Consider the following 72089-nt stretch of genomic DNA (forward strand, 5'->3'; position numbering starts at 1 on the left):
CTAAAGGGAGGGAAGGAAGGGTGGCTGCCGTCAACGACGGCACTGTGCTACACCCCCCCTCCCCAACCCACCTATATTGGAGGCGGCTCAGGTTCTGGGCAGTCTGGCAGTTCGGGGCAGTCTGTCGGCTCGGGGCGGTCTGGGCAGTCTGTCGGCTCGGGGCGGTCTGGGCAGTCTGTCGGCTCGGGGCGGTCTGGGCAGTCTGTCGGCTCGGGGCGGTCTGGGCAGTCTGTCGGCTCGGGGCGGTCAGGGCAGTCTGGCCACTCCGGCAGGTCAGGGCAGTCTGGCCACTCCGGCAGGTCAGGGCAGTCTGGCCACTCCGGCAGGTCAGGGCAGTCTGGCCACTCCGGCAGGTCAGGGCAGTCTGGCCACTCCGGCAGGTCAGGGCAGTCTGGCCACTCCGGCAGGTCAGCGCAGTCTGGCCACTCCGGCAGGTCAGCGCAGTCTGGCCACTCCGGCAGGTCAGCGCAGTCTGGCCACTCCGGCAGTTCAGCGCAGTCTGGCCACTCCGGCAGTTCAGCGCAGTCTGGCCACTCCGGCAGTTCAGCGCAGTCTGGCCACTCCGGCAGTTCAGCGCAGTCTGGCAGTTCAGCGCAGTCTGGCCACTCCGGCAGTTCAGCGCAGTCTGGCCACTCCGGCAGTTCAGCGCAGTCTGGCCACTCCGGCGACTGTTGACTGACGGGCAGCTCCGACGACTGTTGACTGGCGGGCAGCTCCGACGACTGTTGACTGGCGGGCAGCTCCGACGACTGTTGACTGGCGGGCAGCTCCGACGACTGTTGACTGGCGGGCAGCTCCGACGACTGTTGACTGGCGGGCAGCTCCGACGACTGTTGACTGGCGGGCAGCTCCGACGACTGTTGACTGGCGGGAAGCTCCGGCGACTGTTGACTGGCGAGGCTGGGTTTACGCACTTGCCGTTTAGTGCGGGGAGCGGGAACAGGACGAGTCGGACTGGGTGGCCGCACTTCCGGGTCCGCACGAGAGACAGGAGCTGGAAACCCAGGGCTATGGAGGTGCACAGCCGGTCTAGATCTTACCTCCTGCACAACCCGCCTTGGCTCGATGGAACTAGTAGCCCTGCACGAGCGGAGTGCTCGTACAGGGCAGACTGGGCTGTGCAGGGGCTTGATGGTAGCCGTGCGTAGAGCGGGAGTTGGGTAGCCTGGTCCTCGGAGGCGTACCGGCGACCAGATGCGCTGCGCAGGCATCCTCCTACCAGGCTGGATGCCCGCTCTAGCACGGCACCTGCGAGGGGCTGGAATAACTCGCACCGGACTGTGCGTGCGTATGGGTGAGATATTGCGCTTCTCAGCGAAACATGGCGCTCCCCACCTCATACGCTCCTCCATATAACCACGGGTAGCTGGCTTCCGGCTCTTCCTTCGCCTAGCCAAACTACCCGTGTGCCCCCCCCCAAAATTTTCTTGGGGGTGCCTCTCGTGCATCTCCTTCAGCGCGTCCACTCTGGCCTCGTACCAACGCCTCTCTGCCTTGGCTGCTTCTATTTCCCACTGCGGGCGGCGATACTCCCCAGCCTGATGCCAAGGTCCGGCCCCGTCCAGAACTTCTTCCCAAGTCCACTTCTCCCGCCAGTCCAACTCGAACGCCTTCTGCTCCTTCCTCTGCTGCTTGGTCCTTGAGTGGTGGGTGATTCTGTCACGGTTGTCTTCGTCCTCTGACGATATAACGAAATCGTCATCGGAAAATGTGGACCAATACGCAGCAGGTTCGTGAATGCTCATCTTGATTTTTATTCACTACAAAAATGAACATACAAAAATAACAAAATACGAACAACTAACAGTCTGTCAAAGCATAGTGCTTACACAGAACAATCACCCACAAAACACAAACACACCCTCATTTATGAGACTCTCAATCAAAGGCAGATAGAAAACACCTGCCTTCAACTGAGAGTCCCAACACCAATTCACCAGACATAGAAACAGACATACTAGACTCCACATAGAAATACCTAAACAAACCAACACCCGGAATTACTAAAACAAACACCCTTAAACCAAACACACCACCCTGAACCACATAAAACAAATACCCTCTGTCACGCCCTGACCAAACTACAAACAATTAACCTTATATACTGGCCAGGACGTGACAACAGCTTTGCATACTCACACCCATGTGTGTTAGTTCGTAGTTTTGATGTCTTCACTATTATTCTACAATGTAAAAAATATTAAAAATAAATAAGAACCCTTGAATGAGTAGGTGTGTCCAAACGTTTGACTGGTACTGTTCATTATTCATACACTTTACATACAGTTGAAGTCAGAAGTTTACATACACCTTAGCCAAATACATTTAAACTCAGTTTTTCACAATTCCTGACATTTAATCCTAGTAAAAATTCCCTGTCTTAGGTCAGTTAGGATCACAACTTTATTTTAAGAATGTGAAATGTCAGAATAATAGTAGAGAGAATGATTTATTTCAGCTTTTATTTCTTTCATCACATTCCCAGTGGGTCAGAAGTTTACATACACTCAATTAGTATTTGGTAGCATTGCCTTTAAATTGTTTAACTTGGGTCAAACATTTCGGGTAGCCTTCCACAACCTCCCCACAATATGTTGGGTGAATTTTGGCCCATTCCTCCTGACAGAGCTGGTGTAACTGAGTCAGGTTTGTAGACCTCCTTGCTCGCACACACTTTTTCAGTTCTGCCCACAAATGTTCTATAGGATTGAGGTCAGGTCTTTGTGATGGCCACTCCAATACCTTGACATTATGGCCAAACAGTTATGTTTTTGTTTCATCAGACCAGAGGACATTTCTCCAAAAAGTACGATCTTTGTCCCCATGTGCAGTTGCAAACCGTAGTCTGGCTTTTTTATGGCGGTTTTGGAGCAGTGGCTTCTTCCTTGCTGAGCGGCCTTTCAGGTTATGTCGATATAGGACTCGTTTTACTGTGGATATAGATACTTTTGTACCTGTTTCCTCCAGTATCTTCACAAGGTTCTTTGCTGTTGTTCTGGGATTGATTTGCACTTTTGCACCAAAGTACATTCATAAATACAGTTTGATTTACACATTACACAGTATTACTGTCACCACTGATAAATCCACAAAAATTGAGAATTTCAATAAGCATTTTTCTACGGCTGGCCATGCTTTCCACCGGGCTACCCTGGTCAACAGCCCTGCACACCCCACAGCAACTTGCCCAAGCCTCCCCCATTTCTCCTTCACCCAAATCCAGATAGCAGATGTTCTGAAAGAGCTGCAAAATCTGGATCCCTACAAATCAGAAGGACTAGACAATCTGGACCCTTTCTTTCTAAAATTATCCGCCAAAATTGTTGCAACCCCTATTACTAGTCTGTTCAACCTCTCTTTCGTATCGTCTGAGATTCCCAAAGATAGGAAAGCTGCCGCGGTCATCCCCCTATTCAAAGGGGGTGACACTCTAGACCCAAACTGTTATAGACCTATATCCATCCTGCCCTGCCTTTCTAAAGTCTTTAAAAGCCAAGTTAACAAACAGATCACCGACCATTTCGAATCCCACCGTACCTTCTCCGCTATGCAATCCGGTTTCGGAGCTGGTCACAGGTGCACCTCAGCCACGCTCAAGGTCCTAAATGATATCATAACCTCCATCGATAAGAGACATTACTGTGCAGCCGTATTCATCGACCTGGCCAAGGCTTTCGACTCTGTTAATCACCACATTCTTATTGGCAGACTCAACAGCCTTGGTTTCTCAAATGACAACAAAGCATCCTTCACTCATGCTGCCAAACATACCCTCGTAAAACTGACCATCCTACCGATCCTCGACATCAGCGATGTCATTTACAAAATAGCCTTCAACACTCTACGCAACAAATTGGATGCAGTCTATCACAGTACCATCCGTTTTGTCACCAAAGCCCCATATACCACCCACCACTGCGACCTGTACGCTCTCGTCGGTTGGCCCTCGCTTCATGCTCATCGCCAAACACATTGGCTACAGGTTATCTACAAGTCTTTGCTAGGTAAAGCCCCGCCTTATCTCAGCTCACTGGTCACCATAGCAGCACCCACCTGTAACACGCGCTCCTGCAGGTATATCTCACTGGTCACCCCAAAGCCAATTGCTCCTTCGGCCGCCTTTCCTTCCAGTTCTCTGATGCCAATGACTGGAACGAACTGCAAAAATCACTGAAGCTGGAGAGTCATATCTCCCTCACTAGCTTTAAGCACCAGCTGTCAGAGCAGCTCACAGATCATTGCACCTGTACATAGCCCATCTGTAAATAGCCCATCCAACTACCTCATCCCCATACTGTATTTATTTATTTATCTTGCTCCTTTGCACCACAGTATCTCTCCTTGCACATTAATCTTCTGCACATCCTGCCATTCCAGTGTTTAATTGCTATATTGTAATTACTTCGCCACTTACTTCATTTGCACACATTGTATATAGACTTTTTTTTCTGTTGTATTATTGACTGTATGTTTGTTTATTCCATGTGTAACTCTGTGTTGTTGTATGTGTCGAACTGCTTTGTTTTATCTTGGCCAGGTCGCAGTTGTAAATGAGAACTTGTTCTCAACTGGCCTACCTGGTTAAATAAAGGACTTGTTCTCAACGCATCAGGAATGTGGATGCTCATCTTGTATTTTATTTTTAAACCAAGAAAACACCAAAATAACAAAAGAAGAACGAACGATCGATCAACAAAACAGTCTTGTCAGGCTCACACGCAAAACAAAAAACAATCTCCCACAAACACTACACCAAACAATTACCCATATATAGGACTCTCAATCAGAGGCAACGAGAAACACCTGCCTCCAATTGAGAGTCCAGCACCCAAACCTAAACATAGAAAACCTAAACTAGACAGAATGCAGAAATACAACCTAGAACATACACCCAAAACCCAGGAACACAAACATCCCTCTGCCACGTCCTGACCAAAATACTAAACAACTACTCCCTCTGCTGGTCAGGACGTGACAGAGGGATGTTTGTTTTGTATGGTGGGGGTTTTGTGTGTGTTGTAGAGGGGTGTTTGATTTATGTATAAGTGTTCGGTTTCCCATTAAAATACACTACGCTGCGCCTTGGTCTCCTCTATACGACAGCCGTTACATCTCCTCTATATGACAGCCGTTACATCTCCTCTACACGACAGCCGTTACATCTCCTCTATACGACTGCCATTACATCTCCTCTATACGACAGCCGTTACATCTCCTCTATACGACAGCCGTTACATCTCCTCTACACGACAGCCGTTACATCTCCTCTATACGACAGCCGTTACATCTCCTCTATACGACAGCCGTTACATCTCCTCTACACGACAGCCGTTACATCTCCTCTACACGACAGCCGTTACATCTCCTCTATACGACAGCCGTTACATCTCCTCTATACGACAGCTGTTACATCTCCTCTACACGACAGCCGTTACATCTCCTTTACACGACAGCTGTTACATCTCCTCTATATGACAGCCGTTACATCTCCTCTACACGACAGCCGTTACATCTCCTCTACACGACAGCCGTTACATCTCCTCTACACGACAGCCATTACATCTCCTCTACACGACAGCCGTTACATCTCCTCTATACGGCAGCCGTTACATCTCCTCTATACGACAGCCGTTACATCTCCTCTATACGGCAGCCGTTACATCTCCTCTATACGACAGCCGTTACATCTCCTCTACACGACAGCCGTTACATCTCCTCTATACGACAGCCGTTACATCTCCTCTATACGACAGCCGTTACATCTCCTCTATACGACAGCCGTTACATCTCCTCTATACGACAGCCGTTACATCTCCTCTACACGACAGCCGTTACATCTCCTCTATACGACAGCCGTTACATCTCCTCTACACGACAGCCGTTACATCTCCTCTACACGACAGCCGTTACATCTCCTCTACACGACAGCCGTTACATCTCCTCTATACGACAGCCGTTACATCTCCTCTATACGACAGCCGTTACATCTCCTCTACACGACAGCCGTTACATTTCCTCTACACGACAGCCGCTACATCTCCTCTATACGACAGCCGTTACATCTCCTCTATACGACAGCCGTTACATCTCCTCTATACGACAGCCGTTACATCTCCTCTACACGACAGCCGTTACATCTCCTCTACACGACAGCCGTTACATCTCCTCTATACGGCAGCCGTTACATCTCCTCTATACGACAGCCGTTACATCTCCTCTATACGGCAGCCGTTACATCTCCTCTATACGACAGCCGTTACATCTCCTCTACACGACAGCCGTTACATCTCCTCTATACGACAGCCGTTACATCTCCTCTATACGACAGCCGTTACATCTCCTCTATACGACAGCCGTTACATCTCCTCTATACGACAGCCGTTACATCTCCTCTACACGACAGCCGTTACATCTCCTCTATACGACAGCCGTTACATCTCCTCTACACGACAGCCGTTACATCTCCTCTACACGACAGCCGTTACATCTCCTCTACACGACAGCCGTTACATCTCCTCTATACGACAGCCGTTACATCTCCTCTATACGACAGCCGTTACATCTCCTCTACACGACAGCCGTTACATTTCCTCTACACGACAGCCGCTACATCTCCTCTATACGACAGCCGTTACATCTCCTCTATACGACAGCCGTTACATCTCCTCTATACGACAGCCGTTACATCTCCTCTACACGACAGCCGTTACATCTCCTCTACACGACAGCCGTTACATCTCCTCTATACGACAGCCGTTACATCTCCTCTACACGACAGCCATTACATCTCCTCTACACGACAGCCGTTACATCTCCGCTACACGACAGCCATTACATCTCCTCTATACGACAGCCGTTACATCTCCTCTACACGACAGCCGTTACATCTCCTCTACACGACAGCCGTTATATCTCCTCTACACGACAGCCGTTACATCTCCTCTATACGACAGCCGTTACATTTGGGCTTGAGGCAGACACCCAGTAGTAATGATGGTGACGTTTGAAGAGATGCTGCCTTCATATTTATACCTGCACACAATTCATGAAAATAAAGCACACAAAAACAAAAATGTACTTTTGTGGGATTCCAGTCAATAAGTTGTAAAAGGTGTAGTGTGATCAGAGTCGACTGTGTGTCATGACTGCTGTTGTCACGTTCATCGTCAAGATGGGACCAAGGCGCAGCGGGAATGTGTATGCTCATCTTCTTTTATTTAATGAGAAGAAAATGAAACAAAAACACTTAATCAAAACAACAACGACAAAAAAACAGTCCTGTGAGACACACAGCTACACACGGAACAACTACCCACCAAAAACCCATGAAAAAACACCCCTACTAAATAGGACCTTCAATTAGAGGCAACGAGAAACAGCTTCCTCCAATTGAAGGTCAACCCAATAAACTAAACATAGAAATAGAAAAACTAGAACGAACATAGAAATATACTAACATAGAACATTAACCAAAAACCCCGAAACACATAAAACAAACACCCCCCTGCCACGTCCTGACCAAACTACAATGACAAATAAACCCTTATTACTGGTCAGGACGTGACAGCTGTCTTCAAATTCCCTGTCATAAATCAGCCAAGGCGCAGCGTGCCGGTAGTTCCACATATTTTATTAGTGAACTCCGAACAAAACAAGAAAACAGGTGAAACAGAAACAAACGTGACGTTCTGGGGCTGCTCACACACAGCTGCACAAAAACAAGATCCCACAAAAACACAGGGAAAAACAGGCTGCCTAAGTATGGCTTCCAATCAGAGACAACGATAGACAGCTGCCTCTGATTGGAAACCATACCCGGGCCAAAACATAGAAAACAAAAACATAGAATGCCCACTGACCTATCACACCCTGACCTAACTAAACAGAGGAAATACAGCTCTCCTAGGTCAGAGCGTGACAGTGTGTCACGGTGAATGTGTGAGAATTGGCAGCTCTGCAAGCTGTTTACTTCCTTAGATACGGATAGCACCACCTCTAGGGCCTCATTTATAAACGTTGGCACAAAATAAGCAGTATGCCACTTTCTAAGCAAACTTTGGGATTTATTAAAAAAAATACAAAAACTTGATGGGAGAATGTGCAGTCCTCCACTGGCACTTTGACCCATGCCTACGTACGCACATAAACTGGAGAAATGACAAACTGAGACTCGTATGGCAGAAGGATGCACACAAAAAACACACACACAAAAAACACACAAAAAAACATGATTTAGGATAATACATACAAACGGAGATATCTGTTTTTGTAAAAGAACCCTTCAAATATGTTGTACAGTTTAAATCAGGAATCAATATTTAATTGGATCTGTAATTATTAATAAACAATACTTGCATGTTATGAAATGTATTCTCATTGGGCGGCAGGGTAGCCTAGTGGTTAGAACTTTGGACTAGTTAACCGTAAGGTTGCAAGATCGAATCCCTGAGCTGACAAGGTAAAAAATCTGTCCTTCTACCCCTGAACAAGGTAGGCCGTCATTGAAAATAAGAATTTGTTCTTTAACTGACTTGTCCAGTTAAATAAAGGTTAAAAAGAATAAAGGTGAACAGTAGGACAAGTTACGTTTAAACTGATGTCTCAGTTATCTAGTTTATCACATGTTTGTTGCTCAGAACCGTCAATGTGATAATTTTATTTATTTATTTTTATTTCACCTTTATTTAACCAGGTAGGCAAGTTGAGAACAAGTTCTCATTTACAATTGCGACCTGGCCAAGATAAAGCAAAGCAGTTCGACAACATACAAAAACACAGAGTTACACATGGAGTAAAACAACATACAATCAATGATGCAGTAGAAAAAAATAAGACTATATACAATGTGAGCAAATGATGTGAGATAAGGGAGGTAAAGGCAAAAAAAATGCCATGGTGGCAAAGTAAATAAAGTATGGCAAGAAAAACACTGGAATGGTAGATTTGTAGTTTGAAGAAAGTTAAAAGTTAAAATATAAATAATATGGTGCAAAGGAGCAAAATAAATAAAATAAATAAATACAGTAGGGGAAGAGGTAGTAGTTTGGGCTAAATTATAGATGGGCTATGTACAGGTGCAGTGATCTGTGAGCTGCTCTGACAGCTGGTGCTTGAAGCTAGTGAGGGAGATAAGTGTTTCCAGTTTTAGTTCATGTTATTGTCAGGTTACAATCACAGTAATTTTCCACACCTGAAGGTGTTACGCAATTGTTCAGTGTTCATTACACCTGTTCAGTGTTCATTACACCTGTTCATTACACCTGTTCAGTGTTCATTACATCTACACCAATGTTAAAAAACTCTGAAAACCAAATAATATAAAAATAATATAAAAGGGTACAAAACCTGCCGCACACCAGAACATAACTTGCACAAAACATACAAACAAACAATCACCGACAAGGACATGAGGGGAAACAGAGGGTTAAATACACAACATGTAATTGATGGGATTGGAACCAGGTGTGATGGAAGACAAGACAAAACCAATGGAAAATGAAAAATGGCAGTCAGGCAGTCAGTCAGTCAGTCAGTTTGACCCTTATCTGATATCAATGACAACATTATTTGGTTTTATTGCTCACAGTAAAAATAATAATAATACATTCTGAATAAAAAATAATAAAAATAGCATAAAAAAACCACAATAAGAGCCAAATATGGATTACACAATGATTGAAGACACAGTATGCATCCCAAATGAGTCCATGGCCCAGAGGGACAAATTTCACACATTTTCCCACTTTAGTGTGGCAAAGTCTAATTTTTCATGAAGGTCCATGTCTGTGGGTTATGTTTTGGTATGATAATCACCCATAGGAGGGAGATAAATGTGGTTATCACTGGCATAACCACTTATAGGAGGGAGATAAATGTGGTTATCACCGGCATAACCACCTATAGGAGGGAGATACATGTGGTTATCACTGGCATAACCACCTATAGGAGGGAGATAAATGTGGTTATCACTGACACAACCACCTATAGGAGGGAGATAAATGTGGTTATCACTGGCATAACCACCTATAGGAGGGAGATAAATGTGGTTATCACTGGCATAACCACCTATAGGAGGGAGATAAATGTGGTTATCACTGGCATAACCACCTATAGGAGGGAGATAAATGTGGTTATCACTGGCATAACCACCTATAGGAGGGAGATAAATGTGGTTATCACTGGCATAACCACCTATAGGAGGGAGATAAATGTGGTTATCAAATCAAATCAAATTTATTTATATAGCCCTTCGTACATCAGCTGAAATCTCAAAGTGCTGTACAGAAACCCAGCCTAAAACCCCAAACAGCAAGCAATGCATGTGAAAGAAGCACGGTGGCTGGGAAAAACTCCCTAGGAAAAACTCCTGAGAAAGGCCAAAAACCTAGGAAGAAACCTAGAGAGGAACCAGGCTATGAGGGGTGGCCAGTCCTCTTCTGGCTGTGCCGGGTGGATATTATAACAGAACATGGTCAAGATGTTAAAATGTTCGTAAATGACCAGCATGGTCAAATAATAATCATCATAGTAATTGTCGAGGGTGCAACAAGCACGTCCGGTGAACAGGTCAGGGTTCCGTAGCCGCAGGCAGAACAGTTGAAACTGGAGCAGCAGCATGGCCAGGTGGACTGGGGACAGCAAGGAGTCATCATGCCAGGTAGTCCTGAGGCATGGTCCTAGGGCTCAGGTCCTCCGAGAGAAAGAAAGAAAGAGAGAAAGAAAGAAAGAGAGAAAGAGAGAATTAGAGAGAGCATATTTACATTCACACAGGACACCGGATAAGACAAGAGAATACTCCAGATGTAACAGACTGACCCTAGCCCCCCGACACATAAACTACTGCAGCATAAATACTGGAGGCTGAGACAGGAGGGATCAGAAGACACTGTGGCCCCATCCGATGATACCCCCGGACAGGGCCAAACAGGCAGGATATAACCCCACCCACTATGCCAAAGCACAGCCCCCACACCACTAGAGGGATATCTACAACCACCAACTTACCGTCCGAAGACAAGGCCGAGTATAGCCCACAAAGAACTCCGCCACGGCACAACCCAAGGGGGGGCGCCAACCCAGACAGGAAGACCACGTCAGTGGCTCAACCTACTCAAGTGACGCACCCCTCCCATGGACGGCATGGAAGAACACCAGTAAGTCAGTGACTCAGCCCCTGTAAAAGGGTTACAGGCAGAGAATCCCAGTGGGAAGAGGGGAACCGACAAGGCAGAGACAGCAAGGGTGGTTCGTTGCTCCAGCCTTTCCGTTCACCTTCACACTCCTGGGCCAGACTATACTTAATCATAGGACCTACTGAAGAGATAAGTCTTCAGTAAAGACTTAAAGGTTGAGACTGAGTCTGCGTCTCTCACATGGGTAGGCAGACCATTCCATAAAAATGGAGCTCTATAGGAGAAAGCCCTACCTCCAGCCGTTTGCTTAGAAATTCTAGGGACAATTAGGAGGCCTGCGTCTTGTGACCGTAGCGTACGTGTAGGTATGTACGGCAGGACCAAATCGGAAAGATAGGTAGGAGCAAGCCCATGTAATGCTTTGTAGGTTAGCAGTAAAACCTTGAAATCAGCCCTTGCCTTAACAGGAAGCCAGTGTAGGGAGGCTAGCACTGGAGTAATATGATCAAACTTTTTGGTTCTAGTCAGGATTCTAGCAGCCGTATTTAGCACTAACTGAAGTTTGTTTAGTGCTTTATCCGGGTAGCCGGAAAGTAGAGCATTGCAGTAGTCGAGTCTAGAAGTAACAAAAGCATGGATTAATTTTTCTGCGTCATTTTTGGACAGAAAGTTTCTGATTTTTGCAATGTTACGTAGATGGAAAAAAGCTGTCCTTGAAGCAGTCTTGATATGTTCTTCAAAAGAGAGATCAGGGTCCAGAGTAACGCCGAGGTCCTTCACAGTTTTATTTGAGACGACTGTACAACCATCCAGATTAATTGTCAGATTCAACAGAAGATCTCTTTGTTTCTTGGGACCTAGGACAAGCATCTCTGTTTTGTCCGAGTTTAAAAGTAGAAAATTTGCAGCCATCCACTTCCTTATGTCTGAAACACAGGCTTCTAGCGAGGGCAATTTTGGGGCTTCACCATGTTTCATTGAAATGTACAGCTGTGTGTTGTCCGCATAGCAGTGAAATTTAACATTATGTTTTCGAATGACATCCCCAAGAGGTAAAATATATAGTGAAAACAATAGTGGTCCTAGAACGGAACCTTGAGGAACACCGAAATTTACAATTGATTTGTCAGAGGATGAACCATTCACAGAGACAAACTGATATCTTTCCGACAGATAAGATCTAAACCAGGCCAGAACTTGTCCATGTAGACCAATTTGGGTTTCCAATCTCTCCAAAAGAATGTGGTGATCGATGGTATCAAAAGCGGCACTAAGATCTAGGAGCATGAGGACAGATGCAGAGCCTCGGTCTGACGTCATTAAAAGGTCATTTACCACCTTCACAAGTGCAGTCTCAGTGCTATGATGGGGTCTAAAACCAGACTGAAGCGTTTCGTATACATTGTTTGTCTTCAGGAAGGCAGTGAGTTGCTGCGCAACAACTTTTTCTAAAATTTTTGAGAGGAATGGAAGATTCGATATAGGCCGATAGTTTTTTATAATTTCTGGGTCAAGATTCGGCTTTTTCAAGAGAGGCTTTATTACTGCCACTTTTAGTGAGCTTGGTACACATCCGGTGGATAGAGAGCCGTTTATTATGTTCAACATAGGAGGGCCAAGCACAGGAAGCAGCTCTTTCAGTAGTTTAGTTGGAATAGGGTCCAGTATGCAGCTTGAGGGTTTGGAGGCCATGATTATTTTCATCATTATGTCAAGAGATATAGTACTAAAACACTTTAGTATCTCCCTTGATCCTAGGTCCTGGCAGAGTTGTGCAGACTCAGGACAATGGAGCCCTGGAGGAATACCCAGATTTAAAGAGGAGTCCGTAATTTGCTTTCTAATGATCATGATCTTTTCCTCAAAGAAGTTCATAAATTTATTACTGCTGAAGTGAAAGCCATCCTCCATTTGCGAATGCTGCTTTTTAGTTAGCTTTGCGACAGTGTCAAAAAGAAATTTCGGATTGTTCTTATTTTCCTCAATTAAGTTGGAAAAATAGGATGATCGTGCAGCAGTGAGGGCTCTTCGATACTGCACGGTACTGTCTTTCCAAGCTAGTCGGAAGACTTCCAGTTTAGTGTGGCGCCATATCCGTTCCAATTTTCTGGAAGCTTGCTTCAGAGCTCGTGTATTTTCTGTATACCAGGGAGCTAGTTTCTTATGACAGATGTTTTTAATTTTTAGGGGTGCAACTGCATCTAGGGTATTGCGCAAGGTTAAATTGAGTTCCTCGGTTAGGTGGTTAACTGATTCTTGTCCTCTGACGTCCTTGGGTAGGCAGAGGGAGTCTGGAAGGGCATCAAGGAATCTTTGGGTTGTCTGAGAATTTATAGCACGACTTTTAATCTTCCTTGGTTGGGGTCTGAGCAGATTATTTGTTGCAATTGTAAACACAATCACTCACATAACCACATATAGGAGGGAGATAAATGTGGTTATCACTGGCATAACCACCTATAGGAGGGAGATAAATGTGGTTATCACTGGCATTGGTTGTTTGTACCAACAGGATTGAGGATATGTAATGTAATTTTGTATTATCAGGAACAATCTTTGCAAAATAAGGTACTTGATATGTTATTAACTTGAGGTATGAAATAATGTATTAAATAATTGGAATGTTAATGACATCTTCATGGGTCCACCTAGGGGGGTCAAAGGTCATACCTGCATGCATTTAGGGGCATATTGATGAGACAGAATGGGCAGCTCTGGGATGTGCTTTATTATCACATGGTACCCTAGATAATAACTACAACAAACATCCCACAGAACAAGGAGACCCATTGGAAAAGTTTCATAGAGTCATCATAGATTTAATGTAAAATCAGTCACAACAGCCTATTTTCATGTTGGCCGCCATTCATTTCAATGTGGAGGGACTGAATAGATTTTTCAGGGCAGAAATGAATTAATAATTTGTGTAACAAGACCAATAAAGACTGAACATGTGTGTTACTGTGAGGAAAATACTAAAAGATGCCCCAGTATATGTATTTTGCTAAATATTACCAGAGCGTCTGCTAACTTACTAAAATGTAAATGTAATAATGGTGGAAACATGACAAAACGTTGAAAATAAGCTCAGGTTTAGATGGGTTCAGGAGATCTTATACGTTTCCATCTATGAGATAATATCAGTCATTTAACATGACCGTAATCAGTTATGAAGCCTGTATGAGCTTTTTTCAATACATAAATGCATTAAAAACAAAATCACAAAATGTCACGTTTGCTACCAAAAAAAGTTGTTTTTTCGGAAATTATCCAAAAACAACTACAAAACGCCATTCCTTCCCCAACAGGCTGGACAGGTGTAATGAACGTGTGTTAAAATGTGCCCTTATTAACAAGCGTTACAATCACATGTAAACAGGCTGGACAGGTTGAATAAAGGGCCTTAGGACTTTGTGACTGTGGTAAGTAGTGACGAGCCCCAAAACGACCACAGCACTGATTTGATTGGCTGCTATTGACAACGCCTTCCTCGTTAGGTTACGCCCCCTGCAAACCTTTTTCTGTTCTGTGATTCGCTGTTACTAAGTAACGGATTGCAAAGTATCGATTGGCTGTTGCCTGGGTAAGGAAACAGGAAGCTGAAATGCAGGTTTAGTGCGTGATAAGCCCGAAACTGAGGTGTCTAGAGGACAGAAATACACCGATATATCTTACAAAATAAGCAAGATAACTTCCGGGGACAGACTCTAGTCATATATTACTATTCAACCTTTTGGTGGTTTATCGTTAATAGGACAAAATGGGTTGTTGGTTTTCCAAAAAATCTAAAAGAAAATCACCCGATAAAGAAGCTACGACGACGGTCGAAGAAAACACGACCACCGGCAACAACATTTCCCTCAGCAGCAATGCAACGGAGGAGCCACCGAAACAATACAGCTGGGACAAACGTGAAAAGGTATGGAGGAGATGCATGCATGGCCAGGGACACTAAAACTAGCTACATGGTTGTCATTGTAGCTAACAGGTCAAAAGACTTTTCATGTCAGGGATTTTCTCAAGTGCTTGTGAAGTAATTATGTGGGTTTATATACATTATTGTTGCTAACTGGTTACCTTGAAAACAGAATGTGACGGAACAAGGTTATGGTGTCTACCTAGGTAGCTCCATAGATAGAGCTGATTATCGGCTTAAAGTCAGTCCACGACACGTAACAATTTGGTTTTGGCAGCTAGTTGGTCATGTACCTGAAACCACCGGATATGCATATAAACACTTACAACAGATATTCGCTCTTTCAAACCTCAAAAACTTTAAAACCACTTGAGCCACAGACTCCAAATAAGTGTCATGATGTTGGGAAAAATTGCGCACAACAATGAATGCACAGGTCTTATTTTCAAGATGTGGACATGAATTCGCTTTCCAAAGCTAATAAACATGTGGAAATGTGAGCAGCATTTTGTATTCCTAGTTGAATTTATTTAGGGAGCGTAAACAAAGTACAAACTTTTTTTTTACATTCTAATTGCAATAGCTCCTTGGTCATGTGACGTACTGACCTCCAATTACTCCACGGACTGGCGGAGACGGGCGCCGCGAGGCGTCCAGTGCGATAACGCGACCGATCCTGGAGAAGCTGGCAGGAGCCCCGGGGAGAGTTCTCTTTTCTTTGTGAAGGGCAGGGCGCCCTGGAATGGGTTCGCCCCGAGAGAGGGGCCCAAGCCCTGGAAAGTGTTGTGTTTCTGGCGGGGTCCGGTGACCTCTCGCTGGCTCTTGAAAATCCGGCGGAGAGGGTGTAAATCTCAAGCTGGGCCGTACCCATATCCGCAGCAGGTCTCCAAGGTGAACAGCCTCTGGCATGTTAGAACAATGTAGATAAGGGAAGTTGGCAAGTCAAATCCTGTAACTTCGGGATAAGGATTGGCACTAAGGGCTGGTTTGGTCGGGCTGGTGTGCGAAGCAGGGCTCGAGCCTCGGCTGGGGGAGCAGTCGCTCCGTCGCCCACCTCTGGCCACCGTTGGAAGTTCATAACCTCTACTTTAACAGGAGAGGATGAGGACGACTCAGAACCTCTACTTTAACAGGAGAGGATGATGAGGACGACTCAGAACCTCTACTTTAACAGGAGAGGATGATGAGGACGACTCAGAACCTCTACTTTAACAGGAGAGGATGATTAGGACTCAGAACCTCTACTTTAACAGGAGAGGATGAGGACGACTCAGAACCTCTACTTTAACAGGAGAGGATGAGGACGACTCAGAACCTCTACTTTAACAGGAGAGGATGACGAGGACTCAGAACCTCTACTTTAACAGGAGAGGATGATGTTGTTATGATGAGGACTCAGAACCTCTACTTTAACAGGAGAGGATGAGGACGACTCAGAACCTCTACTTTAACAGGAGAGGATGACGAGGACTCAGAACCTCTACTTTAACAGGAGAGGATGAGGACGACTCAGAATCTCTACTTTAACAGGAGAGGATGATGTTGTTATGATGAGGACTCAGAACCTCTACTTTTTGTCTGTATACTACGATATATAAAAATAAGAGTGTCTGCTAAATGATGAAAATGTAAATGTAATAAACAGCTATTTATTACTGGAAATGTTTAAGTGAAAAATCTGAGTCTCAGCACAATTCCGTCACCATGGAGTTTCCCCTCATAAACAATGGCTGCTGGCTATGTATTTAGCCAGTCTAGATTAGTTTTGACCCAGTCTAGATTAGTTTTGACCCAGTCTAGATTAGATTTGACCCAGTCTAGATTAGTTTTGACCCAGTCTAGATTAGTTTTGACCCAGTCTAGATTAGATTTGACCCAGTCTAGATTAGATTTGACCCAGTGTAGATTAGATTTGACCTAGATTAGATTTGACCCAGTCTAGAATAGATTTGACCCAGTCTAGATTAGATTTGACCCAGTCTAGATTAGATTTGACCCAGGCTAGAATAGATTTGACCCAGTCTAGATTTGATTTGACCCAGTCTAGATTAGATTTGACCCAGTCTAGATTAGATTTGACCCAGTCTAGATTATAGATTAGATTTGACCCAGTCTAGATTAGATTTGACCCAGTCTAGATTAGTTTTGACCCAGTCTAGATTAGATTTGACCCGGTCTAGATTGGATTTGACCCAGTCTAGATTAGATTTGACCTAGATTAGATTTTACCCAGTCTAGAATAGATTTGACCCAGTCTAGATTAGATTTGACCCAGTCTAGAATAGATTTGACCCAGTCTAGAATAGTTTTGACCCAGTCTAGATTAGTTTTGACCCAGTCTAGAATAGATTTGACCCAGTCTAGATTAGATTTGACCCAGTCTAGATTAGATTTGACCCAGTCTAGATTAGATTTGACCCAGTCTAGAATAGATTTGACCCAGTCTAGAATAGATTTGACCCAGTCTAGAATAGTTTTGACCCAGTCTAGATTAGATTTGACCCAGTCTAGAATAGATTTGACCCAGTCTAGAATAGATTTGACCCAGTCTAGAATAGTTTTGACCCAGTCTAGATTAGTTTTGACCCAGTCTAGAATAGATTTGACCCAGTCTAGAATAGATTTGACCCAGTCTAGATTAGATTTGACCCAGTCTAGATTAGATTTGACCCAGTCTAGAATAGATTTGACCCAGTCTAGATTAGATTTGACCCAGTCTAGATTAGATTTGACCCAGTCTAGAATAGATTTGACCCAGTCTAGATTAGATTTGACCCAGTCTAGAATAGATTTGACCCAGTCTAGATTAGATTTGACCCAGTCTAGATTAGATTTGACCCAGTCTAGAATAGATTTGACCCAGTCTAGAATAGATTTGACCCAGTCTAGAATAGATTTGACCCAGTCTAGAATAGATTTGACCCAGTCTAGATTAGTTTTGACCCAGTCTAGATTAGATTTGACCCAGTCTAGATTTGATTTGACCCATTCTAGATTAGATTTGACCCAGTCTAGATTAGTTTTGACCCAGTCTAGATTAGATTTGACCTAGATTAGATTTGACCCAGTCTAGAATAGATTTGACCCAGTCTAGACTAGATCAGTAATAGCAGCAGAAATAACTATAGTACATACATCACAGGGATACATTTTTATATTTCAATACCACAATGAATAATATGTAATTGCCATGTTTATGAACTAGTCTAGAACCAAGTTTCTCAACCTTTTGGTACCTAAAGTGTTCCACCCCCCCCTTTGACTTGTGATCTTGTCCTGTCCCCTTTACAGGTTGACCCTAAGGATCTAATATCTGTCTCTATGTGATCTTGTCCTGTCCCCTTTACAGGTTGACCCTAAGGACTTCATGCTAACGGGGCTGAAGGACGCCACAGTGGGCCGTCTGCCAGGCAAGCTGAACGGACAGCAGTTTGTCATCCAGGACTGTGACAACTGTAAGATCTTCGTGTTGGATCACTCCGCCACCATCACCATCGACGACTGCACTAACTGCTGCATCGTTATGGGGCCAGTGAAGGGCAGTGTGTTCTTCAGGGACTGTAGGGATATCAAGTGTGTGGTGGCCTGCCAGCAGTTCAGGACCAGGGACTGTCAGAAGATGGAGGTGTTCCTGTGTTGTGCCACTCAGCCCATCATCGAGGCGTCCACGGGGATGAAGTTCGGATGCTTCCAGTACTACTACCCCGAGCTGGCCTTCCACTTCAAGGACGCGGGCCTCAGCATCTTCAACAACAACTGGAGCAACGTCCATGACTTCACGCCCGTCTCAGGGGAGACCAACTGGAGCCTGCTGCCTGAGGACACTGTGGTGTTGGACCATGTCCCAGCCCCTGACCCGGAGTCAGAGTTTAAATCAGTCCGGGTCTCAGCTGAGGCTTCCCGCAGTATCGTGCCCATGACCAAAGGAGGCAGACGCAAAGAGAGTGACGAGTCCTGTCTGTTTGTGTTCTTCGCTGGGGAGTACACCACTGCTAACGCCCGGAAACTCATTGACGAGGTGAGGAGGAGGTAGAGGGGAGGAAGTTAGTACAGAGTCGTTCCACCTCAAAAAGCATAAGAAAGAGCGTTGAATCCCACCGTTCCTGCAACATTATTTTGTTGAAATATAATTTAATCTCTTGAGAAATTAATCTAATTGATTGCACCCAAATTAGCCATTTTTATTATTGATAAGATTCATATAATATTCAATAACTATAGTACCTAACATCTGATTTGGACCAACCTGTTTTCCAACAATGGGGTCAGACATGGGGTTAGCCATGGGGTCAGCCATGAGGTTAGCCATGGGGTTAGCCATGGGGTTAGCCACGGGGTTAGCCACGGGGTTAGCCACGGGGTCAGCCACGGGGTCAGCCACGGGGTCAGCCACGGGGTCAGCCACGGGGTCAGCCACGAGGTTAGCCATGAGGTTAGCCATGGGGTCAGCCATGGGGTCAGCCATGGTGTTAGCCATGAGGTCAGACATGGGGTTAAAAGTAGTTTGAAAATTCTTTAGTGAATCAGAGTTAGAAAATGGACATCCAAACATACAGGGATACAGCACATACATTACAGGATACAACACATACATTACAGGATACAGCACATACATTACAGGATACAGCACATACATTACAGGATACAGCACATACATTACAGGATACAGCACATACATTACAGGATACAGCACATACATTACAGGATACAGCACATACATTACAGGATACAGCACATACATATATTACAGGATACAGTACCTACATTCCATTCAACATTGAGGCACCCTGAGCATTACTGGTACTGTTAAAATATTAGAAATAAATGTACACACTTTAGAGAGACCTTGTTGGAAGCCCCCTAACAGGTTAAAGAGGATTAGAGTTCATTCACTGTCAGTCTTTTTCAGTCTTCAGCTCAATGGCAAAGCCGACTGCAGCATCGAGTTCACGACGTCCACTCAGAGAGTCCAGCAGCAACGCTAGCAGCACTAAGGGAAGCTTTTGAAGCACAGTGAAGTCCGATAAGCAAGGAGCAAGGATGTGACTCTGTCTCAGCAGCCCTGCTTTACATAGCCTAAGACCTAGGTGCACATCTATCAGAGGTCAGAGAGGGGGTGGAAGGATACAGACTGTACCACGCCCCAACACATGGACCCCCCCACACCCCAACACATGGACCCCCCCACACCCCAACACATGGACCCCCCCCCACCCCAACACATGGACCCCCCCACGCCCCAACACATGGACCCCCCACGCCCCAACACATGGACCCCCCCACGCCCCAACACATGGACCCCCCCACACGCCCCAACACATGGACCCCCCCCACCCCCCAACACATGGACCCCCCCACGCCCAAACACATGGACCCCCCCCCCACGCCCCAACACATGGACCCCCCCACGCCCCAACACATGGACCCCCCCACGCCCCAACACATGGACCCCCCCACGCCCCAACACATGGACCCCCCCACGCCCCAACACATGGACCCCCCATGCCCCAACACATGGACCCACCCCCACGCCCCAACACATGGACCCCCCCAACACATGGACCCCCCCACGCCCCAACACATGGACCCCCCCCACGCCCCAACACATGGACCCCCCCACACCCCAACACATGGACCCCCCCACGCCCCAACACATGGACCCCCCCACGCCCCAACACATGGACCCCCCCACGCCCCAACACATGGAACCCCCCACGCCCCAACACATGGACCCCCCCACGCCCCAACACATGGACCCCCCATGCCCCAACACATGGACCCACCCCCACGCCCCAACACATGGACCCCCCCAACACATGGACCCCCCCACGCCCCAACACATGGACCCCCCCCACGCCCCAACACATGGACCCCCCACACCCCAACACATGGACCCCCCCACGCCCCAACACATGGACCCCCCCCACGCCCCAACACATGGACCCCCCCACGCCCCAACACATGGACCCCCCCATGCCCCAACACATGGACCCACCCCCACGCCCCAACACATGGACCCCCCCAACACATGGACCCCCCCACGCCCAACACATGGACCCCCCCCCACGCCCCAACACATGGACCCCCCCCACGCCCCAACACATGGACCCCCCCACACCCCAACACATGGACCCCCCCACGCCCCAACACATGGACCCCCCCACACCCCAACACATGGACCCCCCCAACACATGGACCCCCCAATGCCCCCAACACATGGACCCACCCCCACGCCCCAACACATGGACCCCCCCAACACATGGACCCCCCCACGCCCCAACACATGGACCCCCCCACACCCCAACACATGGACCCCCCCCCCCACCCCAACACATGGACCCCCCCACGCCCCAATGACATGTTAAATAGTCCTACCTACACCTGGTAAACAAGTGTCTCCATAATGACATGTTAAATAGCCCTACCTACACCTGGTAAACAGGTAACTCCATAATGACATGTTAAATAGTCCTACCTACACCTGGTAAACAGGTGTCATAATGACATGTTAAATAGTCTTACCTACACCTGGTAAACAGGTGTCATAATGACATGTTAAATAGCCCTACCTACACCTGGTGTCTCCATAATGACATGTTAAATTGCCCTACCTACACCTGGTAAACAGGAGTCATAATGAAATGTTAAATAGTCCTACCTACACCTGGTAAACAGGTGACTCCATAAGGACATGTTAAATAGCCCTACCTACACCTGTGTCTCCATAATGACATGTTAAATAGTCCTACCTACATGACTCCATAATGACAAGTTAAATAGCCCTACCTACACCTGGTAAACAGGTGACTCCATAATGACATGTTAAATAGCCCTACCTACACCTGGTAAACAGGTGTCTCCATAATGACATGTTAAATAGCCCTACCTACACCTGGTAAACAGGTAACTCCATAATGACATGTTAAATAGTCCTACCTACACCTGGTAAACAGGTGTCATAATGACATGTTAAATAGCCCTACCTACACCTGGTGTCTCCATAATGACATGTTAAATTGCCCTACCTACACCTGGTAAACAGGAGTCATAATGAAATGTTAAATAGTCCTACCTACACCTGGTAAACAGGTGACTCCATAAGGACATGTTAAATAGCCCTACCTACACCTGTGTCTCCATAATGACATGTTAAATAGTCCTACCTACACCTGGTAAACAGGTGACTCCATAATGACATGTTAAATAGTTCTACCTACACCTGGTAAACAGGTGTCATAATGACATGTTAAATAGTCCTACCTACGACTCCATAATGACATGTTAAATAGTCCTACCTACACCTGTGTCTCCATAATGACATGTTAAATAGTCCTACCTACACCTGGTAAACAGGTGACTCCATAATGACATGTTAAATAGCCCTACCTACACCTGGTAAACAGGTAACTCCATAATGACATGTTAAATAGTCCTACCTACACCTGGTAAACAGGTGTCATAATGACATGTTAAATAGTCCTACCTACACAGGTGTCATAATGACATGTTAAATAACCCTACCAACATGTCATAATGACATGTTAAATAGTCCTACCTACACCTGGTAAACAGGTGACTCCATAATGACATGTTAAATAGTCCTACCTACACCTGGTAAACAGGTGACTCCATAATGACATGTTAAATAGCTCTACCTACACCTGGTAAACAGGTGACTCCATAATGACATGTTAAATAGCCCTACCTACACCTGGTAAACAGGTAACTCCATAATGACATGTTAAATAGTCCTACCTACACCTGGTAAACAGGTGTCATAATGACATGTTAAATAGTCCTACCTACTGTCATAATGACATGTTAAATAGCCCTACCTACATGTCATAATGACATGTTAAATAGTCCTACCTACACCTGGTAAACAGGTGACTCCATAATGACATGTTAAATAGTCCTACCTACACCTGGTAAACAGGTATCTCCATAATGACATGTTAAATAGCCCTACCTACAGGTGTCTCCATAATGACATGTTAAATTGTCTTACCTACACCTGGTAAACAGGTCTCATAATGACATGTTAAATAGCCCTACCTACACCTGGTGTCTCCATAATGACATGTTAAATTGCCCTACCTACACCTGGTAAACAGGAGTCATAATGACATGTTAAATAGTCCTACCTAAACCTGGTAAACAGGTGACTCCATAATGACATGTTAAATAGCCCTACCTACACCTGGTAAACAGGTAACTCCATAATGACATGTTAAATAGTCCTACCTACACCTGGTAAACAGGTATCTCCATAATGACATGTTAAATAGCCCTACCTACAACAGGTGTCTCCATAATGACATGTTAAATAGTCTTACCTACACCTGGTAAACAGGTCTCATAATGACATGTTAAATAGCCCTACCTACACCTGGTGTCTCCATAATGACATGTTAAATTGCCCTACCTACACCTGGTAAACAGGAGTCATAATGACATGTTAAATAGTCCTACCTACACCTGGTAAACAGGTGACTCCATAATGACATGTTAAATAGCCCTACCTACACCTGGTAAACAGGTAACTCCATAATGACATGTTAAATAGTCCTACCTACACCTGGTAAACAGGTGTCATAATGACATGTTAAATAGTCCTACCTACACCTGGTAAACAGGTGTCATAATGACATGTTAAATAGCCCTACCTACATGTCATAATGACATGTTAAATAGTCCTACCTACACCTGGTAAACAGGTGACTCCATAATGACATGTTAAATAGTCCTACCTACACCTGGTAAACAGGTATCTCCATAATGACATGTTAAATAGTCCTACCTACACCTGGTAAACAGGTGACTCCATAATGACATGTTAAATAGTCCTACCTACACCTGGTAAACAGGTATCTCCATAATGACATGTTAAATAGCCCTACCTACAACAGGTGTCTCCATAATGACATGTTAAATAGTCTTACCTACACCTGGTAAACAGGTCTCATAATGACATGTTAAATAGCCCTACCTACACCTGGTGTCTCCATAATGACATGTTAAATTGCCCTACCTACACCTGGTAAACAGGAGTCATAATGACATGTTAAATAGTCCTACCTACACCTGGTAAACAGGTGACTCCATAATGACATGTTAAATAGCTCTACCTACACCTGGTAAACAGGTAACTCCATAATGACATGTTAAATAGTCCTACCTACACCTGGTAAACAGGTGTCATAATGACATGTTAAATAGTCCTACCTACACCTGGTAAACAGGTGTCATAATGACATGTTAAATAGCCCTACCTACATGTCATAATGACATGTTAAATAGTCCTACCTACACCTGGTAAACAGGTGACTCCATAATGACATGTTAAATAGTCCTACCTACACCTGGTAAACAGGTATCTCCATAATGACATGTTAAATAGCCCTACCTGTCTCCATAATGACATGTTAAATAGTCTTACCTACACCTGGTAAACAGGTCTCATAATGACATGTTAAATAGCCTACCTACACCTGGTGTCTCCATAATGACATGTTAAATTGCCCTACCTACACCTGGTAAACAGGAGTCATAATGACATGTTAAATAGTCCTACCTACACCTGATAAACAGGTGACTCCATAATAACATGTTAAATAGCCCTACCTACACCTGGTAAACAGGTGACTCCATAATGACATGTTAAATAGCCCTACCTACACCTGTGTCTCCATAATGACATGTTAAATAGTTCTACCTACACCAGGTGTCATAATGACATGTTAAATAGTCCTACCTACGACTCCATAATGACATGTTAAATAGTCCTACCTACACCTGGTAAACAGGTGACTCCATAATGACATGTTAAATAGCCCTACCTACACCTGTGTCTCCATAATGACATGTTAAATAGCCCTACCTACACCTGGTAAACAGGTAACTCCATAATGACATGTTAAATAGTCCTACCTACACCAGGTGTCATAATGACATGTTAAATAACCCTACCAACATGTCATAATGACATGTTAAATAGTCCTACCTACCAGGTGACTCCATAATGACATGTTAAATAGTCCTACCTACACCTGGTAAACAGGTGACTCCATAATGACATGTTAAATAGCTCTACCTACACCTGGTAAACAGGTGACTCCATAATGACATGTTAAATAGCCCTACCTAGACTCCATAATGACATGTTAAATAGTCCTACCTACACCTGGTAAACAGGTGACTCCATAATGACGTTAAATAGTCCTACCTACACCTGGTAAACAGGTGACTCCATAATGACATGTTAAATAGTCCTACCGACTCCATAATGACATGTTAAATAGTCCTACCTACACCAGGTGTCATAATGACATGTTAAATAGTCCTACCTACACCTGGTAAACAGGTGACTCCATAATGACATGTTAAATAGCCCTACCTACACCTGGTAAACAGGTGACTCCATAATGACATGTTAAATAGTCCTACCTACACCTGTTTACCAGGTGTAGGTAGGACTATTTAACATGTCATTATGGAGACACCTGTTTAAATAGTTGGAGACACCTGTTAAATAGTCCTACCTACACCTGGTAAACAGGTGACTCCATAATGACATGTTAAATAGCCCTACCTACACCTGGTAAACAGGTGTCATAATGACATGTTAAATAGTCCTACCTACACCTGTGTCTCCATAATGACATGTTAAATAGTCCTACCTACACCTGGTAAACAGGTGACTCCATAATGACATGTTAAATAGCCCTACCTACACCTGGTAAACAGGTGTCATAATGACATGTTAAATAGCCCTACCTACATGTCTCCATAATGACATGTTAAATAGTCCTACCTATACCTGGTAAACAGGTGACTCCATAATGACATGTTAAATAGCCCTATGTCTCCATAATGACATGTTAAATAGTCCTACCTGCACCTGGTAAACAGGTGACTCCATAATGACATGTTAAATAGTCCTACCTACACCTGGTAAACAGGTGTCATAATGACATGTTAAATAGTCCTACCTACACCTGGTAAACAGGTGACTCCATAATGACATGTTAAATAGCCCTACCTACACCTGGTAAACAGGTGCCATAATGACATGTTAAATAGCTCTACCGACTCCATAATGACATGTTAAATAGTCCTACCTACACCAGGTGTCATAATGACATGTTAAATAGTCCTACCTACACCTGGTAAACAGGTGACTCCATAATGACATGTTAAATAGCCCTACCTACACCTGGTAAACAGGTGACTCCATAATGACATGTTAAATAGCCCTACCTACATGTCATAATGACATGTTAAATAGTCCTACCTACACCTGGTAAACAGGTGACTCCATAATGACATGTTAAATAGCGCTACCTACACCTGGTAAACAGGTGACTCCATAATGACATGTTAAATAGTCCTACCTACACCAGGTGTCATAATGACATGTTAAATAGTCCTACCTACACCTGGTAAACAGGTGTCTCCATAATGACATGTTAAATTGTCCTACCTACACCTGGTAAACAGGTGACTCCATAATGACACGTTAAATAGCCCTACCTACACCTGGTAAACAGGTGACTCCATAATGACATGTTAAATAGCCCTACCTACTGTCATAATGGCATGTTAAATAGTCCTACCTGTCTCCATAATGACATGTTAAATAGTCCTACCTACACCTGGTAAACAGGTGACTCCATAATGACACGTTAAATAGCTCTACCTACACCTGGTAAACAGGTGTCTCCATAATGACATGTTAAATAGTCCTACCTACACCTGGTAAACAGGTGTCATAATGACATGTTAAATAGTCCTACCTACTGTCATAATGACATGTTAAATAGTCCTACCTACACCAGGTAAACAGGTGACTCCATAATGACATGTTAAATAGTCCTACCTACACCTGTGTCTCCATAATGACATTATAAATAGCCCTACCTACAGTCATAATGGCATGTTAAATAGCCCTACCTACATGTCATAATGACATGTTAAATAGTCCTACCTGCACCTGGTAAACAGGTGACTCCATAATGACGTTAAATAGTCCTACCTACACCTGGTAAACAGGTGACTCCATAATGACATGTTAAATAGCCCAACTACATGTCATAATGACATGTTAAATAGTCCTACCTACACCTGGTAAACAGGTGACTCCATAATGACATGTTAAATAGCGCTACCTACACCTGGTAAACAGGTGACTCCATAATGACATGTTAAATAGTCCTACCTACACCAGGTGTCATAATGACATGTTAAATAGTCCTACCTACACCTGGTAAACACGTGACTCCATAATGACACGTTAAATAGCCCTACCTACACCTGGTAAACAGGTGTCTCCATAATGACATGTTAAATAGTCCTACCTACACCTGGTAAACAGGTGTCTCCATAATGACATGTTAAATAGTCCTACCTACACCTGGTAAACAGGTGACTCCATAATGACATGTTAAATAGCCCTACCTACACCTGGTAAACAGGTGTCATAATGACATGTTAAATAGCCCTACCTACATGTCTCCATAATGACATGTTAAATAGTCCTACCTACACCTGGTAAACAGGTGACTCCATAATGACAAGTTAAATAGCCCTACCTACACCTGGTAAACAGGTGTCTCCATAATGACATGTTAAATAGCCCTACCTACACCTGGTAAACAGGTAACTCCATAATGACATGTTAAATAGTCCTACCTACACCTGGTAAACAGGTGTCATAATGACATGTTAAATAGTCTTACCTACACCTGGTAAACAGGTGTCATAATGACATGTTAAATAGCCCTACCTACACCTGGTGTCTCCATAATGACATGTTAAATTGCCCTACCTACACCTGGTAAACAGGAGTCATAATGAAATGTTAAATAGTCCTACCTACACCTGGTAAACAGGTGACTCCATAAGGACATGTTAAATAGCCCTACCTACACCTGTGTCTCCATAATGACATGTTAAATAGTCCTACCTACATGACTCCATAATGACAAGTTAAATAGCCCTACCTACACCTGGTAAACAGGTGACTCCATAATGACATGTTAAATAGCCCTACCTACACCTGGTAAACAGGTGTCTCCATAATGACATGTTAAATAGCCCTACCTACACCTGGTAAACAGGTAACTCCATAATGACATGTTAAATAGTCCTACCTACACCTGGTAAACAGGTGTCATAATGACATGTTAAATAGCCCTACCTACACCTGGTGTCTCCATAATGACATGTTAAATTGCCCTACCTACACCTGGTAAACAGGAGTCATAATGAAATGTTAAATAGTCCTACCTACACCTGGTAAACAGGTGACTCCATAAGGACATGTTAAATAGCCCTACCTACACCTGTGTCTCCATAATGACATGTTAAATAGTCCTACCTACACCTGGTAAACAGGTGACTCCATAATGACATGTTAAATAGTTCTACCTACACCTGGTAAACAGGTGTCATAATGACATGTTAAATAGTCCTACCTACGACTCCATAATGACATGTTAAATAGTCCTACCTACACCTGTGTCTCCATAATGACATGTTAAATAGTCCTACCTACACCTGGTAAACAGGTGACTCCATAATGACATGTTAAATAGCCCTACCTACACCTGGTAAACAGGTAACTCCATAATGACATGTTAAATAGTCCTACCTACACCTGGTAAACAGGTGTCATAATGACATGTTAAATAGTCCTACCTACACAGGTGTCATAATGACATGTTAAATAACCCTACCAACATGTCATAATGACATGTTAAATAGTCCTACCTACACCTGGTAAACAGGTGACTCCATAATGACATGTTAAATAGTCCTACCTACACCTGGTAAACAGGTGACTCCATAATGACATGTTAAATAGCTCTACCTACACCTGGTAAACAGGTGACTCCATAATGACATGTTAAATAGCCCTACCTACACCTGGTAAACAGGTAACTCCATAATGACATGTTAAATAGTCCTACCTACACCTGGTAAACAGGTGTCATAATGACATGTTAAATAGTCCTACCTACTGTCATAATGACATGTTAAATAGCCCTACCTACATGTCATAATGACATGTTAAATAGTCCTACCTACACCTGGTAAACAGGTGACTCCATAATGACATGTTAAATAGTCCTACCTACACCTGGTAAACAGGTATCTCCATAATGACATGTTAAATAGCCCTACCTACAGGTGTCTCCATAATGACATGTTAAATTGTCTTACCTACACCTGGTAAACAGGTCTCATAATGACATGTTAAATAGCCCTACCTACACCTGGTGTCTCCATAATGACATGTTAAATTGCCCTACCTACACCTGGTAAACAGGAGTCATAATGACATGTTAAATAGTCCTACCTAAACCTGGTAAACAGGTGACTCCATAATGACATGTTAAATAGCCCTACCTACACCTGGTAAACAGGTAACTCCATAATGACATGTTAAATAGTCCTACCTACACCTGGTAAACAGGTATCTCCATAATGACATGTTAAATAGCCCTACCTACAACAGGTGTCTCCATAATGACATGTTAAATAGTCTTACCTACACCTGGTAAACAGGTCTCATAATGACATGTTAAATAGCCCTACCTACACCTGGTGTCTCCATAATGACATGTTAAATTGCCCTACCTACACCTGGTAAACAGGAGTCATAATGACATGTTAAATAGTCCTACCTACACCTGGTAAACAGGTGACTCCATAATGACATGTTAAATAGCCCTACCTACACCTGGTAAACAGGTAACTCCATAATGACATGTTAAATAGTCCTACCTACACCTGGTAAACAGGTGTCATAATGACATGTTAAATAGTCCTACCTACACCTGGTAAACAGGTGTCATAATGACATGTTAAATAGCCCTACCTACATGTCATAATGACATGTTAAATAGTCCTACCTACACCTGGTAAACAGGTGACTCCATAATGACATGTTAAATAGTCCTACCTACACCTGGTAAACAGGTATCTCCATAATGACATGTTAAATAGTCCTACCTACACCTGGTAAACAGGTGACTCCATAATGACATGTTAAATAGTCCTACCTACACCTGGTAAACAGGTATCTCCATAATGACATGTTAAATAGCCCTACCTACAACAGGTGTCTCCATAATGACATGTTAAATAGTCTTACCTACACCTGGTAAACAGGTCTCATAATGACATGTTAAATAGCCCTACCTACACCTGGTGTCTCCATAATGACATGTTAAATTGCCCTACCTACACCTGGTAAACAGGAGTCATAATGACATGTTAAATAGTCCTACCTACACCTGGTAAACAGGTGACTCCATAATGACATGTTAAATAGCTCTACCTACACCTGGTAAACAGGTAACTCCATAATGACATGTTAAATAGTCCTACCTACACCTGGTAAACAGGTGTCATAATGACATGTTAAATAGTCCTACCTACACCTGGTAAACAGGTGTCATAATGACATGTTAAATAGCCCTACCTACATGTCATAATGACATGTTAAATAGTCCTACCTACACCTGGTAAACAGGTGACTCCATAATGACATGTTAAATAGTCCTACCTACACCTGGTAAACAGGTATCTCCATAATGACATGTTAAATAGCCCTACCTGTCTCCATAATGACATGTTAAATAGTCTTACCTACACCTGGTAAACAGGTCTCATAATGACATGTTAAATAGCCTACCTACACCTGGTGTCTCCATAATGACATGTTAAATTGCCCTACCTACACCTGGTAAACAGGAGTCATAATGACATGTTAAATAGTCCTACCTACACCTGATAAACAGGTGACTCCATAATAACATGTTAAATAGCCCTACCTACACCTGGTAAACAGGTGACTCCATAATGACATGTTAAATAGCCCTACCTACACCTGTGTCTCCATAATGACATGTTAAATAGTTCTACCTACACCAGGTGTCATAATGACATGTTAAATAGTCCTACCTACGACTCCATAATGACATGTTAAATAGTCCTACCTACACCTGGTAAACAGGTGACTCCATAATGACATGTTAAATAGCCCTACCTACACCTGTGTCTCCATAATGACATGTTAAATAGCCCTACCTACACCTGGTAAACAGGTAACTCCATAATGACATGTTAAATAGTCCTACCTACACCAGGTGTCATAATGACATGTTAAATAACCCTACCAACATGTCATAATGACATGTTAAATAGTCCTACCTACCAGGTGACTCCATAATGACATGTTAAATAGTCCTACCTACACCTGGTAAACAGGTGACTCCATAATGACATGTTAAATAGCTCTACCTACACCTGGTAAACAGGTGACTCCATAATGACATGTTAAATAGCCCTACCTAGACTCCATAATGACATGTTAAATAGTCCTACCTACACCTGGTAAACAGGTGACTCCATAATGACGTTAAATAGTCCTACCTACACCTGGTAAACAGGTGACTCCATAATGACATGTTAAATAGTCCTACCGACTCCATAATGACATGTTAAATAGTCCTACCTACACCAGGTGTCATAATGACATGTTAAATAGTCCTACCTACACCTGGTAAACAGGTGACTCCATAATGACATGTTAAATAGCCCTACCTACACCTGGTAAACAGGTGACTCCATAATGACATGTTAAATAGTCCTACCTACACCTGTTTACCAGGTGTAGGTAGGACTATTTAACATGTCATTATGGAGACACCTGTTTAAATAGTTGGAGACACCTGTTAAATAGTCCTACCTACACCTGGTAAACAGGTGACTCCATAATGACATGTTAAATAGCCCTACCTACACCTGGTAAACAGGTGTCATAATGACATGTTAAATAGTCCTACCTACACCTGTGTCTCCATAATGACATGTTAAATAGTCCTACCTACACCTGGTAAACAGGTGACTCCATAATGACATGTTAAATAGCCCTACCTACACCTGGTAAACAGGTGTCATAATGACATGTTAAATAGCCCTACCTACATGTCTCCATAATGACATGTTAAATAGTCCTACCTATACCTGGTAAACAGGTGACTCCATAATGACATGTTAAATAGCCCTATGTCTCCATAATGACATGTTAAATAGTCCTACCTGCACCTGGTAAACAGGTGACTCCATAATGACATGTTAAATAGTCCTACCTACACCTGGTAAACAGGTGTCATAATGACATGTTAAATAGTCCTACCTACACCTGGTAAACAGGTGACTCCATAATGACATGTTAAATAGCCCTACCTACACCTGGTAAACAGGTGCCATAATGACATGTTAAATAGCTCTACCGACTCCATAATGACATGTTAAATAGTCCTACCTACACCAGGTGTCATAATGACATGTTAAATAGTCCTACCTACACCTGGTAAACAGGTGACTCCATAATGACATGTTAAATAGCCCTACCTACACCTGGTAAACAGGTGACTCCATAATGACATGTTAAATAGCCCTACCTACATGTCATAATGACATGTTAAATAGTCCTACCTACACCTGGTAAACAGGTGACTCCATAATGACATGTTAAATAGCGCTACCTACACCTGGTAAACAGGTGACTCCATAATGACATGTTAAATAGTCCTACCTACACCAGGTGTCATAATGACATGTTAAATAGTCCTACCTACACCTGGTAAACAGGTGTCTCCATAATGACATGTTAAATTGTCCTACCTACACCTGGTAAACAGGTGACTCCATAATGACACGTTAAATAGCCCTACCTACACCTGGTAAACAGGTGACTCCATAATGACATGTTAAATAGCCCTACCTACTGTCATAATGGCATGTTAAATAGTCCTACCTGTCTCCATAATGACATGTTAAATAGTCCTACCTACACCTGGTAAACAGGTGACTCCATAATGACACTTTAAATAGCTCTACCTACACCTGGTAAACAGGTGTCTCCATAATGACATGTTAAATAGTCCTACCTACACCTGGTAAACAGGTGTCATAATGACATGTTAAATAGTCCTACCTACTGTCATAATGACATGTTAAATAGTCCTACCTACACCAGGTAAACAGGTGACTCCATAATGACATGTTAAATAGTCCTACCTACACCTGTGTCTCCATAATGACATTATAAATAGCCCTACCTACAGTCATAATGGCATGTTAAATAGCCCTACCTACATGTCATAATGACATGTTAAATAGTCCTACCTGCACCTGGTAAACAGGTGACTCCATAATGACGTTAAATAGTCCTACCTACACCTGGTAAACAGGTGACTCCATAATGACATGTTAAATAGCCCAACTACATGTCATAATGACATGTTAAATAGTCCTACCTACACCTGGTAAACAGGTGACTCCATAATGACATGTTAAATAGCGCTACCTACACCTGGTAAACAGGTGACTCCATAATGACATGTTAAATAGTCCTACCTACACCAGGTGTCATAATGACATGTTAAATAGTCCTACCTACACCTGGTAAACACGTGACTCCATAATGACACGTTAAATAGCCCTACCTACACCTGGTAAACAGGTGTCTCCATAATGACATGTTAAATAGTCCTACCTACACCTGGTAAACAGGTGTCTCCATAATGACATGTTAAATAGTCCTACCTACACCTGGTAAACAGGTGACTCCATAATGACATGTTAAATAGCCCTACCTACACCTGGTAAACAGGTGTCATAATGACATGTTAAATAGCCCTACCTACATGTCTCCATAATGACATGTTAAATAGTCCTACCTACACCTGGTAAACAGGTGACTCCATAATGACATGTTAAATAGCCCTACCTACACCTGGTAAACAGGAGTCATAATGACATGTTAAATAGTCCTACCTACACCTGGTAAACAGGTGACTCCATAATGACATGTTAAATAGTCCTACCTACACCTGGTAAACAGGTGTCTCCATAATGACATGTTAAATAGCCCTACCTACACCTGGTAAACAGGTGACTCCATAATGACATGTTAAATAGCCCTACCTACACCTGGTAAACAGGTGTCATAATGACATATTAAATAGTCCTACCTACACCTGTGTCTCCATAATGACATGTTAAATAGTCCTACCTACACCTGGTAAACAGGTGACTCCATAATGACATGTTAAATAGCCCTACCTACACCTGGTAAACAGGTGTCATAATGACATGTTAAATAGCCCTACCTACATGTCTCCATAATGACATGTTAAATAGTCCTACCTACACCTGGTAAACAGGTGACTCCATAATGACATGTTAAATAGCCCTATGTCTCCATAATGACATGTTAAATAGTCCTACCTACACCTGGTAAACAGGTGACTCCATAATGACATGTTAAATAGTCCTACCTACACCAGGTGTCATAATGACATGTTAAATAGCCCTACCTACACCTGGTAAACAGGTAACTCCATAATGACATGTTAAATAGCCCTACCTACATGTCATAATGACATGTTAAATAGCCCTACCTACACCTGGTAAACAGGTGTCTCCATAATGACATGTTAAATAGTCCTACCTACACCTGGTAAACAGGTGTCACGACGTGCGCATGCTGCTGTGACTCCTGTCAGTTCTCTGTCAACACACCCCTCTCTGGCCTTCCACCACTCTCACTCAACAACAGCCTGCCTCACTGCCTGATTGTCAGCAGCAGCAGGTCACAGTGAAAACTATTTTAAGTGAAATAACATGGCGGCCGGGTTGCAACTTAGAGGTAACCCCAAAAAAACGCCACCCGCAACCAATACATTTTCCTCTGCGTCATCGTTTTCAAAGTAGCCAAATTCAATCAGGCAGCGGAAGAAAAAAAACCTGCTGATTTTACCAGGTTCTGACCACTAGATGGTGCTGTTTCTGCTGTTAGGTGAGAACTTAAGAATTGCCCCCTCTCCCCTATCTTAAAGGGATAGTTCACCCAAATTACAAAATGACATATTGGTTTCCTTCCCCTGTAAGCAGTCTGTGGATAAGGTATGACCGCAACCCATGCTTTGGTTTTGTTGGACCCTGTTTCAGATGCTAACTTTTTAGCATTTGTAGCACAAATCCAATGCAAGTCAATGGTACCCATATTAGCATTTTCACATTTCATATCCACATTTTCCTAAAGTATCTGAATATGTATTGTAACTCAATGATGTAACTTATAGATTTGGATACTGATAACGTCCCCACACTTAGGTTTCAGTCGCTTGTAGTAGTGCTCTATTGTAGTAGTAGTAGTAGTAGTAGTAGTGCTCTGCTGTTGTAGTAGTAGTAGTGCTCTGTTGTAGTAGTGCTCTGTTGTAGTAGTAGTAGTAGTAGTGCTCTGTAGTAGTAGTAGTAGTATTAGTGCTCTGTAGTAGTAGTGCTCTGTTGTAGTAGTAGTAGTAGTAGTAGTAGTAGTAGTAGTAGTAGTAGTAGTAGTGCTCTGTTGTAGTAGTAGTGCTCTGTTGTAGTAGTACTCTGTTGTTGTTGTGGTAGTAGTAGTAGTAGTAGTAGTGGTGCTCTGTTGTAGTAGTAGTAGTAGTAGTAGTAGTAGTAGTAGTAGTAGTAGTAGTAGTAGTAGTAGTAGTAGTAGTAGTAGTAGTAGTAGTAGTGCTCTATTTGTTCTTAACTGTTTTTCTGTTACCAAACTTTTCATCTGCACAGTTCTTCCAGTAAATTTGTTTTTGGGAAATCTTCAGTGTAAATTGTTCAAAATAGTCCTTGTGTATAGAGTTGAATGGTTTGTTTAACTTTGAAATCAATGGTTTTTGTTTGGCATACTTTTAAAGTGAACAATCGGAGTCTTAGCGTAATTATGTTTCCGTGCCCACGTGTCAAATAAGGACAAGGAGTTTGTGTTATGTGGATTTTATTTTTATTTTACCTTTTATTTAACTCGGCAAGTCAGTTAAGAACAAATTCTTATTTTCAATGACGGCCTAACTTCCTTGTTCAGGGGCAGAACGACAGATCTTTACCTTGTCAGCTCGGGGATTCGATATTGCAACCTTTCGGTTACTAGTCCAACACTCTAACCACTAGGCTACCTGCTGCCGATTGAACTGATTGTAATGACCCAGGATTCCATGGGGTTTGTAATGACCCAGGATTCCATGGGGTTTGTGAAATGACCCAGGATTCCATGGGGTTTGTGAAATGACCCAGGATTCCATGGGGTTTGTAATGACCCAGGATTCCATGGGGTTTGTAATGACCCAGGATTCCATGGGGTTTGTAATGACCCAGGATTCCATGGGGTTTGTAATGACCCAGGATTCCATGGGGTTTGTGATGACCCAAGATTCCATGGGGTTTGTGATGACCCAGGATTCCATGGGGTTTGTGAAATGACCCAGGATTCCATGGGGTTTGTAATGACCCAGGATTCCATGGGGTTTGTAATGACCCAGGATTCCATGGGGTTTGTAATGACCCAGGATTCCATGGGGTTTGTAGTGACCCAGGATTCCATGGGGTTTGTAATGACCCAGGATTCCATGGGGTTTGTGAAATGACCCAGGATTCCATGGGGTTTGTGAAATGACCCAGGATTCCATGGGGTTTGTAATGACCCAGGATTCCATGGGGTTTGTGAAATGACCCAGGATTCCATGGGGTTTGTAATGACCCAGGATTCCATGGGGTTTGTGAAATGACCCAGGATTCCATGGGGTTTGTAATGACCCAGGATTCCATGGGGTTTGTAATGACCCAGGATTCCATGGGGTTTGTGAAATGACCCACTTTGTCTGAAAAGATTCCACTTATGTTATCTTCACTTCCGAAAAATGCAGTACTGTCTCTTTAACAACAAGGTATACTATATATACACTACTGTCTCTTTAACAACAAGATATACTATATATACACTACTGTCTCTTTAACAACAAGATATACTATATATACACTACTGTCTCTTTAACAACAAGGTATACTATATATACACTACTGTCTCTTTAACAACAAGGTATACTATATATACACTACTGTCTCTTTAACAACAAGGTATACTATATATACACTACTGTCTCTTTAACAACAAGGTATACTATATATACACTACTGTCTCTTTAACAACAAGATATACTATATATATACTACTGTCTCTTTAACAACAAGATATACTATATATATACTACTGTCTCTTTAACAACAAGCTATATTATATATACATTACTGTCTCTTTAAGAACAGATATACTATATATATATATATACACACTACTGTCTCTTTAACAACAAGATATACTATATATATATACTACTGTCTCTTTAACAACAAGATATACTATATACACACTACCTTCTCTTTAACAACAATATATACTATATATACACTACTGTCTCTTTAACAACAAGATATAATATATATATAGTACTGTCTCTTTCACAACAAGATATACTATATATATATATATATACACACTACTGTCTCTTTAACAACAAGATATACTATATATATACTACTGTTTCTTTAACAACAAGATACACATTTAGAAAAAAGACAGCCAAAGTACAGTGGCCATCGGTAAATGCTTAGTGGGATTGCCCTCCTAAAAATGGACTACCGTCTCTTTCAAAACAAGATAGGTTACTGTCCTGTGATGGATTCCTGCTGCTGCCCTGCTTTTGTGTGCTGCAGGGTGGATTCTGGGTCAATTTCAGTTCGGTCACTTCAGGAAGTAGGCTAAACTGAAATTCAAAATTTAGTTCCTTCCTGGACTGACAGAATATAGTCAACAATAACACCAACTTCCTGTACAGATGTAGGTTAATTAATGATGGAAAGGGTTTGCTTCCTGTCTGTATTAACTCCAAGGCCTCTGGGAAAGGGTTTGCTTCCTGTCTGTATTAACTCCAATGCCTCTGGGAAAGGGTTTGCTTCCTGTCTGTATTAACTCCAAGGCCTCTGGGAAAGGGTTTAACGGTGTCATTGCTTCCTGTCTGTATTAACTCCAAGGCCTCTGGGAAAGGGTTTGTGCTGATCCAGACTAAGGAAGTGTCCATGCGCCCCGAGGACGTCAGCAGAGTTTTCCAGAACAATGCAGAGGGACTCCTAGAGTGGATCACCAACGGTGAGGAACACAAAGACTGTGTCCCAAATGGCACCCTATTCCCTAATATGGAGCAGTACCCAAAAGTAGTGCTCTATATAGGGAATAGGGTGCCATTTGGGATGCATCAAATCTTGTTGAAAGTAGGGTACTATATAGGGAATAGGGATAACGTGTGAAATGCTTGATAATGTATGTGATATCAACAGAGAGGTATATTTTCTGGGTGATTTAAATATTGACTGGGTTTCTTCAAGCTTCCCCACTCAAGAAAAATCTTCAAACTGGTAACCAGTGCCTGGAACCTGGTTCAGGTTATCAATCAACCTACCAGGGTAGTTACAAACAGCACAGGAATGAAATCATCAATAAGTATTGATCACATCTTTACTGATGCTGCAGAAATTTGCTTTAAACCAGTATCCAAATTCATCGGATGTAGTGATCACAATATAGTAGCCATATCTAGGAAAACCAATGCTCCAAAGGATGGACCTAATATAGTGTATAAGAGGTCATACAATACGTTTTGTAGTGATTCATATGTTGATGATGTAAATAATACTTGCTGGTCTGTGGTGTGTAATGAGGAGCAAACAGACGCTGCACTGGACACATTATGAAATTGGTTATCCCAGTTACTAATAAGCACCCGTTAATAAAATGACTGTAAAAACAGTTAAATCCCCGTGGATTGATGAGGAATTGAAAAAATTGTATGGTTGGGAGAGATGAGGCAAATAGGTCTGGCTGCCCAACTGATTGGCAAGCATCCCGCAAACCTGAGAAACCATGTGACTAAACTGAATAAAAAGAAGAAGAAACTACACTATGAAACAAAGATAAATGACATCAAGAATGAAAGTAAAAAGCTTTGGATCACCTTCAATTAAATTTAGGGAAAAAAGGCAAACTCAGCTCCATCATTCATTGAATCAGATGGCTCATTCATCACTAAACCCACTGATATTGCCAACTACTTTAATGATTTTTTTCATTGGCAAGAATAGCAAACTTAGGGATGACATGCCAGCAACAAACACTGACACTACACATCCAAGTATACCTGACCAAATTATGAAAGACAAGAATTATAATTTTGATTCCATAAACTGAGTGTGGAAGAGGTGGAAAAAAGTTTTGTTGTCTATCAAGAATGGCAAGCCACCGGGTTCTGACAATCTGGATGGAAAATGACTGAGGATAATAGCGGACGATATTGCCACTCCTATTGGCCACATCTTCAATATTAGCCTACTAGAGAGTGTGTTGCCCTCAGGCCTGGAGGGAAGCTAAAGTCATTCCGCTACCTAAGAATAGTAAAGTCCCCTTTACTGGCTCAAATAGACGACCAATCAGCCGGTTACCAACCCTTAGTAAAGTTTTGGAAAAAATGGTGTTTGACGAGATACCATGCTATTTTACAGTAAACAAATTGACAACAGACTTTCAGCACGCTTATAGGGATGGGCATTCAACAAGCACAGCACTTATACAAATGACTGATGATTGGCTGAGAGAAATTGATAATACAAATATTGTGGGGGCTGTTTCATCAGACTTCAGTATCGATAATAGTCCGCTGCTGGAAAAACGTAGGTGTTATGGCTTTACACCCCCTGCTATAATGGCTTTACACCCCCTGCTATGTTGTGGGTAAAGAGTTACCTGTCTAACAGAACACAGAGGGTGTTCTTTAATGGAAGCCTCTCCAACATAATCCAGGTAGAATCAGGAATTCCCCAGGGCAGCTGTCTAGGCCCCTTACTTTTTTCAATCTTTAATAATAAACCCCAGGAAGAGTAACTGCTGCCTTGGCAGGAACTAATAGGGATCCATAATAAACCCCAGGAAGAGTAGCTGCCGCCTTGGCAGGAACTAATGGGGATGCATAATAAACCTCATGGAAGAGTAGCTGCTGCCGTGGCAGGAACTAATGGGGATCCATAATAAACCCCAGGAAGAGTAGCTGCTGCCTTGACAGGAACTAATGGGGATCCATAATAAACCCCAGGAAGAGTAGCTGCTGCCTTGACAGGAACTAATGGGGATCCATAATAAACCCCAGGAAGAGTAGCTGCCGCCTTGGCAGGAACTAATGGGGATGCATAATAAACCCCAGGAAGAGTAACTGCTGCCTTGGCAGGAACTAATGGGGATCCATAATAAACCCCAGGAAGAGTAGCTGCTGCCTTGGCAGGAACTAATGGGGATCCATAGTAAACTCCAGGAAGAGTAGCTGCTGCCTTGACAGGAACTAATGGGGATCCATAATAAACCCCAGGAAGAGTAGCTGCTGCCTTGGCAGGAACTAATGGGGATCCATAATAAACCCCAGGAAGAGTAGCTGGTGCCTTGGCAGGAACTAATGGGGATCCATAATAAATCCAAATAGGGTTCTGTTTGGAACTATTATCATCTTGGTTAATAATTCAATAATAAGGAAGGTGTGATGTCATCTGGATTAAATCAAATCTAATTTATTTATAAATCCCTTCTTACATCAGCTGATATCTCAAAGTGCTGTACAGAAACCCAGCCTAAAACCCCCCAAACAGCAAGCAATGCAGGTGTAGAAGCACGGTGGCTAGGAAAAACTCCCTAGAAAGGCCAGAACCTAGGAAGAAACCTAGAGAGGAACCAGGCTATGAGGGGTGGCCAGTCCTCTTCTGGAGTGCAGGTGTAGAAGCACAGTGGCTAGGAAAAACTCCCTAGAAAGGCCAAAAGAATAAGGAAGGAAGGTGTGACATAATCTGGGTTAATAATTAAATAGTAAGGAAGGTGTGACATCAGTTTGCTGGTTCTCTGTGATGTATGATGACCTTTGAACCAAGAGAAGGAGGGGGGATAAGATCCTCATAGCGGAAGGAAAGAATTGTTTTAATGAGTTGATTTAGTGCTTATGATGATTAGGCCAATGCATTTCTGAAATGCATTTCTTCTTGCCACAGGCCCAGTGACGGCCCTGGAGTTAAATGGGGACGGGGTAGTGGAGGCCTGCAAGAGCATGGCCAGCGAAGTCTTCAGTGGGACCAAGGTAACAGTATTCCCTGACATCTCTAGACAAAAAAATATCTCAAGATTGAATCAAATGTATTGCAAGTTTTTTGTCAGAACTGTACTTAGCTAATTAAATAGTTCCTGTATGTGAAGTAAGTCTTGTTTTCTGTCCTGTTCCCTGCAGGTGTTTGTTTCAGACAACAGAAATACTTCCTCTCGAGACGTGGACAACTTCTTCAACTTCGCTGACATGCAGATGGGCTTGTGATTTGGGTTAGGGTTAGGGTTAGGGTTAGGGTTAGGGTTAGTCGCTGTATGATGATCACAACTACACCACTGATACACTTTTGTATGTTGACATTTTTTATTGGTCGTATTAACACTGGATATAATGGTAGGAAGAAGAGAGGACAGGTTAATCAACATAATGATGGTAGGTAGGAGAGAGGACAGGTTAATCAACATAATGATGGTAGGAGAGAGGACAGGTTAATCAACATAATGATGGTAGGAGAGAGGACAGGTTAATCAACATAATGATGGTAGGTAGGAGAGAGGACAGGTTAATCAACATAATGATGGTAGGTAGGAGAGAGGACAGGTTAATCAACATAATGATGGTAGCAGAGAGGACAGGTTAATCAACATAATGATGGTAGGTAGGAGAGAGGACAGGTTAATCAACATAGTGATGGTAGGAGAGAGGACAGGTTAATCAACATAATGATGGTAGAGAGGACAGGTTAATCAACATAATGATGGTAGGTAGGAGAGAGGACAGGTTAATCAACATAATGATGGTAGGAGAGAGGACAGGTTAATCAACATAATGATGGTAGGAGAGAGGACAGGTTAATCAACATAATGATGGTAGGTAGGAGAGAGGACAGGTTAATCAACATAATGATGGTAGGTAGGAGAGAGGACAGGTTAATCAACATAATGATGGTAGCAGAGAGGACAGGTTAATCAACATAATGATGGTAGGTAGGAGAGAGGACAGGTTAATCAACATAGTGATGGTAGGAGAGAGGACAGGTTAATCAACATAATGATGGTAGAGAGGACAGGTTAATCAACATAATGATGGTAGGTAGGAGAGAGGACAGGTTAATCAACATAATGATGGTAGGAGAGAGGACAGGTTAATCAACATAATGATGGTAGGTAGGAGAGAGGACAGGTTAATCAACATAATGATGGTAGGTAGGAGAGAGGACAGGTTAATCAACATAATGATGGTAGCAGAGAGGACAGGTTAATCATCATAATGATGGTAGGTAGGAGAGAGGACAAGTTAATCAACATAGTGATGGTAGGTAGCAGAGAGGACAGGTTAATCAACATAATGATGGTAGCAGAGAGGACAGGTTAATCAACATAATGATGGTAGCAGAGAGGACAGGTTAATCAACATAATGATGGTAGGAGAGAGGACAGGTTAATCAACATAATGATGGTAGCAGAGAGGACAGGTTAATCATCATAATGATGGTAGGTAGGAGAGAGGACAGGTTAATCAACATAGTGATGGTAGGAGAGAGGACAGGTTAATCAACATAGTGATGGTAGAGAGGACAGGTTAATCAACATAATGATTGTAGAGAGGACAGGTTAATCAACATAATGATGGTAGGAGAGAGGACAGGTTAATCATCATAATGATGGTAGGAGAGAGGACAGGTTAATACATAGTGATGGTAGGAGAGAGGACAGGTTAATCAACATAATGATGGTAGGTAGGAGAGAGGACAGGTTAATCAACATAATGATGGTAGGAGAGAGGACAGGTTAATCAACATAATGATAGGAGAGAGGACAGGTTAATCAACATAATGATGGTAGGAGAGAGGACAGGTTAATCAACATAATGATGGTAGGAGAGAGGACAGGTTATTCAACATAATGATGGTAGAGAGGACAGGTTAATCAACATAATGATGGTAGGAGAGAGGATAGGTTAATCAACATAATGATGGTAGGAGAGAGGACAGGTTAATCAACATAATGATGGTAGGTGGTAGAGAGGACAGGTTAATCAACATAATGATAGTAGGTAGGAGAGAGGACAGGTTAATCAACATAGTGATGGTAAGAGAGGACAGGTTAATCAACATGATGAAAGTAAGTAGGAAAGAGGACACGTTAATCAACATAATGATGGCAGGTAGGAGAGAGGACAGGTTAATCAACATAATGATGGTAGCAGAGAGGACAGGTTAATCAACATAATGATGGTAGGTAGGAGAGAGGACAGGTTAATCAACATAATGATGGTAGAGAGGACAGGTTATTCAACATAATGATGGTAGAAGAGAGGACAGGTTAATCAACATAATGATGGTAGGAGAGAGGACAGGTTAATCAACATAATGATGGTAGGAGAGAGGACAGGTTATTCAACATAATGATGGTAGAGAGGACAGGTTAATCAACATAATGATGGTAGGAGAGAGGACAGGTTAATCATCATAATGATGGTAGGAGAGAGGACAGGTTAATACATAGTGATGGTAGGAGAGAGGACAGGTTATTCAACATAATGATGGTAGAGAGGACAGGTTAATCAACATAATGATGGTAGGAGAGAGGACAGGTTAATCAACATAATGATGGTAGGTAGTAGAGAGGACAGGTTAATCAACATAATGATGGTAGGTAGGAGAGAGGACAGGTTAATCAACATAATGATGGTAGGAGAGAGGACAGGTTAATCAACATAATGATGGTAGGAGAGAGGACAGGTTAATCAACATAATGATGGTAGCAGAGAGGACAGGTTAATCAACATAATGATGGTAGGTAGGAGAGAGGACAGGTTAATCAACATAATGATGGTAGGTAGGAGAGAGGACAGGTTAATCAACATAATGATGGTAGAGAGGACAGGTTAATCAACATAATGATGGTAGGAGAGAGGACAGGTTAATCAACATAATGATAGGAGAGAGGACAGGTTGATCAACATAATGATGGTAGGAGAGAGGACAGGTTAATCAACATAATGATGGTAGGAGAGAGGACAGGTTAATCAACATAATGATGGCAGGTAGGAGAGAGGACAGGTTAATGAACATAATGATGGCAGGAGAGGACAGGTTAATCAACATAATGATGGTAGGTAGGAGAGAGGACAGGTTAATCAACATAACGATGGTAGGAGAGAGGACAGGTTAATCAACATAATGATGGTAGGTAGGAGAGAGGACAGGTTAATCAACATAATGATGGCAGGTAGGAGAGAGGACAGGTTAATCAACATAATGATGGTAGGATGGAGGACAGGTTAATCAACATAATGATGGTAGGTAGGAGAGAGGACAGGTTAATCAACATAATGATGGCAGGAGAGAGGACAGGTTAATCAACATAATGATGGTAGAGAGGACAGGTTAATCAACATAATGATGGTAGGAGGGAGGACAGGTTAATCAACATAATGATGGTAGGAGAGAGAGGACAGGTTAATCAACATAATGATGGCAGGTAGGAGGGAGGACAGGTTATTCAACATAGTGACAATATAGACTACCAGTCTGTCCTCTGTCCACCATTCATAGTGACAATATAGACTACCAGTCTGTCTATCCACCAATCATAGTGACAATATAGACTACCAGTCTGTCTATCCACCAATCATAGTGACAATATAGACTACCAGTCTGTCTATCCACCAATCATAGTGACAATATAGACTACCAGTCTGTCTATCCACCATTCATAGTGACAATATAGACTACCAGTCTGTCCTCTATCCACCAATCATAGTGACAATATAGACTACCAGTCTGTCCTCTGTCCACCAATCATAGTGACAATATAGACTACCAGTCTGTCTATCCACCAATCATAGTGACAATATAGACTACCAGTCTGTCTATCCACCATTCATAGTGACAATATAGACTACCAGTCTGTCCTCTGTCCACCAATCATAGTGACAATATAGACTACCAGTCTGTCCTCTGTCCACCAATCATAGTGACAATATAGACTACCAGTCTGTCCTCTATCCACCAATCATAGTGACAATATAGACTACCAGTCTGTCTATCCACCAATCATAGTGACAATATAGACTACCAGTCTGTCCTCTATCCACCAATCATAGTGACAATATAGACTACCAGTCTGTCTATCCACCAATCATAGTGACAATATAGACTACCAGTCTGTCTATCCACCATTCATAGTGACAATATAGACTACCAGTCTGTCCTCTGTCCACCAATCATAGTGACAATATAGACTACCAGTCTGTCCTCTATCCACCAATCATAGTGACAATATAGACTACCAGTCTGTCCTCTGTCCACCAATCATAGTGACAATATAGACTACCAGTCTGTCTATCCACCAATCATAGTGACAATATAGACTACCAGTCTGTCCTCTATCCACCATTCATAGAGACAATATAGACTACCAGTCTGTCTATCCTGCCAGTCTAAGACACTGCATCTCAGTGCTTGAGGGGTCACAACAGACACCCTGGTTCGATTCCAGGCTGTATCACAACCGGCCGTGATTGGGAGTCCCAGAAGGGCGGCGCGCAATTGGCCCAGCATCGTCCTGGTTTGGTCGGTGTAGGCCGTCATTGTAAAATAAGAATTTGTTCTTAACTGACTTTCCTGGTTAAATAAAGGTTAAATAAAGTTTACATTAAAAATATATATATTTAAATCCACCATTCATAGTTGGTAGGTGGATCGTTTATCCAGATCATCAATATGATAGATATTGGAGAGGTCAGCTGATAGGCAGTGAAGAGGTCAGCTGATAGGCAGTGAAGAGGTCAGGTGATAGGCAGTGGAGAGGTCAGCTGATAGGCAGTGGAGAGGTCAGGTGATAGGCAGGGGAGAGGTCGGCTGATAGGCAGTGGAGAGGTCAGGTGATAGGCAGGGGAGAGGTCAGGTGATAGGCAGGGGAGAGGTCAGGTGATAGGCAGGGGAGAGGCCGGCTGATAGGCAGTGGAGAGGTCAGGGGAGAGGACGGCTGATAGGCAGTGGAGAGGCCGGCTGATAGGCAGTGGAGAGGTCGGCTGATAGGCAGTGGAGAGGCCGGCTGATAGGCAGTGGAGAGGCCGGCTGATAGGCAGTGGAGAGGTCGGCTGATAGGCAGTGGAGAGGCCGGCTGATAGGCAGTGGAGAGGTCAGTGGAGAGGCCGGCTGATAGGCAGTGGAGAGGTCGGCTGATAGGCAGTGAATGAATAATTACAGTAATTTTTTCGAGTGAGAACAATTTATTACAATTCTACTCCAGGCTGTAAACTGCAGGGAAAATGTCATTTGAATAATGGCACAAAATCCCTGTTATTTAAATGTTTTGTTCCATTTGGATCAGTAGTGGGTCTACTCTCTACAGTTGATAAGGATCAGTAGTGGGTCTACTCTGGACAGTTGATAAGGATCAGTAGTGGGTCTACTCTGGACAGTTGATAAGGATCAGTAGTGGGTCTACTCTGGACAGTTGATAAGGATCAGTAGTGGGTCTACTCTCTACAGTTGATAAGGATCAGTAGTGGGTCTACTCTGGACAGTTGATAAGGATCAGTAGTGGGTCTACTCTGGACAGTTGATAAGGATCAGTAGTGGGTCTACTCTCTACAGTTGATAAGGATCAGTAGTGGGTCTACTCTCTACAGTTGATAAGGATCAGTAGTGGGTCTACTCTCTACAGTTGATAAGGATCAGTAGTGGGTCTACTCTGGACAGTTGATAAGGATCAGTAGTGGGTCTACTCTGGACAGTTGATAAGGATCAGTAGTGGGTCTACTCTCTACAGTTGATAAGGATCAGTAGTGGGTCTACTCTCTACAGTTGATAAGGATCAGTAGTGGGTCTACAGTTGATAAGGATCAGTAGTGGGTCTACTCTGGACAGTTGATAAGGATCAGTAGTGGGTCTACTTTCTGATGTGCTGTAAGTGGCGGATCGTCATTCTCCCAAGTTGTCCTATGTAGTGTGTCCTAAGGTCTATGCTCCCAGCAAGTCCGTTATTCAGGTCCGTTATTCAGGCACGCACGTTCTGCCTCCTCCGATCCAAGTGGCTTTTCCTCGACCTAGAACCTAACACTTCAAAATATAGCTTAAATATTTTTTAATTTCACTTTTAAAATGTACGAGCCTTTTTATGTGTGGCAATAAACACAACGAGTCACAATGTTTTGATATGATGAAGGCTACTTCTAAAAGTCTCCTGTAGATTACCTGTGAGGGCTCACATTCATCCACTCTTGTTTATAAACACCAAAAAAAGTTTAATGACGTTCGGAGATTGCCAAGCCGTGCCTTCGATACTGAGTTAGGAGGGATGTATTCTCTGTTTGTGGAGATTGACATTCTCTACTTCGTTGTGGTGTCGAAGACACAAGCTGGGATGCCAAGTGCCCGAGGTCGGTAATCGGTATGCAGTTATGCATTACTTGTTGGTTAGGTGTGGTGCATTGGCACAGGAACCTGTTGGTGGACAATTCGTTGCATATATTTTATATAATTATAAATATAGCATCAACATATAGAAAATCTGATTTCCTTCCAGCTGATCGTCTGCAGCCGGCTGTGATTGTAGTGTAATAAGACAGGGAGGGAGAGTCTCGTTCCATGGATGGACAGGCAGGGAGAGTCTCGTTCCATGGTGGACAGGCAGGGAGAGTCTCGTTCCATGGATGGACAGACAGGGAGAGTCTCGTCCCATGGATGGACAGGCAGGGAGAGTCTCGTCCCATGGATGGACAGGCAGGGAGAGTCTCGTTCCATGGATGGACAGGCAGGGAGAGTCTTGTTCCATGGATGGACAGGCAGGGAGAGTCTCGTCCCATGGATGGACAGACAGGGAGAGTCTCGTCCCATGGATGGACAGACAGGGAGAGTCTCGTCCCATGGATGGACAGGCAGGGAGAGTCTCGTTCCATGGATGGACAGACAGGGAAAGTCTCGTCCCATGGATGGACAGGTAGGGAGAGTCTCGTCCATGGTGGACAGGCAGGGAGAGTCTCGTCCATGGTGGACAGGCAGGGAGAGTCTCGTTCCATGGATGGACAGGCAGGGAGAGTCTCGTCCCATGGATGGACAGACAGGGAAAGTCTCGTCCCATGGATGGACAGACAGGGAGAGTCTCGTCCCATGGTGGACAGGCAGGGAGAGTCTCGTCCCATGGATGGACAGACAGGGAGAGTCTCGTCCCATGGATGGACAGGCAGGGAGAGTCTCGTTCCATGGATGGACAGGCAGGGAGAGTCTCGTCCCATGGATGGACAGACAGGGAGAGTCTCGTCCATGGTGGACAGGCAGGGAGAGTCTCGTTCCATGGATGGACAGACAGGGAGAGTCTCGTCCATGGTGGACAGGCAGGGAGAGTCTCGTTCCATGGATGGACAGGCAGGGAGAGTCTCGTCCCATGGGTGGACAGCAAACCCTCAACCTTCTGGCCTGTTGGCCTTGCGTGACATCAACTCTGTCACAAAAGAATGCTGAAGTTGTAAAGTCGATATGTCCACGTTTATAAACGCAGGCTTGCTACAGTTATCGTTTATTTATGGTGGTAACCGTCATTTTTGTACATTGTTTTGGTATGTTTCATGTTGTTTTCTCTTCATGTATTTATTAGGGTGTTTGGTAGAGCAGCAAGTCAACTGGACTTCCTTAGTGGTTACCTGGGTTACCTGGGTTGTTTCCAGACACGTTGTCATGGTGATACCGGTGTAAATAGCTGATTGGACATTGATCTGATTGATATGAGTACGAGAGTGTATTCACTAGGAAACAAACGGAAGCAAAACAGGACAAAAAACGGGGTTGAATCTACCTGAAATGTGTCAAGTAGAAATGAGTTTGCACAAATGAATACATCCCATGCCACATGATTCAGGTTTCTATCTGTAACACTGGTTACGCCACTGTAAAACGTTTGCACTAATGAATACATCCCATGCCACATGATTCAGGTAACACTTTGGTTATACCACTGTAATGAGTTTGGGGAAAGGCTGTGGCTTTCTTCATTCTTATTTTGTATTTTTGTTTTTCTGCTCTCAAGTTGTGAATATTTTTTTTTTTTTATTGAAAGCCAGCGAGAATGTGCACAAATCAGCTTTCAAGACTACACCCAATGTTAACTAAATAGATATTTAGGATTTAGAATGTATTGAAGAGATTGTAGGTGGAAAATGTTGTTTTCTTCTGTGATGAAATGTACAGCGCCTTCGGAAAGTATTCAGACCCCTTGACTTTTTTCCACATTTTGTAACGTAACAACCTTTAAAAATTTGATTTTTTTTATTGTTTCCTCAATCTACACACAATACCTCATAATTTACAAAGCAAAAACAGGTTTTTAGACATTTTTTTCAAATGTATTAAAAATAAAATTGAAATATCAAATTTACATAAAGTATTCAGACCCTTTACTCAGTACTTTATTGTACTTCACCTCTGGCAGAAATTACAGCCTCAAGTCTTCTTGGGTTTGACGCTACAAGCTTGGCACACCTGTATTTGGGGAGTTTCTCCCATTATTCTCTGCAGATCCTCTCAAGCTCTGTCAGGTTGAATGGGGAGCGTCGCTGCACAGCTATTTTCAGGTCTCTCGAGAGATGTTCGACTGGGTTCAAGTCCTGCCACCACCAGTCCCTGAAAAACATCCCCACAGCATGATGCTGCCACCACCATGCTTCACCGTAGGGATGGTGCCAGGTTTCCTCCAGACGTGACGCTTGGCATTCAGGCCAAAGAGTTCAATCTTGGTTTCATCAGACCAGAGAATCTTGTTTCTCATGGTCTGAGAGTCCTTTAGGTGCCTTTTGGTAAACTCTAATGTAAATGTAAATAAGGTATTTCTGTTTTGTATTTCTTTTTTTACATTTACCCAAACTTCAAAAACACTGTTTTTGCTTTGTCATTATGGGGTATTGTGATGTCATTATGGGGTATTGTGATGTCATTATGGGGTATTGTGTGTAGATTGCTGAGGATTTGTATTATTTAATCAATTTTAGAAAAAGGCTGTAATGTAACAAAATGTGGAAAAAAGTCAAGGGGTCTGAATACATTCCAAAGGCACTGTGTACTTCCTAAATTACACCCTATTCCCTTTCTAGTGCACTACATTTGACCAGGGTAGTGCACTATAAAAGGACTATGGTGCCATTTGGGATGGACAATATACTGTAATATTTTGTATTTGTTGAAGGAATGATATGATTGGACTTTGTAAAAATGCTTCCTTTTTTTGTATCTGCTTTTTTTTGTAGAATCAAATGGAACATGTTTAATATATTCGTCAAAAGATGATAGATTTTATGTTCTGTGGTGTGTTTTATTTTAGATTTTAGTGTGGGGTCATTGTGGGAGATTTTCTTGTTATACTGTACAGACTTTCTGAGGGTAGTTGGCTGGCAATGACCATAACCAGGTATAGATAGTAAACATATATACAGGTGAAGTTGGAAGTTTACATACACCTTAACTAAATACATTTAAACAAAAATTCCTGACATTTAATCCTAGTAAAAATTCCCTGTCTTAGGTCAGTTAGGATTACCACTTTATTTTAAGAATGTGAAATGTCAGAATAATAGTAGAGAGAATTATTTATTTCAGCTTTAATTTCTTTCATCACATTCCCAGTGGGTCAGAAGTTTACATACATTCAATTAGTATTTGGTAGCATTGCCTTTAAATTGTTTAACTTGGGTCAAATGTGTCAGGTAGCCTTCCATAAGCTTCCCACAATAATTTGGGTGAATGTTGGCCCATTCCTCCTGACAGAGCTGGTGTAACTGAGTCAGGTTTGGCCTCCTTGCTCACACACGCTTTTTCAGTTCTGCCCACAAATTTTCTATAGGATTGAGGTCAGGGCTTTGTGATGGCCACTCCAATACCTCGACTTTGTTGTCCTTAAGCCATTTTTCCACAACTTTGGAAGTATGCTTGGGGTCATTGTCCATTTGGAAGACCCATTTGCGACCAAGCTTTAACTTCCTGACTGATGTCTTGAGATGTTGCTTCAATATATCCATGTAATTTTCCTTCCTCATGATGCCATCTATTTAGTGAAGTGTTCCAGTCCCTCCTGCAGCAAAGCACCCACACAACATGATGCTGCCACCCCCATGCTTCACGGTTGGGATGGTGTTCTTCGGCTTGCAAGCCTCCCCCTTTTTCCTCCAAACATAACGATGGTCATTATGGCCAAACGGTTTTATTTTTGTTTCATCAGACCAGACATTTCTCTAAAAAGTACGATCTTTGTCCCCATGTGCATTTGCAAACCGTAGTCTGGCTTTTTTATGGCGGTTTTGGAGCAGTGGCTTCTTCCTTGCTGAGCGGCCTTTCAGGTTATGTCGATATAGGACTCGTTTTACTGTGGATATAGATACTTGTGTACCTGTTTCCTCCAGCATCTTCACAAGGTGCTTTGCTGTTGTTCTGGGATTGATTTGCACTTTTCGCACCAAAGTACGTTCATCTCTAGGAGACAGAACACGTCTCCTTCCTGAGCGGTATGACGGCTGCGTGTCCCATGGTGTTTATACCTGTGTACTATTGTTTGTATAGATGAACGCGGTACCTTCAGGCGTTTGGAAATTGCTCCCAAGGATGAACCAGAATTGTGGAGGTCTCGAAATTTTTTTTCTTGATTTCTTTTGATTTTCCCATGACGTCAAGCAAAGACGCACTGAGTTTGAAGGTAGGCCTTGAAATACATCCACAGGTACACCTCCCAATTGACTCAAATGATGTCAATTAGCCTATCAGAAGCTTCTAAAGCCATCACATAATTTTCTGGAATTTTCCAAGCTGTTTAAAGGCACAGTCAACTTAGTGTATTTGATTTTGACCCCCCCCCCTTTGTTCAGGGACACATTGTTCCATTTCTGTTAGTCACATGTCTGTGGAACTTGTTCAGTTTATGTCTCAGTTGTTGAATCTTATTATGTTCATATAAATATTTACACATGTTAAAGTTTACTGAAAATAAAACGCATTTGACAGATGTTTATTTTTTTCTGAGATTATATGTTAGTTGGCTGACAATGGCCATATCCAGGTGTAGCAAACAGATATACAGCATGTAATCCACTTCAGACCTTCGTCCTTCACATCTTGATTAAACTTAATTGCAGAGAAATGTCAACAAACTAACATACACACACATTTTTTTTGTGTTTCAGGAGCAAATTATTGTTGGACTGAAACGGATACGTACACTGAGTGCACAAAACATTAGGAACACCTTCCTACTATTGAGATGCACCCCCCATCATTCATCGGGGGCATCGACTCTAACAAGGTGTTCGAAAGCGTTTCCACAGGCATGCTGGTCCATGTTGACTCCAATGCTTCCCCACAGTTGTGTCAAGTTGTCTGGACGTCCTTTGGGTGGTGCATCATTCTTGATACACACAGGAAAAACGGTTGAGTGTGAAAAAACCCAGCAGCGTTGCAATTCTTGAAACACTCATAATGGGGCGCCTGGCACCTACTACTATACCCTGTTCAAAGGCACTTAAATATTTTGTCTTGCCCGTTCACCCTCTGAACGGCACACAGACATACACAATCCATGTCTCAATTGTCTCAAGGCTTAAAAATCCTTCTTTAACCTGTCTCCTCCCCTTCATCTACACTGATTGAAGTGGATTTAACATTTTAGCAGACGCTCTTATCCAGAGCGACTTACAGTAAGTGAATGCATACATTTCATACATTTTTTTCGTACTGGTCCCCCGTGGGAATCGAACCCACAACCCTGGCGTTGCACACACCAACTGAGCCACAAGTGACATCAATAAGGGATCATATTGTTCACCTGGTCAGTTTATGTAAAGAGCAGATTTTCTTTATCTTTTGTATACTCAGTGCATTCCAAGTATTATATGTTATAAAAAAATAAAATAAAATAAAGTCAGATATACAGTTCAATGTATTTGACAGAATATCACCGGTATAGTTCAGTACAGTAGCGCAGAGACCGTATATATATATATATATATATATATATATATATATATATATATAAAGTGATGCCATTTTAAACTAAAGTACGGTGTTGACCATCCAGCCCCAAACCAAACCAGGCGGAGTGTATGACCCAGCGGACAGGATGGGACACTAGCCCTGTTCTGCTGTGATGAGGACAGGTTGCTGCTAACTGGGAAATACTCTCACCCAAAAATACCCCTTTACCCTGAGTCTGCGGTGTTTATATGTGAGGAACTGGGTGAAAGAAATCCCGAGTGTCAATAAGCTGCAGAATTTACCGCTGACCCCCCCCAAGGTAAGGTCTCTGTTTGCCCCGTGGTTCAGCCTAGGCTGTATGGCCTGCTAGCTCGCTAACTTCCTCTCTCATGCAGATATTTCACCCTCTTATGGCACAAATTATTCATGTGACACTCGGTCACATCGATACTCGAATGGAGTTTAAGGTGGGAATTTAATTTAGACATTGAGAAATGCCGCTGGGAGCTAAAATGAAGAGTTATTTTGGCATCGCCAGGGGCCGGAACGGTGCCGTGTTCCACGTCATGCAGCGAGGCCGGAGGTGTGCGACCAGGCCGCCGGTATTTAGTCCCAGTCTGGATGTGGGTTTTATCTATCTACCACTACAGAGGCATTATGCATGGTTTAAAACATGTATATTATGAATAACTAGTCTATATACCACTACAGAGGCAATATGCATGGTTTTAAAACATTTATATTATGAATAACTAGTCTATCTACCACTACAGAGGCAATATGCATGGCTTTAAAACATTTCTATTATGAATAACTGGTCTATCTATCACTACAGAGGTAATATGCATGGCTTTAAAACATTTATATTATGAATAACTGGTCTATCTATCACTACAGAGGTAATATGCATGGCTTTAAAACATTTCTATTATGAATAACTGGTCTATCTACCACTATAGAGGCAATATGCATGGTTTTAAAACATTTATATTATGAATAACAGGGGCTGGGGTTTGTTGATTTAGCTTCAGGAAACGGGTCATTTGTGGAGGTAAATGTAGGATAGTTGATTTGGCGTTTTTATTTCCATTACTGTGATTCCATATGACTGTTTAGCTAGTTATATATCATATTGGGTTAGCCTGCGCTTAGACTTGTTAGTTGATGGTGAATAACGTAGTAATAAGTTAGACAACGCGTCCTGCCATAGTTATAAGAACCAAAAAAACACAAATGGTTCATGCACTTTATTCTCATGAAACTTTCCTTTTTTCGTAATTGACCGTAGTTTTAATCTATGGAACTGGAGAAAGCAAAGATATTGATAACTAACCCAATATAGACCATAACTAGTCGTTTTCCAAGCAGCAGCTAGTGAGACCCTTACTGTCTTAATACTTCTGTTTGTCCTGTATTTCCTTCTAAACAATGTCATTGTTTAAAACTTTAGCATAGGGTAAAGTCTACAAAATGCAGTCCACTCTGTTTGTTATAGATTCTAGTTTTGGAAACAGAAAACTGTATGGAGATTTTAAAAAAAAGTTTAATCTATGAGGAGATTTGTAGCATAACGTCCATCTTGCTCCATCTTCTCCCACTGCCGGCCGACTGGACTTCCTCTCAGCACCATATTTGGTAGTGAGACCGGATGCATCACATTTATACATCCGGTGGAATATCTGGCTCATTCTTCTGTCTTGTGGAAGTAGTTTCAGAGGACTTCTGGAGGAAACAAAATATTTAAACTTCTTTAGGAAAACCTCCTAATGTTGTAAACAAACATCATTATGTTGTCGTCGAGTTACGAGTAATTTATTTTCCAAAGCTATGGCACACAATATTTTACATGCAGCAGGTTTTTAAAAGAACCAAAGAGTTTGGATTGCTTCATGTTTTCATTTTTTTTGCCATGGAGAAAATATATTGCGATTATTGTTATCAACCCAACCCTACTAATGGTATACAGCTATGAACAGAATTTACTTTTCCAGAGTTCCTTTTAAAAACATCTTTTTTTTGTTATAGGTGTAGAATAGCAGAAGCTTGAGAAAGCCACATTCTCACAGGTGGTACTTCAGGTGTGGACCATAATAACAATATGTATTGTTGCCACGTTTTGACCAGTATGAGGGTTATTTTGTTAGTGTAGGCTGGTCAGGACGTGGCAGAGGGTATTTGGTTTATGTGGTTCGGGGTGTGTGTATTATGTAGAGGGTAGTTGATTTATGTATTTCGTTTTTTTTTTTGGTCACTGCTCTATGTTAATCTATTTCTATGTTCTTTCTAGTTAGTCTGTTTCTATGTTTAGTTAATTGGGGTATGGACTCTCAATTGAAGGCAGGTGTTGTCTAGTGGCCTTTGATTGAGAGTCCTATATATTAGGTTGTGTTCGTAATTTGTGGGAGGTTGTTTCTTGTTTTGCGTGTGTGAGCCTGACAAGACTGTTTTGTTGTTCGTGAGTTCTTCTTTTGTTATTTTGGTGTTTTCTTGGTTTAAATAAAATACAAGATGAGCATCCACATTCCTGCTGCGTTTTGGTCCTCCATTCCAGACGACAACCGTTACAATTGTGTAAAGGCAAACAGGTGTAAAGTAGGTTCTATGAAGAAAAAAATAATAGAAATGTAGTGGTATGTTTATGGAGGTGAATTTGGGGTATTTGGGGTAGACCCGTTGGCATATAGAAGCCCATTCTTCCTCACCGAATGCATGTCCAATGTGTCTCTCCCAAACATGTCAACGCATCATAGGATGAGGAAACTTCTGTTAAATAAAATATATGTCGGAGATTAAACCTCTCCACGAACAGTAGGATTCGTAAATAGATTTAAAAAAAATATTTCAAGTCATTTGAAAACGTAGTTAATCGACTTTCTATGAAGTGTCTTAAGTTGTAGGTAAAAAAAAATAATAAAAAAAACTTTGTTGAGAAAGTCAATCTTAGTTTTTATCTGTTGGAACAATTTTAAGAGTGTACTGAGTAAATAAAGGCTTACGGTCAGCAATTCTCTTCGTCTTCCAGTCCAGAAGTCCAATACTCCTTATTTGGGGGGGATCTTGATTTAAGGGCAAACGGTGACCAGAGAGTGATACATCGTCTGAAATCTGCACGGTACCTCCTTCCATGTTTCTAAGTTAAGAGTGTATTATGTACTGTTACAATTGTCAGATAAGGCCTGGATCTTTTCAATGCTATTAATACACCTGAAACCCCACCTCTTTAAGGAATACCTGGGATAGGATAAAGTAATCCTTCTACCCCCCCCCCCCCCTTAAAAGATTTAGATGTACTATTGTAAAGTGGTTGTTCCACTGGATATCATAAGGTGAATGCACCAATTTGTAAGTCGCTCTGGATAAGAGCGTCTGCTAAATGACGTAAACGTAAACGTAAGGAAGCTAATGCGCTTGGCTGACATGCTATTGATTCCACCCCCAACCTAAATTGTGTGGCGTCTGTCTAGGCACCAACTAAATCATGTGTGTAGATCAGTAATATAGTTGTAGTTTTGGCAAAGAGATCCCTGCTAAATCCTTAGGCTAAATAGATTTCTACGTTGTTCCAGATATATTTCGATTGGCATTCATTTTTTTGACAAAAGGACTGAGATAGATGGCTAGGGGATATTTTGGAATAGATCATTTAGCCCGATGAAGGATATTCATCCTGACTGGGTAACGGGCGTATAGAGGGGGACCAAGGCACAGCTTGTTCAGTGTTCATAACTGTATTTTAATGAAAACGAAACACTTTGACAAAAGGTAACAAAACGACCAGCCAACAGTTCTGTCAGGTTACACAAACGAAGCAGAAAACAACTACCCCACTCGAAAACCAAGTGGGGAAAAAGGCTGCCTAAGTATGGCTTCCAATCAGAGACAACGATAGACAGCTGCTGCCTTGTGATTGGAAACCATACCCGGGCCAAAACATAGAAACACAAAAACATAGAATGCCCACCCACCTATCACACCCTGACCTAACTAAACAGAGAAACAACAGCTCTCTTAGGTCAGGGCGTGACACTGACGACATTAACCCTGCCAAAAAAAGAGTTTGGTAGGGTAGACCAGTTAATCAGGTCCTGTTTAATCTCTGTTAGCAAAGGCATGGAGTAACACAAGTATTTTAAACCTGTTTCAGTCTTTTGGAATGGAGATAACGTTTCTAAGTTGATTGTGGAGGGGATGCCTGGTTACCTAGTATGGCAACTGCTCTGCCTCCGACCGCAAGGCACTACAGAGGGGAGTGCGTACGGCCCAGTACATCACTGGGGCCAAGCTTCCTGCCATCCAGGACCTCTATATCAGGCAGTGTCAGAGGAAGGCCCTAAAAATGGTCAGACTCCAGCCACCCTAGTCATAGAGTGTTCTCTCTGCTACCGCACGGCAAGCAGTATCAGAGCTCCAAGTCCAGGTCCAAGAGGCTTCTAAACAGCTTCCATCCCCAAGCCATAAGACTCCTGAGCAGCTAATCGAATGGCTACCCAGACTACTTGCATTGCCCCCCCACTCTTCCACACCGCTGCTACTCTCTGTTATTATCTATGCATAGCCACTTTATTAACTCTACCTACATGTACATATTACCTCAACTTGCCCCTGCACATTGACTCTGTACCGGTACCCCCTGTATATAGCCTCCACATTGACTCTGTACCGTAACACCCTGTATATAGCCTCCACATTGACTCTGTACCAGTACCCCCTGTATATAGCCTCCACATTGACTCTGTACCGTAATACCCTGTATATAGCCTCCACATTGACTCTGTACCGGTACCCCCTGTATATAGCCTCCACATTGACTCTGTACCGTAATACCCTGTATATAGCCTCCACATTGACTCTGTACCGTAATACCCTGTATATAGCCTCCACATTGACTCTGTACTGGTACCCCCTGTATATAGCCTCCACATTGACTCTGTACCGTAATACCCTGTATATAGCCTCCACATTGACTCTGTACCGGTACCCCCTGTATATAGTCTCCACATTGACTCTGTACCGTAATACCCTGTATATAGCCTCCACATTGACTCTGTACCGGTACCCCCTGTATATAGCCTCCACATTGACTCTGTACCGTAATACCCTGTATATAGCCTCCACATTGACTCTGTACCGGTACCCCCCTGTATATAGCCTCCACATTGACTCTGTACTGGTAACCCCTGTATATAGTCTCCACATTGACTCTGTACCGTAATACCCTGTATATAGCCTCCACATTGACTCCGTACCGTAATACCCTGTATATAGCCTCCACATTGACTCTGTACCGGTACCCCCTGTATATAGTGTCCACATTGACTCTGTACCGGTAACCCCTGTATATAGTCTCCACATTGACTCTGTACTGGTAACCCCTGTATATAGTCTCCACATTGACTCTGTACCGTAATACCCTGTATATAGCCTCCACATTGACTCTGTACTGGTACCCCCTGTATATAGTGTCCACATTGACTCTGTACCGGTAACCCCTGTATATAGTCTCCACATTGACTCTGTACCGTAACACCCTGTATATAGCCTCCACATTGACTCTGTACCGTAATACCCTGTATATAGCCTCCACATTGACTCTGTACCAGTACCCCCTGTATATAGCCTCCACATTGACTCTGTACCGTAATACCCTGTATATAGCCTCCACATTGACTCTGTACCGGTACCCCCTGTATATAGCCTCCACATTGACTCTGTACCGTAATACCCTGTATATAGCCTCCACATTGACTCTGTACCGGTACCCCCTGTATATAGTCTCCACATTGACTCTGTACCGTAATACCCTGTATATAGCCTCCACATTGACTCTGTACCGTAATACCCTGTATATAGCCTCCACATTGACTCTGTACCGGTACCCCCTGTATATAGTCTCCACATTGACTCTGTACCGTAATACCCTGTATATAGCCTCCACATTGACTCTGTACCAGTACCCCCTGTATATAGCCTCCACATTGACTCTGTACCGTAATACCCTGTATATAGCCTCCACATTGACTCTGTACCGGTACCCCCTGTATATAGCCTCCACATTGACTCTGTACCGTAATACCCTGTATATAGCCTCCACATTGACTCTGTACCGTAATACCCTGTATATAGCCTCCACATTGACTCTGTACCGGTACCCCCCCTGTATATAGCCTCCACATTGACTCTGTACTGGTAACCCCTGTATATAGTCTCCACATTGACTCTGTACCGGTACCCCCTGTATATAGCCTCCACATTGACTCTGTACCGTAATACCCTGTATATAGCCTCCACATTGACTCTGTACCGGTACCCCCTGTATATAGTGTCCACATTGACTCTGTACCGGTAACCCCTGTATATAGTCTCCACATTGACTCTGTACTGGTAACCCCTGTATATAGTCTCCACATTGACTCTGTACCGTAATACCCTGTATATAGCCTCCACATTGACTCTGTACTGGTACCCCCTGTATATAGTGTCCACATTGACTCTGTACCGGTAACCCCTGTATATAGTCTCCACATTGACTCTGTACCGTAACACCCTGTATATAGCCTCCACATTGACTCTGTACCGTAATACCCTGTATATAGCCTCCACATTGACTCTGTACCGTAATACCCTGTATATAGCCTCCACATTGACTCTGTACCGGTACCCCCTGTATATAGTGTCCACATTGACTCTGTACCGGTAACCCCTGTATATAGTCTCCACATTGACTCTGTACCGTAACACCCTGTATATAGCCTCCACATTGACTCTGTACCGTAATACCCTGTATATAGCCTCCACATTGACTCTGTACCGTAATACCCTGTATATAGCCTCCACATTGACTCTGTACCGGTACCCCCTGTATATAGTGTCCACATTGACTCTGTACCGGTAACCCCTGTATATGGCCTCCACATTGAATCTGTACCGGTAACCCCTGTATATAGCCTCCACATTGACTCTGTACCGTAATACCCTGTATATAGTCTCCACATTGACTCTGTACCGGTAACCCCTGTATATAGCCTCCACATTGACTCTGTACCGGTACCCCCTGTATATAGTCTCCACATTGACTCTGTACTGGTAACCCCTGTATATAGCCTCGCTATTGTTATTTTACTGCTGCTCATTCATTATTTGTTACCGTAAAAAAAAAAAGAAGAAATACAATTATTTTTCTTAATGGCATTGTTGGTTAAGGGCTTTTTAAGTAAGCATTTTACTGTAAGGTCTACAACTGTTGTATTCGGGCACTTGTGACAAATAAAATTGGATTTGATATTCAAAGGTAAAGCCATGGATTTATCCAAGTTAATTTTGTACTAATTTTGTACATTACTGCAGTGACAGGGGGCTCTGGTTTAACCTCTCTCGGGTATGTGGGACGAAATCGAGAGCCTATGGGAGCCTTAGAAATTGTCACGTTACAGCAGAGATGCTGTATTTTTGACAGAGATGCCACAGAAGCACAAGAAATGGTCAGAGAGGGCACTTCCTGTAAGGAATCTTCTCAGGTTTTGGCCTGCCATATGAGTTCTGTTATACTCACAGACACCATTCAAACAGTTTTATAAACTTTAGAGTGTTTTCTATCCAAATCTACCAATTATATGCATATTCTCGTTTCTGGAAAAGTGTAGTAACCAGTTTAAATCGGGTACGTTTTTTATCCGGCCGTGAAAATACTGCCCCCTAGCCCTAAGAAGTTAAACATGTATAAAAGCACATCATCAGTAAATAGTGAAATTCTGTGCTCTTCCTCACCCATAGAGATGCCCCTGATGTTATTACTAGACCTTATTCCCTCAGCCAGTGGTTCCATGACTAACGAAAACAGTGTAGGAGATAAAGGACAGCCTTGACGACAGCCCTTACCAATAGGAAATCTTTCTGGTTAACTGCCGCTGATGGGTCAGAATAAAGTCATTTTAATAAATTAATAAAATGGTCACTGAGATTTTCTCTTTGGTCTGGAAGTAATGTAGGCGGACCAGCATTGCTTTGGGAGGGTGACTGGGCTGTTATTTTACCGCTAGAGTACGAAGCGCCCTATCGATGACTGGGGGCCTGTCACACGTCTCTCCGCCGTTGACGTCTTGCAGGAAAGAGGACTGGGTAGGATTGCGCCCTTCCGTCCCTTCTGGGTTTCCGACCACACATATAGTACCAGTCAAAAGTTTGGACACACCTACTCATTCAAGGGTTTTTCTTTATTTTCAATATTTTCTACATTGTAGCACAATAGTGAAGACATCAAAACTGTGAAATAACACATTTAGTAACCAAAATGGTGTGTCGCTGCAGAATGCTGTGGTAGCCATGCTGGTTAGGTGTACCTTGACTTCTAAATAAATCGCTGACAGTGTCACCAGCAAAGTACCATCACACCTCCTCCTCCATGCTTCACGGTGGGAACCACACATGCAGAGATCATCCGTTCACCTACTCTGCGTCTCACAAAGACACAGCGTTTTGAACCAAAAATCTCAAATTTGGACTCATCAGACCAAAGGACAGATTTCCACTGGTCTAATATCCATTGCTCGTATTTGTTGGCCAAAGCAAGTCATTTCTTCTTAATGGTGTCCTTTAGTAGTGGTTTCTTTGCAACAATTCAACCATGAAGGCCTGATTCACACAGTCTCCTCTGAACAGTTGATGTTGAGATGTGTCTGTTACTAGAACTCTGGGAAGCATTTATTTGTGCTGCAATTTCAGAGGCTGGTAACTCTAATGAACTTATCCTCTGCAGCAGAGGAAACTCTGGGTCTTCCTTTCCTGTGGCGGTCCTCATGAGGCTGGTAACTCTGACCCAACCAGATGGATCATATTGTCTAGTGGTCCCAGCCCCCTACCAGATGGATCATATTGTCTAGTGGTCCCAGCCCCCTACCAGATGGATCATATTGTCTAGTGGTCCCAGCTCCCTACCAGCAGGATCATATTGTCTAGTGGTCCCAGCTCCCTAGCAGGTGGATCATATTGTCTAGTGGTCCCAGCCCCCTACCAGATGGATCATATTGTCTAGTTGTCCCAGCCCCCTACCAGATGGATCATATTGTCTAGTGGTCCCAGCTCCCTACCAGATGGATCATATTGTCTAGTGGTCCCAGCCCCCTACCAGATGGATCATATTGTCTAGTGGTCCCAGCCCCCTACCAGATGGATCATATTGTCTAGTGGTCCCAGCTCCCTACCAGATGGATCATATTGTCTAGTGGTCCCAGCCCCCTACCAGATGGATCATATTGTCTAGTGGTCCCAGCCCCCTACCAGATGGATCATATTGTCTAGTGGTCCCAGCTCCCTACCAGATGGATCATATTGTCTAGTGGTCCCAGCCCCCTACCAGATGGATCATATTGGGTTCTCCTATTGACAGGGTTCTCCTATTGACAGGGTTCTCCTATTGACAGGGTTCTCCTATTGACAGGGTTATCCTACCCACAGCTATTGACAGGGTTCTCCTATTGACAGGGTTCTCCTATTGACAGGGTTATCCTATCCACAGCTATTGACAGGGTTCTCCTATTGACAGGGTTCTCCTATTGACAGGGTTCTCCTATTGACAGGGTTCTCCTACCCACAGCTATTCCATCTATGGACTCATAATGACATGAACTGTTTGAATCTGTCTACAGGGATGAGAGGAGTTTGGTTGGAGTGCACCAGAGGACGACTTTGTGACGTGACATTTATGGTGAGTCGTCTCCGTGCTGCTTCCTGATGTGTCGGCATTAAGTAATTGTCTCTGGCCCCCTCCCAGTTAGGGGGAGTGATGAGCTCTACAGCAGAGAGTCTCTGGCCCCCTCCCAGTTAGGGGGAGTGATGAGCTCTACAGCAGAGAGTCTCTGGCCCCCTCCCAGTTAGGGGGAGTGATGAGCTCTACAGCAGAGAGTCTCTGGCCCCCTTCCAGTTAGGGGGAGTGATGAGCTCTACAGCAGAGAGTCTCTGGCCCCCTCCCAGTTAGGGGGAGTGATGAGCTCTACAGCAGAGTCTCTGGCCCCCTCCCAGTTAGGGGGAGTGATGAGCTTCTCGTGCCTCTCCTCGTGCCTCTCCTCGTGCCTCTCTTCGTGCCTCTCCTCGTGCCTCTCCTCGTGCCTCTCCTCATTGCCCCTTCTCGTGCCTCTTCTCGTGCCTCTCCTCATTGCCCCTTCTCGTGCCTCTTCTCGTGCCTCTTCTCGTGCCTCTTCTCGTGCCCCTTCTCGTGCCTCTCCTCGTGCCCCTTCTCGTGCCTCTTCTCGTGCCTCTCCTCATTGCCTCTCCTCGTGCCTCTCCTCGTGCCTCTCCTCGTGCCTCTTCTCATTGCCCCTTCTCGTGCCTCTCCTCGTGCCTCTTCTCGTGCCCCTTCTCGTGCCTCTCCTCGTGCCTCACCTCGTGCCTCTCCTCGTGCCTCTTCTCATTGCCCCTTCTCGTGCCTCTCCTCGTGCCTCTCCTCGTGCCTCTCCTCGTGCCCCTTCTCGTGCCTCTCCTCGTGCCTCTCCTCGTGCCTCTCCTCATGCCTCTCCTCGTGCCTCTTCTCGTGCCTCTCCTCGTGCCTCTTCTCGTGCCTCTTCTCGTGCCTCTTCTCGTGCCCCTTCTCGTGCCTCTCCTCGTGCCTCTCGTGCCTCTCCTTGTGCCTCTCCTCGTGCCTCTTCTCGTGCCTCTCCTCGTGCCTCTCCTTGTGCCTCTCCTCGTGCCTCTCCTTGTGCCTCTCCTCGTGCCTCTCCTCGTGCCTCTTCTCATTGCCCCTTCTCGTGCCTCTCCTCGTGCATCTCCTCATACCTCTCGTGCCTCTCCTCGTGCCTCTCCTCGTGCCTCTCCTCGTGCCTCTCCTCGTGCCTCTTCTCGTGCCTCTTCTCGTGCCTCTCCTCGTGCCTCTCCTCATTGCTCCTTCTCGTGCCTCTCCTCGTGCCCCTTCTCGTGCCCCTTCTCGTGCCTCTCCTCGTGCCTCTCGTGCCTCTCCTCATACCTCTCGTGCCTCTCCTCGTGCCTCTCCTCGTGCCTCTCCTCGTGCCTCTCCTCGTGCCCCTTCTCGTGCCTCTCCTCGTGCCTCTCCTCGTGCCCCTCCTCGTGCCCCTCCTCGTGCCCCTTCTCGTGCCTCTCCTCGTGCCCCTTCTCGTTTCTCGTGCCTCTCCTCGTGCCTCTTCTCGTGCCTCTCCTCGTGCCTCTTCTTGTGCCTCTCCTCGTGCCTCTCCTCGTGCCCCTTCTCGTGCCTCTCCTCGTGCCTCTCCTCGTGCCTCTCCTCGTGCCTCTTCTCGTGCCTCTCCTCGTGCCTCTTCTCGTGCCTCTCCTCGTGCCTCTTCTCGTGCCTCTCCTCGTGCCTCTTCTCGTGCCTCTTCTCATGCCTCTCGTGCCTCTTCTCGTGCCTCTCCTCGTGCCTCTTCTCATGCCTCTCATGCCTCTCCTCGTGCCTCTTCTCGTGCCTCTCCTCGTGCCTCTCCTCATGCCTCTCGTGCCTCTTCCCCCTGTAGGATACGTCAGGATGAAACGTCTCAGGTCTTCAAGCAGCAGTGACAGTTCTGACAATGAGAGTGAGTTCACTTTCTGCATAAATTTCATGACCTAAAACGACATGTGATTGTTTTTTTTATACCTAGTTGTCTTCGGAAAGTATTCAGACCCCTTGACTTTTTCCACATTTTGTTACGTTACAGCCTTATTCTAAAATGCTGAGGAAATGTTATTTAATACAATTTACACACAATACCCCATAATAAAAGAGAGAACCAACTTTTTGGACATTTTGATTGGAGTCCACCTGTGGTAAATTCAATTAATTGGACATGATTTGGAAATGTGCACACCTGTCTATATAAGGTCCCACAGTTGACAGTGTATGTCAGAGCAAAAACCAAGCCATGAGGTCAAAGGAATTGTCTGTAGAGCTCCGAGACAGGATTGTGTCGAGGCACAGATCTGGGGAAGGGTACCAAAACATTTCTGCAGCATTGAAGGTCCCCAAGAACACAGTGGCCTCCATCATTCTTAAATGGAAGAAGTTTGGAACCACCTAGACTCTTCCTAGAGCTGGCCGCCCGGCCAAACTGAGCAATCGGGGAAGAAGGGCCTTGGTCAGGGAGGAGACCAAGAACCCAATGGTCACTCTGACAGAGCTCCAGAGTTCCTCTGTGGAGATGGGAGAACCTTCCAGAAGGACAACCATTTCTGCAGCACTCCACCAATCAGGCCTTTACGGTAGAGTGGCCAGATGGAAGCCACTCTTCAGTAAAAGGCACATGACAGCCCGCTTGGAGTTTACCAAAAGGCACCTAAAGGACTCTCAGACCATGAGAAACAAGATTCTTTGGTCTGATGAAACCAAGATTGAACTCTTTGGCCTGAATGCCAAGCGTCACGTCTGGAGGAAACCTGGCACCATCCCTACGGTGAAGCATGGTGGTGGCAGCATCATGCTGTGGGGATGTTTTCCAGTGGCAGGGACTGGGAGACTAGTCAGGATCGAGGGAAAGATGAACAGAGAAAAGTACAGAGAGAATCTTGATGAAAACCTGCTCCAGAGCGCTCAGAACCTCAGACTGGGGCGAAGGTTCACCTTCCAACAGGACAACGACCCTAAGCACATATCCAAGACAATGCAGGAGTGGCTTCAGGACAAGTATCTGAATGTCCTTGAGTGGCCCAGCCAGAGCCCGGATTTGAACCTGATCGAACATCTCTGGAGAGACCTGAAAATAGCTTTGCAGCGACCCTCCCCATCCAACCTGACAGAGCTTGAGAGGATCTGCAGAGAAGAATGGGAGAAACTCCCCAAATACAGGTGTGCCAAGCTTGTAGCGTCATACCCAAGAAGACTTGAGGCTGTAATCACTGCCAAAGGTGCTTCAACAAAGTACTAAGTAAAGGGTCTGAATACTTATGTAAATGTGATATTTCATCTGATAAATTAGCAACAATTTCTAAAACCTGTTTTTGTTTTGTCATTATGGGGTAATGTGTGTAGATTGAGGGGGGGAAAACAAATCAATTTTAGAATACGGCTGTAATGTAACAAAATTTGGAAAAAGTCAAAGGGTCTGAATAAGTGTTTGTTGCATGTTTTTACATTTTCATCTTGACAAAAGAAACAGGTCAGGCATGTACCAGGGTTGGCTCACTTTGAAACGAAGCCAGTCAATTCAGGAAGTTTTAAAATGTTTGAAATAAATAGCTATTGAAAATAAAGGACTTTTTTTTTTTCTCGATTGAATTGTAATTTTAGTTTACTTCCTGAATTGACTCCTTTAGAGTTGAGCCCAACCCTGGCATGTAACGCCCTGTTCCTCTCTCAAACTCCCTTTTTACTTCAGGTCCTTCCACCTCATTCTGCTCCTCCAACAAGTATGGAAGTAAACCTGGAACCCCCGCTCCCATGCCCAAGAAACCAGCAGAGGTACAGTATGAGAAGGACAGCTTCCTGTCTATAGGCTGGTTATCTCTCAGGTTGTTCCTTAATGACGACTCCATAGGGCTCTGGTCAATAGTCGTGCACTGTTTAGGTAATAGGGTCTACCCCCTCCCCTCTCTCCCTAGGGTAGAATGTCTCTGTCAGTCTGATACCCCTCTCTCCCTAGGGTAGAATGTCTCTGTCAGCCTGTTGATACCCCTCTCTCCTCTCTCCCTAAGGTAGAATGTCTCTGTCAGCCTGTTGATACCCCTCTCTCCTCTCTCCCTAAGGTAGAATGTCTCTGTCAGCCTGTTGATACCCCTCTCCTCTCTCCCTAGGGTAGAATGTCTCTATCAGTCTGTTGATACCCCTCTCTCCTCTCTCCCTAGGGTAGAATGTCTCTATCAGTCTGTTGATACCCCTCTCTCCTCTCTCCCAAGGGTAGAATGTCTCTGTCAGCCTGTTGATACCCCTCTCCTCTCTCCCTAGGGTAGAATGTCTCTGTCAGTCTGATGATACCCCCTCTCTGTATTTATGCGTCTCCTCTCCTCTCTCCCCAGGTGTTCAGGAAAGATCTGATCAGTGCCATGAAGCTGCCAGACTCTCACCATGTTTCCCCTGAAGACTATTACCTGCTGGGGGACACCTGGAGACAGGAGTGGGAAAAGGGGGTGCAGGTGCCTGCCTTCCCCGAAACCATCCCACACGCCTCCATCAGGTAACCATCCCACACGCCTCCATCAGGTAACCATCCCACACGCCTCCATCAGGTAACCATCCCACACGCCTCCATCGGGTAACCATCCCACACGCCTCCATCGGGTAGCCACCCCACACGCCTCCATCGGGTAGCCATCCCACACGCCTCCATCAGGTAGCCATCCCACACGCCTCCATCAGGTAGCCATCCCACACGCCTCCATCAGGTAACCATCCCACACGCCCTCCATCAGGTAGCCATCCCACACGCCTCCATCAGGTAACCATCCCACACGCCTCCATCAGGTAACCATCCCACACGCCTCCATCAGGTAACCATCCCACACGCCTCCATCAGGTAGCCATCCCACACGCCTCCATCAGGTAACCATCCCACACGCCTCCATCGGGTAACCATCCCACACGCCTCCATCGGGTAACCATCCCACACGCCCTCCATCAGGTTACCATCCCACACGCCCTCCATCAGGTAACCATCCCACACGCCTCCATCAGGTAACCATCCCACATGCCTCCATCAGGTAACCATCCCACACGCCTCCATCAGGTAGCCATCCCACACGCCTCCATCGGGTAGCCATCCCACACGCCTCCATCGGGTAACCATCCCACACGCCTCCATCGGGTAACCATCCCACACGCCCTCCATCAGGTTACCATCCACACGCCCTCCATCAGGTAACCATCCCACACGCCTCCATCAGGTAACCATCCCACATGCCTCCATCAGGTAACCATCCCACACGCCTCCATCAGGTAGCCATCCCACACGCCTCCATCGGGTAGCCATCCCACACGCCTCCATCGGGTAACCATCCCACACGCCTCCATCAGGTAACCATCCCACACGCCTCCATCAGGTAACCATCCCACACGCCTCCATCAGGTAACCATCCCACACGCCTCCATCGGGTAACCATCCCACACGCCTCCATCGGGTAACCATCCCACACGCCTCCATCGGGTAGCCACCCCACACGCCTCCATCGGGTAGCCATCCCACACGCCTCCATCGGGTAGCCATCCCACACGCCTCCATCAGGTAGCCATCCCACAACGCCTCCATCAGGTACCATCCCACACGCCCCATCAGGTAGCCATCCCACACGCCTCCATCAGGTAACCATCCCACACGCCTCCATCAGGTAACCATCCCACACGCCTCCATCAGGTAACCATCCCACACGCCTCCATCAGGTAGCCATCCCACACGCCTCCATCAGGTAACCATCCCACACGCCTCCATCGGGTAGCCATCCCACACGCCCTCCATCAGGTAACCATCCCACACGCCTCCATCGGGTAGCCATCCCACACGCCTCCATCGGGTAACCATCCCACACGCCTCCATCGGGTAGCCCATCCCACACGCCTCCATCGAGTAACCATCCCACACGCCTCCATCGGGTAGCCATCCCACACGCCTCCATCGGGTAGCCATCCCACACGCCTCCATCAGGTAACCATCCCACACGCCTCCATCGGGTAGCCATCCCACACGCCTCCATCAGGTAACCATCCCACACGCCTCCATCAGGTAACCATCCCACACGCCTCCATCAGGTAACCATCCCACACGCCTCCATCGGGTAACCATCCCACACGCCTCCATCGGGTAACCATCCCACACGCCTCCATCAGGTAACCATCCCACACGCCTCCATCGGGTAGCCATCCCACACGCCTCCATCAGGTAGCCATCCCACACGCCTCCATCAGGTAACCATCCCACACGCCTCCATCGGGTAACCATCCACACGCCTCCATCGGGGTAACCATCCCACACGCCTCCATCAGGTAACCATCCCACACGCCTCCATCGGGTAGCCATCCCACACGCCTCCATCAGGTAGCCATCCCACACGCCTCCATCAGGTAACCATCCCACACGCCTCCATCGGGTAACCATCCCACACGCCTGTCTCCTCCAGTCCGAACATAGACACTACAAAATGTTTCCCTTTTTGGTGCAGTGAGTAGCAGCACCAGAATCCACATTGTAAAAAATACAATCAAAAGGTCTCTAAACCAGGTGTGTGTGTGTGTGTGTGTGTGTGTGTGTGTGTGTGTGTGTGTGTGTGTGTGTGTGTGTGTGTGTGTGTGTGTGTGTGTGTGTGAGAGAGAGGAATTAGCCTATATGGATAGGGCTACATTAAAATGGTTCTTCCAGAATAAATCTGGAATGCGTAACCATGGTAGCAGTTAAAAGGGAACAGTTTGTAGATTATGGGGAAATGATTAGACTAAAGGTGAGGAAACAACAGTTCACCTGAAACAAGACTGAATCCAAACATTATTACTGTTGACTTCATGTGCATTTTACATTTTACTGTACTTTTCACAATATTTGTTGATAACGACATCTGAAAATACTCTTGGTACATTCAGTAACGTGAACATTAGTGGAAGGTGAGACTAAAACATGTTAAAGGTTTGAGTGAGAGGACGGACTGGTGTAGTGACCACACCCTCTCCAGACTGGGGGTTACAGTGAGAGGAGGTGTAAATGGTGTAGTGACCACACCCTCTCCAGACTGGGGGTTACAGTGAGAGGAGGTGTAACTGGTGTAGAGACCACACCCTCTCCAGACTGGGGGTTACAGTGAGAGGAGGTGTAACTGGTGTAGAGACCACACCCTCTCCAGACTGGGGGTTACAGTGAGGGGTGTAACTGGTGTAGTGACCACACCCTCTCCAGACTGGAGGTTACAGTGAGGGGTGTAACTGGTGTAGTGACCACACCCTCTCCAGACTGGGGGTTACAGAGAGAGGACGGACTGGTGTAGTGACCACACCCTCTCCAGACTGGGGGTTACAGTGAGAGGAGGTGTAACTGGTGTAGTGACCACACCCTCTCCAGACTGTGGGTTACAGTGAGGGGTGTAACTGGTGTAGTGACCACACCCTCTCCAGACTGTGGGTTACAGTGGGAGGAGGTGTAACTGGTGTAGTGTCCACACCCTCTCCAGACTGTGGGTTACAGTGAGAGGACGGACTGGTGTAGTGACCACACCCTCTCCAGACTGTGGGTTACAGTGAGAGGAGGTGTAACTGGTGTAGTAACCACACCCTCTCCAGACTGGGGGTTACAGTGAGAGGAGGTGTAACTGGTGTAGTGACCACACCCTCTCCAGACTGTGGGTTACAGTGAGAGGAGGTGTAACTGGTGTAGTGACCACACCCTCTCCAGACTGGGGGTTACAGTGAGAGGAGGTGTAACTGGTGTAGTGACCACACCCTCTCCAGACTGGGGGTTACAGAGAGAGGAGGTGTAACTGGTGTAGTGACCACACCCTCTCCAGACTGGGGGTTACAGTGAGAGGAGGTGTAACTGTTGTAGTGACCACACCCTCTCCAGACTGGGGGTTACAGTGAGAGGAGGTGTAACTGGTGTAGTGACCACACCCTCTCCAGACTGTGGGTTACAGTGAGAGGAGGTGTAACTGGTGTAGTGACCACACCCTCTCCAGACTGGGGGTTACAGTGAGAGGAGGTGTAACTGGTGTAGTGACCACACCCTCTCCAGACTGGGGGTTACAGTGAGAGGAGGTGTAACTGGTGTAGTGACCCACACCCTCTCCAGACTGTGGGTTACAGTGAGAGGAGGTGTAACTGGTGTAGTGACCACACCCTCTCCAGACTGGGGGTTACAGAGAGAGGAGGTGTAACTGGTGTAGTGACCACACCCTCTCCAGACTGGGGGTTACAGTGAGGGGTTTAACTGGTGTAGTGACCACACCCTCTCCAGACTGGGTTACAGTGAGAGGTGTAACTGGTGTAGTGACCACACCCTCTCCAGACTGGGGCTTACAGTGAGAGGAGGTGTAACTGGTGTAGTGACCACACCCTCTCCAGACTGGGGGTTACAGTGAGAGGAGGTGTAACTGGTGTAGTGACCACACCCTCTCCAGACTGGGGGTTACAGTGAGAGGAGGTGTAACTGGTGTAGTGACCACACCCTCTCCAGACTGGGGGTTACAGTGGGAGGTGTAACTGGTGTAGAGACCACACCCTCTCCAGACTGGGGGTTACAGTGAGAGGAGGTGTAACTGGTGTAGTGACCACACCCTCTCCAGACTGGGGGTTACAGTGAGAGGAGGTGTAACTGGTGTAGTGACCACACCCTCTCCAGACTGGGGGTTACAGTGAGAGGACGGACTGGTGTAGTGACCACACCCTCTCCAGACTGTGGGTTACAGTGAGAGGAGGTGTAACTGGTGTAGTGACCACACCCTCTCCAGACTGGGGGTTACAGTGAGAGGAGGTGTAACTGGTGTAGTGACCACACCCTCTCCAGACTGTGGGTTACAGTGAGAGGAGGTGTAACTGGTGTAGTGACCACACCCTCTCCAGACTGGGGGTTACAGTGAGAGGACGGACTGGTGTAGTGACCACACCCTCTCCAGACTGTGGGTTACAGTGAGAGGAGGTGTAACTGGTGTAGTGACCACACCCTCTCCAGACTGGGGTTACAGTGAGAGGAGGTGTAACTGGTGTAGTGACCACACCCTCTCCAGACTGGGTTACAGTGAGAGGAGGTGTAACTGGTGTAGTGACCACACCCTCTCCAGACTGGGGGTTACAGTGAGAGGAGGTGTAACTGGTGTAGTGACCACACCCTCTCCAGACTGTGGGTTACAGTGAGAGGAGGTATAACTGGTGTAGTGACCACACCCTCTCCAGACTGGGGGTTACAGTGAGGGGTGTAACTGGTGTAGTGACCACACCCTCTCCAGACTGGGGGTTACAGTGAGAGGAGGTGTAACTGGTGTAGTGACCACACCCTCTCCAGACTGGGTTACAGTGAGAGGTGTAACTGGTGTAGTGACCACACCCTCTCCAGACTGTGCACAGTTCGTAAGTAATTTCGATGCACTTTTATGATTAAGCCCAGGCCAGGGTACGACGCTGTGTCATTCTGTTCAGGACAGGCCAGGGGACAGGCCAGGGGACGACGCCGTGT

General features: G+C 44.4%; 2 protein-coding genes across 2 annotated transcripts in view; both read left to right on the forward strand.

The window, feature by feature from the left end:
- Positions 1-14691: 14691 nt before the first annotated feature.
- On the forward strand, positions 14692-43307 carry LOC115158927 (protein XRP2). Its single transcript, XM_029708364.1, has 6 exons — positions 14692-15051; positions 18398-19066; positions 37987-38101; positions 41032-41117; positions 41265-41533; positions 43186-43307. Exons 1-5 carry the CDS (start codon positions 14893-14895, stop codon positions 41346-41348), a joined length of 1113 nt encoding a protein of 370 aa, XP_029564224.1. The 5' UTR covers positions 14692-14892; the 3' UTR covers positions 41349-41533; positions 43186-43307.
- A 9852-nt stretch (positions 43308-53159) lies between these two features.
- Positions 53160-72089, forward strand: part of LOC115158928 (protein Jade-3-like) — a 30776-nt gene continuing 11846 nt past the window's right edge. The window contains exons 1-5 of the mRNA XM_029708365.1: positions 53160-53359; positions 62682-62740; positions 64494-64553; positions 66330-66412; positions 66967-67124. Coding sequence (XP_029564225.1) covers positions 64505-64553; positions 66330-66412; positions 66967-67124 — 290 coding nt within the window. The 5' untranslated portion in view covers positions 53160-53359; positions 62682-62740; positions 64494-64504. The remainder of the gene's footprint in view (positions 53360-62681; positions 62741-64493; positions 64554-66329; positions 66413-66966; positions 67125-72089) is intronic.

Source organism: Salmo trutta, chromosome 22, assembly GCF_901001165.1.
Source record: "Salmo trutta chromosome 22, fSalTru1.1, whole genome shotgun sequence".
NCBI classification, from domain to species: domain Eukaryota; kingdom Metazoa; phylum Chordata; class Actinopteri; order Salmoniformes; family Salmonidae; genus Salmo; species Salmo trutta.

Bases quoted from the DNA above. Each gene is read 5' to 3' on its own strand.
- LOC115158927 (XM_029708364.1), top strand. From the start codon at position 14,893: ATGGGTTGTTGGTTTTCCAAAAAATCTAAAAGAAAATCACCCGATAAA. The intron at 15,052-18,397 runs GTATGGAGGAGA...TCCCCTTTACAG, and splicing joins GCTGGGACAAACGTGAAAAG to GTTGACCCTAAGGACTTCAT. The intron at 19,067-37,986 runs GTGAGGAGGAGG...ATTAACTCCAAG, and splicing joins CCCGGAAACTCATTGACGAG to GCCTCTGGGAAAGGGTTTGT.